The 72,089-nt window shown below is 35.7% G+C and overlaps 2 protein-coding genes across 3 annotated transcripts in view; both read left to right on the top strand.

Moving 5' to 3' along the window:
* Nucleotides 1–5,908: 5,908 nt before the first annotated feature.
* Crk (Crk proto-oncogene, adaptor protein) lies at nucleotides 5,909–52,382 on the top strand. Of its 2 annotated transcripts, none has more exons than XM_089101003.1 (6): nucleotides 5,909–6,004; nucleotides 24,125–24,247; nucleotides 38,004–38,208; nucleotides 40,655–40,783; nucleotides 43,684–43,806; nucleotides 51,969–52,382. In XM_089101003.1, exons 1-6 carry the CDS (start codon nucleotides 5,952–5,954, stop codon nucleotides 52,179–52,181), a joined length of 846 nt encoding a protein of 281 aa, XP_088957129.1. In that variant the 5' UTR covers nucleotides 5,909–5,951; the 3' UTR covers nucleotides 52,182–52,382. The 2 variants fall into 2 exon arrangements, with proteins under 2 accessions (XP_088957129.1, XP_088957130.1); XM_089101004.1 differs by having other exon boundaries at nucleotides 43,705–43,806.
* Nucleotides 52,383–70,166: 17,784 nt separating this feature from the next.
* Nucleotides 70,167–72,089, top strand: part of LOC148943694 (ras and EF-hand domain-containing protein-like) — a 148,903-nt gene continuing 146,980 nt past the window's right edge. Inside the window, exon 1 of the mRNA XM_089101203.1 lies at nucleotides 70,167–70,216. The gene's annotated coding sequence lies outside the window, so the exon portion shown is untranslated. The remainder of the gene's footprint in view (nucleotides 70,217–72,089) is intronic.

The following is a 72,089-nucleotide window of genomic DNA, read 5'->3' on the forward strand; positions in this document are numbered from 1 at the left end:
CCAATCGTGAACTTTTTATTTTGATCTGACGCCATTTTGGGGGGATTTCTGGCTTTTTTTCGAAATCACCATAAATTTCTTTTTGTTATAAACTTTTACTTTTAAGACGCACGAAAATAATAGTTAACATTCCCGAATCAGTGTTAGATGACAATTTTTTCTCATTAGACAGTTTCTTTCAAAATTTCTTCTTTAACTGTTGGTTAATATGGGGTGTGGCTCGAACTCTACTAGATTGCAGCTCCTGCTGCAATCATGATTCGTAGTGGGACAAATGTAGCCTGTGTTCATACCTTTGTACTGTATGCACTAGGGTCTCTGGTTGATGAACTGTGCCTCAATTTAGTACTAATTGAATAAATTAAATACACTAATATAAAATTAGAAATGAAATAAATGTGAGCGAACACCGCGAAAAATATTTTATTGAAAAGTTATAGTTTTTTACTTTAGCTCTAAGAGAATACATAAAACTTACTTCCATAGATGAGCCGGCGTCGGTTTCGAAAGACTACATCGAAGGATACTGGGTATAGGGCTATTTCCACTTTCTCAATTGTTGAAAAGAGCTGCAGCTACAATCTTCTGTTTGCTGTTTAATACAGAGTTTTAACGTGTAAACTAGAAACTTCTGGAAACGTTTAGGAAGTTGGCATAGAATATTTGTATATCTATAATTATAATATTAATATATATACTAATATTTAAGCATGAACATAATATACAACTTTAAAATGTAAAAGTTGACCATAGTTATGCCACACTGAACGAAATTGCAAGTTTTAGTTTTTTTTTTCTTTGAATTTGGAGCTCAAAAACTACCAACAACATTTTTGAGTCTTAAAGAACGTCACTGACAAGGTAAAAATTTTGTGGTAGTTCGTGGAAACAATTGAGTTTTTACTAGCATGACCGAATAGCAATATCGCCAACAGGAAAAAAAAAATCTTCTAAGCTGGAATCATGGTTTCCCTTTTAGGGCCTAAGGGAAACCATGGTAATTACAAAAAAGGGAAACCATGATTCCAGCTTAGAAAAGATTTTTTTTTCCTTTACGATGGTGATCGTAAAGAATGAGCCCATGGTAATTGAACAAGTAAAAATGAGTTTTAAAAAAATGGCTGGTGATGAAAAGTTGCTATTTGAAGCAGATTCTGAAATTGTACCTGTATTTTTGATTAATCTTAATGTCTAAAGTTTGTCACGGAAACAAATTTGTTGGAATTTAGGATAACGGTGTTGGATTGAAATGTTTTTTTTCATCAGAATTTGAATGTGAATATTTCTTGTTTTCCTATTTATATATACTGCTTAATGTTTATCCCCCCCCCCTGGCATTGCCCGCCTTCTGGAGTACTTCGGAAACAACCCAATATTTTTTTTGAAGAATCCGCCTTGAAAACCGTGAAAATGACGACCCTGTAATTAGTTTTTGGTATACGAGTATCACATGTAGAATTCAAAAGCCTTTTACTTTTTCTTAGCTGCAGTCATGGTAGCCCCCTTGGGGGTAACCTAGTAAAGAGGGAACTTTGGCTAATAGTAACTGAAAACTTAAAAAATGTGTTATAAAGAAAACTCCAAAGTGAGAAAGAATCGGCATTTGACGCTGATGCTGAACTATTGTATCGATAATCCTAAATATAATTAAAATACAGATGTGTAGCCTACACAATTTTTTTCAACTGAAAGTAAGAAGCACCATTAAAACTTTAAACGAACAGAAATTCAAACATATACGAGGGGGGATGCCCCTCCTCAATACCTTCGCTCTTTACGCTAAAGTTTGACTTTTTGCTCCATTTATTTAAGAATGGCTCTTGAAACAAAAGGGCCGTTTAATTAGAATAATAAGCTTTTTTGAAAGTTATATAACAAATGTTTATTGTAAAGAGTGAGATATTGAGGAAGAGGCATCCCCCTCGTATACGTAATTGTTTCTGTTCGTTTTAACTTTTAATGTTGCTAACTGTTTTGTTTTTAATTTCTGATCATTCTTAATAATGCAGGAAAATGCAGCTCCTTCCCCCCATGAAGAATCATTCCATGGAAAGATACTACCACGTAAGCCCCCACCAAATGTCTGTATACTTCCCAAAAGCCTATACTATGTGTAAACAATGGGCAAAGTTTATAGCTTGCAGCCCTTCCCCGGGGCTGTTAGGGGTCAAGTCATCCTCAAAGACATAGTTATTATATCTCGCGACTATGCTGAATAATATGACTGTCTCAAAATTTTAATCGAACCACTGATAGAAAAGGGGCGTGGGAAGGGGGCTAGCTGCCCTCCAATATTTTGATCACTTAAAAGGGTACTAGAACTTTTGATTTCTGATTAATGATCTCTCCCCCGAGCTCCTAAAGATCATTGTTTTGATACGATCAACCCTGGGAAAAAAACTCACAAAACAAATGAATCCGTGTTCTTGCTTCTGGTTAAAAAAAAAATGCAAAATTCCACATTTTTGTATATAGGAGCTTGAAACCTCTACAGTAGGGTTCTTTTGTATACCGAATCTGATGGTGGGATTTTCATTAAGATCATTTAATATTTTTGGGCTCTGTCCCCCTTTTCCAAAAATTGGGTAAATTTTTTCATGCTCGTAACTTTTGATGGATAGCATTAAACTTGTTGAATTTTATATATCCCTAATAAGCATCAAAATTTGATTCTTTTGGTGCATCCACTGTTATCAAGGCTCTGTTGCTTAGAGTTTCGGTTACTATTGAGCCGCATCGCTCCTTTCTTACAGTTCGTTACCACGAACTGGTTGAAAGTTCGTTTTGAAAACAATTTTATGGGAATTAGGATAAATAGCTTGAAGCTACAAAAAAGGGTGTATCGAAATAAAAACTAGACTCCTGGAATCGCCATAGCCGAAAACCCATTTAGGACAATCACAGTCCCCACTTTGAGTAACAGCAAAAATGAATTTTTCACATGGAAAACAGTGACGTAACTCCTTTTTATTCCACAAAAGTCGATGGTGGTGGCAAAATTTACCTTTCTATTGCTGTTTTGTAAGTTGGACTTGCAGATTAGGGATATACAATGAGATTTGAGTTGGAACAACAAATGTATAACAAAGAACATTTGTTTGAGATTTTCTCCGATGTTTCTTAGACTTTTTATGAAAATCAATTATCTTTACTAATTATAGCCAGCATAATTTGTCTGGTTTGACGCTCAAAGTTGCCCGACTGCTTTGTAAGCTAAGAATAGGATTTTTCCCATAAGAGGTTGGATTACGGAGGATCGATCCAAATAAATAATTTTTTTGAGATTCAGACTAGAAGAAGACCGCATCAGGAGGTTATAAGTGCATTCTAGAGGCCAAATGTAGTAATATACCAAGAGATTTGAATTGGGGGAGGGACAGAATTATGATTAAAGCTTTTTCTCATCCTTATATACCCAGAAGACTGCTTATTTTCAGTTTTTGAGGGGACGGATTCGAACACCTATCCTCCTGCCTGACTTTTGGCCTGGGAAAACTATCAGTTTTCTTCCCATTGCTCTGTCTATGCGACAGCTAACAATCTGTCCAAATTATTATCTTTTGCGGTTGGTGACGTAGGTGACTTGGTCAACTTTTTAGTAGTCGTCACCCACGTAGTCGTAGCTGTCGGTGGCGTGGGTAGTAGTAATACAAAAAGAAAGATTCATTTTTTTTTGCCTGCTCGGATTGCCTGCTCTATACCCATTTTATTACTACATGACCAAAGCAAATAATTATGCACAAAAGTAACCAGTAGGATGCATAATAGCTTGCATCACTGTATAAAATCGTATTTTAGGGTTAACACGGATTCATCATTAAAAAGAGCCAAGGGAAATAATCACCTTCAAATTGAATTCTTGATTTTTTTTTCTGATTTCTGTTGGCCTGACCACTTCGTTAGAGTGAGACCATCCTGTTCTAGGAAACTATGGCTTCCATGGGCTACAAAAAACTTCTCTGGGAAAGCTCTGTTCTAGCATTTTCGACGCCCGGCGTAAGGTTAGGTCTGATAACGTTTATATTTTTTTTGCCGTGGCTCCAAATACTTGGCTATATAGTTCCGGTGGAATGTTGGTTAATGTTATCTCCAAAGGCATGAACAAAGATAATGTGCAAGAGATATGAAAGAGCCATGACTCAATCCTGAAAAATAAGCAAACAAGAAGAACACTAGCGATCCGGTGGTGGTTTTCAGAACTGTTTGTCCAATATTGTCATATAAATATATTCTGTTAATTTCAGCTACTTCGCTATAAGGAATATACAAATGCGAAGTCTCATTATTAACCTAATAAGTTTTTTGGTAGAAATGGAGAACATAGAAATCGAATTTATTTCCCTTGTATTTTGTGCTTGTGTTTGAGTATTCGCAAACTTGATAATGATGTTTAGCAGTAACGGGATCAAAACATAATTCCAAAAATGATTACAAATGATGAAAACATGATTACAAAATTTAACTACAGGTATTTGCAAAAGCTTATTCTCGGTAGAAAAAAAGATAATAAAACACAGTTATCTATCGGTTTTTTCACTTTAGTTTGTTTTTATTGTCATTCCTAACTTAGTATTATACCGGTTTAGTACTTAAAAGCGGCACTTGAAGGTAGATTATGTTGTCTTGTGTGGGGCTCCCACGGCGTCAATAAAGTTAATAAACTTTTTCGTGAAAGTGCGAACCATAAATTTCGTCCAACTCACACAAGGATTTCACCTTTTTGACTTTACAGCAATTTTTCATAGAAAGTAACTGAAATAGTCGGACATGGAGCTGAGAAAACCATTTTTTTAAGCATTTTTCCCATTTAATAATATTAAAAAAAAAAAAATTTCTTTTATCCAGCAAAATATTTAAAAAGTATACACTATTATACTTGTAGACACTAATTTGCATGTTGTTTATTTGAAATTTTCCACATGTCTTCTGCTATTAGTTGAACTTTGTGGACCTTCTTGAAAAGGTTAAATAAAATTCAACTTTTTTTCCGACAGCAATAAAGTCAACAAAGTCATGCGAGGAAAACGGTTTATTAACTTTGTGGACAGTTATATTGACGTCGTGGACTTTATTGACGCCGTGGGAGCCACGCATTGCTGTGCCTACTATTACATGTCATGGACCTTTGGTCTGATCTTATGGATAAATTGTCGTCTTCAACCCTTTCTGTAGAGAGGCGTGGTACAACACATCTAGACGAATGAATTATCCTCATAAATCTTCGTAGGCCAGTAACTTTTCTTCGAAAATCTGAAGGAAGAGGATAGATACAGTTGTCCGGGGGGGTGTCTGCATATTTTTTTCACAACTTACATTTGACTTTCTTTTGAAAAAAAAGGAAGAAAATGTCATAGAGACAAAACAGTAACGTAAATAGGCATTTTGAACCACCAAATTTTTCACTTTTTGAGCATTTCAATTGAGAATGATCAGAATCCACGTTATTTTTTTTTTTTTTTGTATTTAAGACACATGTTTAAAACACGAGAGTTTCACCGAAGGAAAAGGTCTTAGCCCCTTCCTCCCTCTCTCAGATACGTCCCTGCATCTATTTTTGGTAGCCAAATTTGTGTAACTTCAACGAGGGATGCTGCCAAATCAGCTTCTTCACAGGGTGATCAAATCCGTCTATACGCCACTACAGATACGTTATATCCCAGTTGAATCGGACATAATTTTCCTAAGATATAAGAAAAAATAAGAAGTGTGATTAATATTTTTTATTAAAGTTTAGTAATGTTGCATTATCAATGAGAAAACTAACAATCACATTCCGGGATTTTGTGGTTAAATATCAAATTTGTTAATTTTACTCCTGCCAAGAAACCATATGGCATGTTTGTAGTAGGAATAGACTTGGTGAGAACTTTTTTAGCGAAGCGAATAAAATTGTGATAATTAGCCTACTATTCAAATCTTAATGCTGAGTAGTGAATATATAAGTGACGATAATGAATGGATGTGATAATTGCTTTAAAGCTAGGATACCTTGTAAACATGGGGGGTAAGTCCATCAATCCAACCTTCCAATGAGGTGCTTGCGTATGCGGGGAATAAGGAGGGTTATTGTATCCTCCGAAATATCCATTTTTTATAGCATTTGTATATAATTTGGTTGTTTTTTGTTTTAATGAACTTGACCTTCCACTGAAATAAATTCCCGTGGACATGTCTTGTTAAAATAAAAAAGAAATTATAAGAGAAATTCCAATTTTGAGCGGTTGTCATTTGAGGCTATAGGTTGTGAGGAAAATACTAGTTAGATACGGTTAAATTTTCGTATTTTATTGAGCCGTGCAGAACTGAATTAATTTAATTATATTTTTTATTTTTAAATATTTCTAGCTTTTGTTTTTTTGTACTTTATTTGCTCGTTAACTTTGAATTTTCGTAATGATATTCCATGAAAGTAAGAATCAGTACAAAAATGTTAGCAAAATAATAGGTTTCAACGCTTGGAAGACTTTGTCGCTTTGACTGGGAGTAAGTGATGGTGAAGAGGTGATGGTGGGTAACGAAAAGAATGATCAAGTGAGCAGCTCCGCTTTCCTAGGTAGTATCAGAGGCAACGTACTAGCGCTGCCTATAGTAAACAGTTATTAGGTTTCCGTGTATAATTTTTTTTCCAGTGACACTTCCTGTGAAGGTTTGCTGGTATAGGTTTCAGAGGAGCTTGTTTGATTGGAAATCTAAAGTTCTAGTGTCCTTTTTTAAGAGTCGAAAGTGATCGTAGGACAACCAGCCATCCCCCGCAAGCCCTTTCCACCAAATGCATCCGATAAGAATTTCAAAATAGCCATTCTGTTATAAATAGTCCAAAGGTTAAATACCTAGCCTAAGGCGTCGACCCCCCCCCCCCTAAAGCTTCCTGATCAACGACTGCAAGCTATACAACATGCCCATTGTTGACATATAAGGTTCATATGGAAGGGCTGCTTATATACATTTTGAAGCAGACTCATTTGATTGGAAATCAAAAATTTAGTTCCTTTTTAAGAGTCAAAATGATCGGAGGGCAACCAGCCTCCCCCTCCCCCTATGCTATTTTTTTCTAAATAGTCCAAAGGTCAAATAGCTATCCCTCCGGGGTTGACACCCCCAGTCCACATAACATATTATGTTTTTTACTGGGAAAGAGGGCATGTTTGAACCTGAGTCTCCGAAAACGCTTAGGGCATTAAGGTCAAATTTTAAGAAAAATTTGAGAGGGATGCTGAACACATTCAAAATGTACTATGTGATTGCTGGTCGTGAAAAGGGGATATCAGTAATATATAAGGAACAGCTGAGGGTATTAAGTCGAAACTTTCAAGATATGTTGAGAAGATGTTGAAGAGAGATTAGACGGCAACTCCCCCTTCTTTTCCCTTTTGAGTGCCCCCTTTGCTCAACACTGATAGAAATGTTGAAATTGTATTATTTTTTTTTCAAATTAGTCAAAAGGTCCAATAGCTTTGCCTCCATGGAGGGCATGCCCCCAAAGCCCCGGGGTAAGGATTTTAAATTGTACAATTTAATTAATGGTTGGATTTATCATTGTGGCTCCGAAAAGGTTAAGGATATTAAGCAAGACTTTAGCTGATGTTGAGGGCACTACGTGCATCCAGTTTATTCAAAAGGAGGATTTGCAATATTTAAAAAATGGATGAGGGTATTAAGTTGAAATTCTCAGGATATGTTGAAGGGGAAGTTGAAAAGTGGTTGGGAAGCTATGCCTTCTCCAGCCACCTCGAGCCATCTTTTAATGTCTTCCCTCCAAAAGCATTCGATTAAAGTTCTGAAATAACCATCTTACTCAAAATAGTCCTAAGACCAAATAGTTAAGCCTAGAGTATAACATTGCCACCCACAGCTTTTGAAATTATGCCGAACACAATAAAACACAGTTTTGCATGCTGGTTGTAAATTAGGGCGGATCAGCAAGATAGCCGAAGGAACAGCCAAAGGTATTATATTGAATCTTTCACACAAAACGGTTCCATTATAGCTGAACCCCCGTGTAACTGAACCCCAAGCAACTGACCCCCCGTATAACCGAACCCCCTTGCAACTGAACCCCCGTATAATCGAACCCTCGAGCAACTGAACCCCCTTGCAACTCAACCCTCATGCAACTGAACTACCTTTAACTGAACCCTCGTGCAACTCAACCCCCGTGCAACCCAACCTCTTTTAACTAAACCCCCGTGTAGCTGAACCCCCGTGTAACTGAACCCCCGTGTAACTGAACCCCCGTATAACCGAACCCCCGTGCAACTGAACCCCCGTGCTGCTGAACCCTCATGCAACTGAACCCCCTTTAACTGAACCCTCGTGCAACTCAACCCAATTTAACTAAACCCCCATGTAACTGTAACTGTGTGTAACCATGTAACTGTGTGTTAACAGAACGCAACTGATGAGTGAAAAGTGATGAAAGAGAGGGGTAATACCGAACTCTCAGCTACCATTCTTGGGAGACATCTGACAGTTTATAAGTGACCATGGAATTCCTGTGTTGTTTTAAAGCCACTTTTCTGTGAATAGGCAGCGTGGTGGCAGAGTGCACCTGGCGACGATAAATCACATCAGTCCAGTTTTTGTCAGGAAAAAATTACTCAGTGATAATTTATTGCTCCCGCTAGCATTATGCGCTTCTAGGTCCGGGCCTAGGGACCTAGTGGTAAATCCAGGCCTGAGCGGGCACATATTTCCTTTTGGTGAATTGACTCTCCCTTTGAGCATTCTCTGAAAGTTCCAACGTAATACACAAATCCCTTTTTGAGATATGTCATTTTGAAAATCTGCATGCACATAGTGTCTTTTGATTTAGTTCAAGTTCCACCTCAAATACCTCATTCTGTCAAATTTTCAACTTGATATGCGTAGCCTTAATAGTGCTAGTTTGATAGTAGCAGAGGTCGTAGTAGGAGCAGTAGAAATAATAATAGTGTTGAATTAGTAGTAGTAGTAGTAGCAGTATTAATAGCAGTAGTAGCAGGCAGATGCCCCAGAAGTTTCATCTTGATACGCTAAGCTGTTCCAAAAAAATTGCTGATACACCTGTATCAGCAATCTGTATGTTTGATTGGAAATTGAAATTTCAAGTTCAATTTCGAATAATCAAAGGTAATCACAGGACAATCAGCCTTTCCCTCTTAACCGACATCCCCCCCCCCAAATAAATCCGATCAAAATTAAAATAAACATTTTGTTCAAAATAGTCTGAAGATCAAATAACCATGCCTTTGGGGTTAACTCCACCAGCAGCATCTGGGGCAAGGGCTGTAAGTTAAGCTAGAGTAGTTATCTAAGTACCATTTTGCCCACTTTATGTTCCATCCTGTGTTATTTGCGGCCTTTACATTTCTGGCACCTTTCCATGGCAGATTACTAGACTGATTATTGCTATTGTTGTCAATTGAATATGGAATTATACAAAACCTACCAGACAAGTTTCCGGGCCAACCAGACATGTTTCTGGGCCAAGCAGACAAGTTTCTGGGTCAACTATAAGTTTCTGGGCCTTTACGTTCCATGGTACCTTTCCAGAGCATGTACCTATGGATTTGGGGCCTTTACGTTCCTTCCTGCTATAGCAAGGCTGGTTTGGTGGGTATAATCTGGTTTGGTGGGTATAGTCTGGTTTGGTGGGTATAGTCTGGTTTAGTTTTTCAAAGAGAGTGAGTATTTGACATTTTTGCAAAAAGGGATAAGGAATTCGCAAATTGGACATTATGAACGATATGAATTAATGTTTTTAATAATAGGATTTTTTATGATTTTAATTATTGTTTGTATGAAGGTGGGGGAAAAAAAGTATGAAACTTATTAACATTTAAGTTAACCCCGATGGGTTTTTTAGCTCAGTTGATTTGTTATAAATTCGAAAAAACATCAGTCTATGAAAATGACTAACGACAATAGAATGACATTGTGAGTTGACCTAGCTTTACCTCTCCGATGTGTCAATTTTGGAGAGAAAATCAAAAATACTCAGAATCGAAAATAAATGGGATCTGCCTCAAGGGGAAGGCTCAGAGGCCCTTCATTCCCCCATTTCTGAGGGAAGAGGAGGGGAGGAGGGGCCGGGTCAATTTGTGAGGGAAAATCAAAAATAATCAGAATTGAAAATAAACGGGATTTGCCTCAAGGGCAAGGCTCAGAGGCCCGTCCTTCCCCCATTTCTGAGGGCAGGGGAGAGGGGCGGGTCAATTTTGGAGGAAAAACCAAAAATGCTCAGAATCGAAAATAAATGGGATCTGCCTCAAGGCCAAGGCTCAGAGGCCCATCGTTCCCCAATTTCTGAGGGCAGGGGAGGGGGGGGGTCAATTTTGGAGTACAAACAAAAAATGCACAGAATCGAAAATAAAGGGGATCTGCCTCAAGGGCAAGGCTCAGAGGCCTCTCTTTCCTCCATTTCTGAGGGCAGGGGGAGGGGAGTCAATTTTTGAGGGAAAACCAAAAATCCTCAGAATCTAAAATAAAGAGAGTCTTCCTCAAGGGGAAGGCTCAGACGCCCCGCCTACCTCAATTGCTGAGGGCAGGGGAGAGGGGGAGTCAATTTTAGAGGGAAAACACAAACTACTCAGAATAGAAAAAACCGGGATCTGCCTCAAGGGCAAGGCTCATAGACCCCACTTTCACACATTTCTGAGGACAGGGGAGGGGGGGGTCAATTATGGAAGGGAAAACCAAAAATACTCAGAAAGTTCATTTTGAATTTCCTTCATTGAAATGCAAGAGTTGGAATATTTCAGTAGTGTTTTGTTGTGTTTTACCTTGTCATAGGTACATTCTCTTAATTTTTCAAAGTTCATTTTGAATTTCTTTCGTTGAAATGCAAGAGTTGGAATATTTCAGTAGTGACTTGTTGTGCTTTACCTTGTCACAGCTACATTCTCATGATTTTTTGAAGTTCATTTTGAATTTCTGTCGTGAAATGCAAGAGTTGGAATATTTCAGTAGTGATTCTTAGACATTCAATACAACAATTTGACAGAATCTAAGCATCAGATTGATTAAATTATATATCAAAATGCATTTTTCGGATACATGGGGGTGAATATGTCAAAATCTAAGTTTTAGAGTGAATAAATTTTATTTATCAACTTCTTTTGTCAGATACAACAATTATAAATAACAAAATCTAAATATCAGAGTGAATAAATGCTTTTTCAGCATCCTTTGTTGGATATGTTGAATAAAATATGTAAAGTCGACATATCTTTATTTCATTTTTTAAGGTTAATTTAGGCGAGCTTACGGGTGCAGATTTAAGCTCGCCTAAATTAACCTTAAAAAAATGAAATAAAGCTATTTCGAATTTGCATATTTTATTAAACAAATCCAGCAAAGGGTGCTAAAAAATTATTTATTCACTCTGATATTTAGATTTTGTTAATTATAATTGTTGTAACTGATAATAGATGTTGATAAAAAATAAATTATTCGCTCTGACACTTAGACTATGTCAATTTTATTTAATATATCAGACAAGAGAAGTTGACAAATAAAATCTATTCACTCTAACACTTAGATTTTGGCAACTTCATCCCCATGTATCCGAGAAATTGATGTTGATATAGAATTTAATCAATCTGATGCTTAGATCCTGTAAAATTGTTGTATTGACTGGCTAGGAGTCACTACTGAAATATTCCAACTCTTGCATTTCACGACAGAAATTCAAAATGAACTTCGAAAAATCATGAGAATGTAGCTGTGACAAGGTAAAGCACAACAAGTCACTACTGAAATATTCCAACTCTTGCATTTCAACGAAATAAATTCAAAATGAACTTTGAAAAATTAAGAGAATGTAACTATGACAAGGTAAAGCACAACAAAACACTACTGAAATATTCCAACTCTTGCATTTCAATGAAGGAAATTCAAAATGAACTTTCTGAGTATTTTTGGATTTGCCTTTCAAAATTGACCCTCCACCCTCCCCTGCCCTCAGAAATGGGTGAACGAAGGGCCTCTGAGCCTTCCCCTTGAGGCAGATCCCGTTTATTTTCGATTCTGAGTATTTTTGGTTTTCCCTCCAAAATTGACTCCCCCTCTCCCCTTCCCTCAGAAATGGAGGAAGGAGGGGCCTCTGAGCCTTCCCCTTGAGGCATATCCCGGTTATTTTCGTTTCTGAGGATTTTTGGTTTTCCCTCCAATATTGACCCCCCTCCCCCTGCCCTCAGAAATGGAGGAAGGAGTGGCCTCTGAGCCTTGCCCTTGAGGCAGATCCTCTTTATTTTCGATTCTGTGCATTTTTGGTTTTCCCTCCAAAATTGATCCTCCCCCTCCCTGCCCTCAGAAATTGGGGACCGAAGGGCCTCTGAGCCTTGGCCTTGAGGCACATCCCATTTATTTTCGATTCTGAGGATTTTTGGTTTTCCCTCCAAAATTGACCCTCCCCCTCCCCTGCCCTCAGAAATGGGGAACGAAGGGCCTCTGAGCCTTGCCCTTGAGGCAGATCCCGTTTATTTTTGATTCTGAGTATTTTTGGTTTTCCCTCCAAAATTGACCCTCCCCCTTCCCCCCTCCTCTGCCCTCAGAAATGGGGGAAGGAAGGGCCTCCGAGCCTTCCCCTTGAGGCAGATCCCATTTATTTTCGATTCTGAGTATTTTTGATTTTCCCTCCAAAATTGACACATCGGAGAGGTAAAGCTAGGTCAACTCACAATGTCATTCTATCATCGTTAGTCATTTTAATAGCCTGATGTTGTTTATAAATTTTAACAAATTAACAGAGTTAAAAACCCCATCGGGGTTACCTTAAATGTTAATCAGTTTAATCCTTTTTTCCCCGCCGTCATACAATCACTAATTAGAATCATTCACACTCCTATTCTTCAAAATATTAATTAATATCGTTCATAGTGTCCAATTTGCGAATTCCTTATCCCTTTTTGCAAAAATGTCAAATACTCACTCTCATTGAAAAACTAAACCAGACTATACCCACCAAACCAGACTATACCCAACAAACCAGATTATACCCACCAGACCAGCCTTGCTATAGCAGGAAGGAACGTAAAGGCCCCAAATCCATAGGTACATGCTCTGGAAAGGTGCCATGGAACGTAAAGGCCCAGAAACTTATAGTTGACCCAGAAACTTGTCTGCTTGGCCCAGAAACATGTCTGGTTGGCCCGAAAACTTGTCTGGTAGGTTTTGTATAATTCCATATTCAATTGACAACAATAGCAATAATCAGTCTAGTAATCTGCCATGGAAAGGTGCCAGGGAATGTAAAGGCCGCAAATAACACAGGATGGAACATAAAGTGGGCAAAATTGTACTTAGATAACTACTGACGGTCACTGTATATGTGACCGAAATATCAAATATTTTTTGTGAATTTCTATACACTGTCTATTAAAAAGGATTTTATCCCAATTTTGAACTTCTATTTTATGCAGAGCCAAATTTTCAAAATCCGTTATCCTGCAACATCTCGGGAATAGCTAGGGAGATCGAATTGAAACTTTCAACGAGTGATGGCGGATACAACTGGACCTCGAATTTTAAGTTGGGGGGGGGGGAATGTAGAGATAAATGGAAAGGCACTATGTGTACCCTATCAAAATAGTATATCTGTAATACGTTGGAAACGGGGTAAAATGTTGGAAGATTCTTTGTCTTCAGTTGGCTTGAAAATTGCATTTACAAGCTTCTCAAGAACTAATGACTAATTCAAGAACTAATGACTAATTTGAATAAAGCGACTATTTCATAATTTTGACATAAATAAGAAACGATGAAAAATGAGGTTTTATAAGGCTAAACGAAAATAGTGAAAAAACAGACAGTCGCCTCTTCAAAAAAAAAAGAAAAAAAAATCTAAGGAAAATACTAAAAAGACAAAGAAAAAAAACGCGGTGATTCAATGCGAAAAAACAAACCAATAAAAACCAATAAAAAAAATGATATTAAGAAAATCCAATAAAAGCCAAAATAGCAAGAATTAAAACCAAATACCTAACAACCAAAAAAAGCAAGCTATTCACCAATATCCAACGATTTGCACAAAATTCAAAACCTCTTGAACTGCAATCGAAGGATACTAACAAACAACTCAAGAATATCTGAATTTTGTGCAAATCGTTGGATATTGGTGAAAGATTCGTTTTTTGGTTCTTATGTATTTGGTTTTAATTCTAATAGTTCAGGCTTTTATTAAATTTTATTCATCTTTTAATTTTGGTTTTTATTGATTTGATTTTTCACACTTTTATTGATACGTGTTTGTTTTTGGTTTTTGGAATTTTCCTTATATATTTTTTTATTCGTGCTGAAGAACAGAGGCTGTTGCCCTTTCGTAATATTTGTTTTGTTTTTTTCAGTATTTTCGTTTGGCCTTAAAAAAAAACATTTTTTATCGTTTCTTCTTCATACTGTGGCATGCCAATGTAGTTTAAGAAATAACTTTGACATGTGTTAAGAGGGTCTAAAATAGACGAGGGCTCAGATTGAACAGTGCTCTCCAAGCACTGTTCAACATGCCCTGAAAGTTTGAACTTAATGTCCTCGGCCGTTCCTCAGATGTTGCTGATTTGCTCTTTTGACAATTAGAATGCACATAGTGTGTTTTGATTTTGTTCAGCATCCCCCTCAATGTTCCCAGAAAGTAGTCACAAGTAGATTTAGCAGCAGCTGCAAGCAATCACAATTGCATATTGTCGCAGTGGGAAGCAGTCACAGTCGCAGTTGTAACCAGTTGCATTTGCAGCCGCAACAGTATTAGTAGTCCTGGTCCTGAAACTTTCAAGTTAATACCCTTATCTGTTGCTAAGATATTTCAGATATATCTTTTTGATAACTTGGATGAAGATAGTTTCTTTTGATATAACTCAACATACCCTTCAACATTTCCCGAAATTTCCCGTCAATAAACTTATGCTTTTAAGACTAATCCGTGATCAGACATTCCCTCCTTTCCCACGATAACTCCTGCATGCAAAAATGAACAAATTGCATAATTTACATTCCTTGCCCCAGGGCTGTAGGGTCGTGGCATCCCCAGAGGCATAGCTTTTAGACCTCGTGACTATCCTAAATAAAATGGCTTCTTAATATTTCTATAAGTTTTAAGAGTGGCATCGAAAAGAGCAAGGAGGGTGACTGGTTACCCTCCGTTCGTTTCTCAACATCCCTCTCAACATGACTTTAAAGTTCCAACTTAATATTCTTAGCAATTCCTTAGATATTGCTGTTGTGTCCTTTAGACAGCCTTCCTGCATATAGTGTGTTTTGATTTTGTTTCATATCCTCCTCAACACATTATAAAAGTTTTATCGGTGTGCGTGTAACTGAACCCCCGTGTAACTGAACCCAAGCAACTGAACCCCTGTAACTGAACCCCCGTGTAACTGAACCCCCGTGTAACTGAACCACCGTGTAACTGCACAACCGTGAAACTGAACCCCCGTATAACCGAACCACCGAGCAACTGAACCCCCGTGTAACTCAACCCTCGTGCTACTGAACCCTCATGCAACTGAACCCACGTTAACTGAACCCTCGTGCAACTCAACCCCATTTAACTAAACCCCCGTGTAATTGAACCCCCATGTGACTGAACCCCCGTATAACCGAACCCCCGTGCAACTGAACCCTCGTGCAACTCAACCACCGTACTTACTTTGGGTACAGCACAATAGGGTTATGAACCATAGTTATTTAACTACGGTATAGTTATTTAACCTTTAAACTGTTTTAAATAAAATGGCCGTCCCAAAATTTAGATCGGATGTATTTGGGGGAAAAATAGGGTGGGGTGGAAGCCCACCAATCACTTTTAACTCTGAAAAAGTGTACTGGAAATTTTGATTTCCAATCGAATGAGCCCCCCCCCCCCAAATTTCATACAAAAATTTTTCTACAAAAACCTTATGTGTTAGCAATGAGCAACTAGCAAGTAGTTATCTAAGTACCATTTTGCCCACTTTATGTTCCATCCTGTGTTATTTGTAGCCTTTACAGTCCCTGGCACCTTTCCATGGCAGATTACCAGACTAGTTGTTTGGCAGTGTATAACGTGGTCAAGCATGTTTTGACAGTTTGGTCGTAATAATATAATGTCTTCAAACATATTTTTTTTTCTGTTTTTGTTGTCAATTGCACAATGAATGTATGTCTTGAGTTTATGGTCATATTCTTAAAAAACTCGTATTACTTGTATTATTCAAAAACATGTTTTGAGGGCACGCGTTCGCTAATAATAATAAACAAAACTTTTTATTCACGGTGAAATCCGTTTTTTACTGGTCACTCGTAGATTATAGGTTACTACATAAACAAGTCCATTATTAGGGGTGGGTGTTTGAATAATAGAAGTGTTTTTTCTTATAACTCATATTTGTAAGAAACTTGGATTCAGAGATAACAATTTATTTGCGAGTGTATTAGTAGAGAAAAATTAGTGGTGCATTTACATTATTGGAGATTAATGATGGAGCTGACAACAGCAGCAACGATATACGAGTACCCAATGTGGCTGTGGAAATAACCGCCGGTTGTAGACTATGTTTTGAATAGGACGCTATGTATGCTAGATACATGATATCATTAAGCAAATTTAAACAGGAGGAGTAGCTATGTTCTGCTGGAAAAGTGAATATTCTCCATATAAATAAACTTCGGTCAGCATTAGATGTCGTATCAAAATATATTGATGAGAACAAAATGCATCAGTGAATATTATTATTGTAATTATGTTCAGTAAAATTGTTTCTAAATCAATGGTATTTTTTTCTCTTTATATAGTAGAATAGGGCATATATTTTAGGGTACAAAAAAATCTGGTTAGTTTGTAGTAGATTGTTAGAGTGTTAGAACACTAAGAAACGGATAGATCAAAGAAAAAGTGAATCATGAAGAATCTAGTTATTATGAGAAAACGTTAGATTCTGGATGAAGATTTTCGAGAGCTATCTGTTTAAAGAACGGTATTTGTTTGGGGTTTGCTTGTCAATATAATGAAAACCGAGTTTCGATCATTACAATATTGTATGAAGCTTCTAAATTATGATCCAAATATATTTACACGATTTATTGATAAATAGATCACGACACGGCAAAATGATATTGTGGATATGCTTTTAAACATTAGTTTAGAAATTTAGGACTTTTTTCATAAGAAGGATGGTGTTAAAGAATGATTTACTCCTCTCTCTCTATCCCCTACCATTTTTTTTGCTGCTACCTCTATTTCACTGTGACAGTTAGAGTTTTAACGAACGAAACAATACCTCCAACATATCCGTTATTCAATCAATCACAGGGCAACTGCTCATCATGTGAGAATGGCAATCTAATCGATGAGTATGATGAAAAGTGTAGATTATACAACCCGTGTAAATTGCATAGAGGAAATGCTGTACAAATTAGAGGTTGTATTTCCTGTCTTGATGAGGTGTTTGACTCTCATCCTTTAGGCTACCTATGCTCCAGTTGTCATTATGATAAATATAATCAGTAGGAGAATAAATATCCTTGAATGATTGGAAAGAATACTAGCCGGGATTTTAGTTTATTGCTACGAGATTGGTATCGTCTTGGTTTTAGATTGTTCTGGGAGGAGGAACCGGGTCAACGATTCAACTGCTGGAACAACAAAAGAATATGGTTTCTACGTCATCGTTGTGAAGACAATGGGTGTTATGATTATAAGCTCACTGATTTTTATTTGGCTGTGACGGAATGTGATTTGACACTTGAGGACACTGTGAAATTGCTTCAAATAAGCAAATTGAAACATGTGAATTCTATAGAATGAATGAGAATAGTCTCATTGACTATACAAAGAGATATGAAAAGCTTGAAGTCACGCTCTACTGTAGAAAATGTGACCCTGACATTGCAGTACATCAGGATCAGTACACTGTGAATTCAGATAATCTACCTGCACTAGTTGTTGTCTACAAATACCTAGTAGTGGATGAAATCTAAAGAGTAAAAATGTCGTTTTATAATGTATATATATTTTTTTTTTAATAAAAAATGTAAAATACATTTTTAGAAAATTTTATTATCAGGGCACTAAAATCCATATTAAAGACACTTGTTAGTATTTTCTCCCCTAGAAAGTCGTTCAATCGAAGTAAGTCAACGTAGCTGTTGAGAAACTGCTTCTAGGTGTAGCCACGACATCTGAACATGAAAAAGAGTAGTGCATGAAAGCCATATGTCTTAGTCGTTAAATCCTGCACTCTTCGTTGATTTTGAATAATGGTTTCCCCCCTGCTTTCAATAAAGTTACTGATGTATGGAGCGTAGAATTTATACGATAGGCCAAGAGGATCAAAAAATGCAATGTTCTTCGCTGTTTGAAAGATGCTTAGCCAATGACCGTTCGTCAAACTCGATAGACTGCTATTAACAATGATTAGGATATTGTCAACACTTGGAATTTTTTCAATGAAGTCCGAAGGTATGCAATAGGACTTGTATTGGGACATGTATGGATCCATACTAAATACGTTGATTATTTGGTTAGTGTTCAAGGTGCTAGGTCTAGTAGAACACTGCCGTCGGGTGTATGTTCCCAATAAGTTTTAAATTGACTCAGTGATAGTAGCATGATACTCTCAGTCAAAGTATCGTCAAATATAAATTAAACGAACATTACCTGTTCGTACTATACTCATATCCTGTGTGCCTGACAAGTCCAAAACAATAACCCCATGATTTTTTGATGTTGGTGGTTATGCGAGATTGAGATCTCCAGAGATGATTGCACTCAAAGAGAATACCAACATAAAAATAATCGTTGATGATAGAGGACAACTCCTTGATATTGTTACAGGTGACACATTATCTACTGAAACATCCAATCGTCAGCTTTCGAGCATCAGTATTCAAGGGAAGGTCTGTAAAAGAGAAGCCTACTTTTCAATTAATATCTAAAACCATATCTTGTCTACGTTTCGAAACTGTTACCTGTGTAAAAATAATGTGATAATAGATTGTGAAATTGCCAGAGAAATAAAAAGGGCATTGTCAGAAAATATCACTATGGAATATAAAGATGAATAGAGGGAAAACAAAGCACCAGCAAACGTTACTGCCATTGATCAAACAGTCAATGAACCAAATAACACCAAAGACGAAAAGCATATTGAGCTTTTTGATGAGACACCAGTAAAAATTGTGTATGACTCTAAATGGAATAGTGATTATTCTACTGATTACGAACTAAGAGAAGACAATAGCTACAATATCAAGAGAGAACATGGTGAACTATTTTATGGAACAGATTCAAAATGTCCAAAGTTAATCATTGATATTAATAATGTATCATAATATATTTTTGTATTAATATTCTACATAGCATTATCTCATTAAAAATATATTATGCATTACCTTGTTATGTGTTCATTATTTTTAGAGTAAGCTAGCATATCAAACGTTTAGGATGTCTATTAAAATATCAGAGATACAAAGAAAGGAATTTGCATACATCTACTATCAGACTCATGGGATAGCATTGACAAATTTGGGCTATCAGAATGAATAAATTCTTTATCAACATCCGTTGTTGGATATGCTATTATGTCATTGAGAACAAATATTAATTAAGTAGGTAAGTAAGTAATTAAGTAGGTAAGTAAGTAACAAACTTTTTCTTGAATTCACCTCATGGATGCACAATACAGAAATTTAATTCAGGATATTATGAAAAAAAAATTGAACAAATTCCTTATTAACATTCTTTATCGATTGAAGTCACTTCTTAGACAGTCAATACAACAATTTCACAAAATCTAAGTATCAGATTGATTAAATTCTATATCAACATCAATTTCTCGGATACATGGGGATGAATTTGACAAAATCTAAGTGTTAGAGTGAATAGATTTTATTTATCAACATATTTTGTCTGACACATTGAATGCAATTGACATAATCTAAGTGTAAGAGCGAAAAATTTATTTTTTATCAACATCTTTTATCAGTTACAACAATTATAAATAACAAAATCTAAATATCAGAGTGAATAAATGCTTTTTCAGCATCCTTTGTTGAATATGTTGAATAAAATATGCAAAGTCGACATAGCTTTATTTCATTTTTTATGTTAAATTTAGGCGAGCTTCCAGGTGCGGCCGTCACCACGCCTAAATTAACCTTAAAAAAAGAAATAAAGCTCTGTCGACTTTGCATATTTTATTTCCATAAAATTTTATGTTCCATAAAATAGTTCACCATGTTCTCTCTTGATATTGTAGCTATTGTCTTCTCTTTGTTCGTAATCAGTAGAATAATCACTACTCCATTTAGGGTCATACACAACTTTTACAGGTTTCTCATCATCAAGCTCAATATGCTTTTCGTTCTTGTTATTATTTGGTTCATTGACTGTTTGAGCAATGACAGTAACGTTTGCTGGTGCTTTGTTTTTCGTCGATTCATGTTTATATTCAATAGTGATATTTTCTGACAATGCCCTTTTTATTTTTCTGGTAATTTCACTGTCTATTATCACATTATTTTTACATAGGTAACAGTTTCGGCACGTAGACAAGATGTGGTTTACGATATTACTAGAAGAGTAGGCCTTTCTTTTATTGACCTTCCGTTGAATGTTAATGCCCGAAAGCTGACGATTGGATGTTTCAGTAAGTAATGTGTTACCTGCAACAGTAGCAAGGAGTTGTCCTCTATCATCAACGATTATTTTTATGTTGGTATTCTCTTTGAGTGCAATCATCTCTGGAGATCTCAATCTCGCATAACCACCAACATCAAAAAATCATGGGGTTATTGTTTTGGACTTGTCAGGCACACAGGATATGAGTATAGTACGAACAGGGAATGTTAGTTTAGAGTGTACATTTGCCGATGCTCTGACTGAGAGTATCATGCTATTATCACTGAGTCAATTTGAAACTTGTTAGAAAATCACAGCCGACGGCAGTTTTCTACTAGACCAAGCACCATGAACACAAACCAAATAATCAACGTATTTAGTATGGATCCATACATGTCCCAGTACAAGTCCTATAGCATACCTTCGGACTTCATTGAAAAAATTCCAAGTGTTAACAATACCCTAATCATTGTTAATAGCTGTCCATCGACTTTGAAGACCGGTCATTGGCTATGTGTCTTTCAAACAGCGAAGAATATTGAATTTTTTGATCCTCTTGGCCTATTGTAAGAATTCTACGTTCCACACATCAGCAACTTTATTGATAGCAGTGGGAAAACCATTATTCAAAATCGACGAAGAGTACAGGATTTAACGACTAAGACATGAGGCTTTCATGCACTACTCTTTTTCATGTTCAGATGTCGTGACTACAGCTACAAGAAGTTTCTTAACATATACGTTGACTTACCTCGATTGAGCAACTATCTAGAGGATAATATACATAAAATCTTCTTTAATATTCATTTTATTGCCATACTAATAAATTTTTCTAAAAATGTTTGTTGATTTTTTTATTAAAAAACAAATATATTTACATGATAAAACGACTTTTTTGCTCTTTATTTTTCATCCAGTACTAGATATTTGTCGACAACAATTCGTGCAGGTAGACTATCTGAATTCACAGTGTACTTATACTGATGTACTGCAATGTCAGGGTCACATTTCCTACAATAGATTATGCACTAACGATATTCACATCTTTTTGTGCAGTCACTGACGATATCCGCATTCATTCATTAGGATAGGCATATATCACATTCCTTATTCGAAGCAATTGCATCAACAGTATCATCAACGATTGAATCACATTCCGCAAATGCCAAATAAAATACTTGTGTTGGTAATCATAACACTCATTGTCTTCACAATGATGACGTAAAAACTCTATTCTTTTTTTTTCCTAGCAGTTAAATCGTTGACCCTGGTCCTCCTCCCAGAACATTCTAAAACCACGATGATACCAATCTCGTAGCAATAGAATACAATCACGGTTAGGATTATTTCGAATCATACTGGCATATGTTCTCTCCCACTGCTTATATTTATCATACTGGCAATTGTAGAACAACTGGCCTATAGGATGAGCGTCACACACCTCCTCAAGACAGGAATTACAACCTTTAATTTGTAAAGCGTATCCTCTGCAATTTACACGGGTTGCATAATCTACACTTTTCATAATACTCATTAATCATAGTGCTATTTTCAAATGATGACCAGCTGCCCAGTGTTTACGTAGATAATGGATATGTTAGGAATATTTTGTCGTGTGTTGACACTCTCACTGTCACAATAAAACTGAGCTAGCACCAACAACAATTGTCTGAGATAGCAAGAGAGAGGAATAAATCATCCTTGAGCACCATCTTTCTCACGAGAAAAAGTCCTAAATTTCTAAACTCATGTTTAAAAGCATATCAACAATATCATTTTGCCGTGTCGTGATCAATATATGAATAAATTGTGTAAATGCATTTGGACCACGACGTAGAAGCTTCATAGAATAGTCTAATGATGGAGAATCAGTTTTCATTATATTGACAAGCAAACCCCAAGAAAATATCTTCCTTTGAACAGACAGCTCTCGAAAATCTCCATCTAGAATCAAACGTTTTTCCATAAGAACTAGATTCCTCATCATTCGCTCTTTCTCGAATCTATTTATTTTTTAGAGTTCTAACTCTCTCACAATCTACTTCAGACTAATCAGAATTTTTTCTACTCTAAAAAATATACGCTATTCTAATATAGAAAAAAAAAAAAATACCATTGGTTTAGAAACAATTTTATTGAACATAATTACAATAATAATATTCACTGATGTATTTTGTTCTCATCAATATATTTCGATAGGACATCTAATGCTGACCGAAATTTATTTATACGGAGAATATTCACTTTTCCAGAAAAACATAACTGCTCCTCCTGTTTAAATTTTTCTAATAATATCACGTATCTAGCATACATAGTCTCCCATTTAAAACATAGTCTACAACCAGTAGTTATTTCCACAACCACATTGGGTACTCGTATATCGTTGCTGCTTTTGTCAGCTCCATCATTAATCTCCAATAATGTAAATGCACCCCTAATTTTTCTCTACTAATATCTTCTCAAATAAACTATTCTCTTTGAATTCAATTCTCTTACTAATACGAGTTGTAAATAAAACTATTCCTTTTATTCAAAGCTCAATCATCAATCATGTTATTGTATATAGAGTAATCTCCACTGTCCGATTGTCTCATAAGAAACAGTTGTTACCTTGTATAACCCGTTCGGTTGATTTTTATAATTGCGTGCGTGCTCCCCAAAACATGTTTGAATACTATAAGTCATCAGTTTTTTTTTAAGAATGTACACGTAAACTCATGACGGACATTCATTGTTCAATTGACAACAAAACAGAAAAAAACATGTTTGAAGACATTATATTATTACAACCTAACTGTCTATACATGTTTGACCATATTATACACTGCCAAATAACTAGTCTGGTAATCTGCCATGGAAAGGTGCCAGGGAATGTAAAGCCCGCAAATAACACAGGATGGAACATAAAGTGGGCAAAATGGTACTTAGATAACTACTACCGTCATCAGTAGTAAAACGTTGGTAAAACGTTAGTAAAACGTTGGTAAAACGTTGGCTCCGCATAACGTTTTTGATTTACTGTGGTACGCGTGTAGTTTCAGGATTGTACCCTTAAGGAACTCTGGAAAATATTGGCCTAGTGAGTGATCACTAAGAGAATGAGCCGATTGATAGAGTCACTTAGTTTGAGGGGGATTGATTCAACTGCATGTCTAATTTAACAAAACTGTTATATATTACTTTTTGATATCTAAGCTTATCTTATGCGTCGGCATGGTTCCCAGTGTGTTTTAAAGAGTTTCTTAGTTTGAGGGTGATTCAACTGTATATCTAATTTAACAAAACTATTATATACTACTTTTTGATATCTAAGCTTATCTTGTGCGTCGATATGGTTCCCATTGTGTGTCTGGGGTGGGATGACGTCATAAAGAAAGATTTAAAGGAAATGGGAACTTCCTGGGAGGGTGTAAAGAGGTAGGCTTTGAATAGATTGGGATGGAGGTGGAGAGTGCGTAGCTATGTAGGCCTCAGGCGGCTTGGTGCTGCGGCGAGTTGTTAGTAGTAGTAGTGTTTTTATTTTGTTAATATTAAATATTCTTCGTTTTTTAGCTGGTACTTTGGTCCACTGTCACGCCAAGATGCAACAGACTTACTTATGGCAGAGAGAGAAGGTGGTGTTTTTCTTGTCCGAGACAGCACATCCATGCATGGTGATTATGTATTATGTGTTAGGTAAGGCTAACTTATTTAAAGGCGTTGCTACGATCAGCTTAAAGCCAGGTTCTCAATATTAACAGATTCTCTATTAATTCACTAAGTAAGAATAAAGTCTGTTTAGATAAGGTTTATCCATAGTCCCAATACACATACAATAAGACACAATACTAACCCCACCAGAGGCTCCTTGGCCTATAATTTAGGGGGGAGACATACGAGCCACTTACTTACAAAGAGAAGAAAAAATAAAATATGTTAAATATAAAAATTCAAATAAGTCGATTAGATAAATTAAATAAATAGATTAAAAAGACTTCAATGAATCCTACGAAAAAAAGCTCTAAGAAGGCAAAGGATTTTTTACAATATTTTCAAAGGATCTAAAAGAGTGGCACCTTTGAGCTGATTCAGGTATAATATTCCACACTTTATGACTCCCCAAGATTGAAATATGACCTTAGAGAAGGAGTAAAAGGAATTTGGATATGCATTTTTGTATTACGAAGATCATAATTATTTTAATCAGAGGTAAAAGATGGTGGGACACTTAGGGGCTGGGGGAGGTCGCTATGAAGCTGAGAAAAGGTAAAAAATACACACACAAAAATACATAGTGATTCGAGATTAAATAAAGGGATAATTCATGAACGATTAGTGTCCTGCAAACTAATATTAAAGGTATTGATTATAGACATTATTGATTAATTGTATATACAAAATAGATTTATTGTCTTGGGGTTATTTTTTCTTCGCTTGTCTTCTTCTTCTATAGAGAGGCATTCATCGTAAACAAGCAGATGTGGTAATAAATGGCTCTTTGGATATGCACCACTAAAAATAAATTATTGGTTTTCTTCTAAACGCTTTTATTTAACTTCATCTATTAAGAGGGTCAAATCTTCACAGATAAAATAATTAAAAAACAATTGAGGTCTGCTAGAATAAAGTAAAAAATTGTTAGGTTGTAATATGAAAACATTTTCGTTTCTGTCCTAAAAAGTTCAACTGACAAAAACGAGCTTAGTGGGTAATTCTTTAATCTGTTGATATTTGAAGGGCCCTCTAGGTCAAACTTAGGCCTCTACTCATACAATAATTTCCTTCTGGAAAAATTAGGTTACACTTTTCCAATGGACGCTGAAAAATAATTAGCTAAAAGTCACTTCATAAGGTTTTCTTGCAAATGTGTTGAATTTCCTGTGCAAGTGTGGATAATGGCGCTAGTGTCGACAAAAAAGACTACCAATGTCATCTAGCGTTTGGCGACACTTCGCATTTGTTTAAGCTCTGTAATCATTTTTTGTCAGAAACTGAGATTAGAGACTTATTACTTCCCTAATTTTTTTTTTTACCAATTACACTAATTAAATTAATTGTTCTTATTATTAGACTAAAAAACGGAGTGTCACCAAACGGTAGATGGTGTTGTTAGTTTTTTTTGTCAACTAGCGCCAGTTGCCCCCCTTATTAGTTACCCATATTATTTGGTCCTGTGTTCAATTTAAGTATCAATGCGCAGAAAGTCTGTTCGGAAATCTGGCAAAGAGAAAAATCACAAATACATTAAGTTGGTCACTGACCTGGGGCCCATGTGTGTCTGAAGGCTAACTAAGCATACGTGTTTAACTATGTAGTATAGGTGTTAAACTTCTTCGTTTCAAGCTGCCATATGACAGTTGAATCTAGTAGTGGGCTAAAAAAAAAAAAAGACAGAAGAGTTTAATGTAATAAAATGGAAATATCAGTCAAAAATACGCGTAAAGTAGATGTATTTTTGTTTTTAAATGTTAAAAAAATGTTTATTTTGAATTTCATTAAAATAGACAAATGCTCTGCTAGAAAAATTTAATTCGAATTTTTGGTTCAAATCTATGTCTGAATATCTTGCGTTATGTAATTAGTAAGTGTCCGTAACTCCAAGCCGGTCATTCATTAAACAATCCTGTTTTTTTTTATGATTATTCAGTATTAGTGCTCCACAGTAGTCGTATCACATCATTTCTTATAAAATCTTGATAACTTTTTGAAATAGCCATAAATCAGAGGCAACGCTGTAGCGCTGCCTATAATAAAGCCCATACGGCTCCAATGTTTTATTATTTATTTATTTTTCCCTGAGGCACTTCATATGGAAGGGGTCGTTGTATAAACTTCAAAAGGGACTCATTCGATTGGAAATTAGAAGTTCTACTCCCCTTTTTAAGAGTCAAAAGTGATCGAAAGACAACTAGCCCCCCCGCCCTTTGTTCCCCAAATAGGCCTACATCCGATAAAAATTTTGAGGTAGCCAGAAATAGTTCAAAGATCATAAAACAAAACTCGGGGGTCGACACAACCCTCAGGGCCTGGGGGTCGGCGTTGTAAGTGATGTCCTGGGGGCATATATGGTTCTTATAGAAGGGATGCTCATGGAAATTGAAAGTTATTGTTCACTTTCAAAGAGTCAAAAGAGATCGAAGGGCAATTAGCCCCCCCCCTCCGCTCTTTTTCCCCAAACCCATCCGATAAAAATTTTGAGATAACCATTTTGTTAAGAATAGTTCAAACACCAGATATTAAAACTCTGGGATCGACACATACCCCCAGAGCCCGGGGGTAAGTGTTTTAAGCAATGACCTGGGGGCATATAGGGTTTTTATGTTAAGAGAGGTCGTATAAACTTCAAAGGTAGCTCATTTGATTGGAAATTGGAAGTTTTTATTACCTTTTTATGAGTCAAAAGGCATCGGATGCATCTCCTCCCCCTCCCCCCACAAACACACCCCTTCTTTTCCCCAAATGCATCTGATCAAAATTTTGAGATGACCAGTTTTTTGAAATAATCCAACAATCTGATAACAAAACTTCGGGGTCAACATAATCCTTCACAGAACCCGAGGGAAGGGCTGTAACTTATGTTCAAGGGACATATAAGGTTTTTACGGAAAAGGTGGTCGTATAAACTTCGGAGAGGACTCAAATGACTTAAAATTGGAAGTTCTAGTTCCCTTTTTAAGAATCAAGTGATCCGATGGCAACTATCCTCTCTCCACGAAACTCAAGGCCATAAGGCTCCAATTTTTTTCCACAGAGGCACTTCACATGGAAAGGCTGGTCATATAAACTTCGGAGGGCCTCTTTCGATTGGAAATTGGAAGTTATTGTGCCATTTTTAGGAACCAAAAGTGATTGGAGGGCAAATAGCCCCCACGCCCTTTTTTCCCCAAATGGATTCGATTAACATTTTAGTTCAAGGATTAGATAACAAACACTTCGGGGTGGGCAAAACCCTGTCGGGGCCCAGGGGTAGGCGTTGTAAGTTATGCCCTGAGGACATATATTGTTTTTAAAGAAGGGCTGCTCGTATAAACTTCAGAAGGGGTTCATGTGATTGGAAGTTGAAAGTTCTAGTTCACCTTTTAAGAGTCAAAAGAGATCAGAGGTCAGCTAGCCCCCCCGCCCTTTTTTCGCCAAACCTATCTTTTTTCGCCAAAAAAAAAATTTTGAGATAGGCATGTTATTGAAGATAGTTCAAACATCAGATAACAAAAACGGTTTTTATGTAAGGGGTGGTCGTATAAAGTTCAGAGGTAGCTCATTTGATTGGCGATTGAGTTACCTTTTTAAGACTCAAAAGTGTTCGGAGGGTATTAACCCCCTCCCCCCCTACACCTTCTTTTCCTTAAATGCATCCGATGGATTTGAGATAGTCATTTTCTTTAAAATAATTCAACAATCAAATAATTCGGGGTCAACATCCCCCCCAGAGTGCGGGGGAACTAAGGGTTGTAACTTGTTTCCCGGGGGTATATAAGGTTTTATGGAAGATGTGGTCGCATAAACTTCCAAGGGGACTCAAATGATTAGAAATTCAAAGTTCTAGTTCCTTTTTAAGAGTCAGAAGTTATCGGATATTAGGTAGCCTCACTCCCTCCCCACCAACCCTCTTTTCCCCAAATGCGTCCGATCGAATTATTTATATAGCCATTTTGTCCAAAATTGACCAAAAATCCTATAACACAAACTCCAGGGATAACACAGCCCTCCCCCACAACCCGGGGGCAAGTTTTGTAAGTTATGCCCCCTGGGGCATATAAGGTTTTTATGGAAGTGATATTAGTATAACCTTCAGAGGGTGTTTATGTAATTGTAAATCCTAATTTCTAGTATCCTTTTTCAGAGTCAAAAGTGATCGGAGGGCTACGAGCTCCTCGCCCCTCCCAATGCCCTTTTTTCCCCAAATGCACCAGATCAAAATTTTGAGATAATCACTTTGTTCAAAATTGTTTAAAGATAAAATAACAAAAAATCCAGGTTTCACACAACCCCCCAGAGCCAGTGGGCAAGTGTTGTAAGTTATGCACCGGGGGCATTTAAGGTTTTTATGTAAGGAGTGGTTGTATAAACTTCAAAGGTGGCTCATTTGGTTGAAAATTGAAAGTTCTCGGTATCTTTTTAAGAGTCAAAAGTGAACTGAGGGCATCTACACTACACCCCCCCCCCTTCACGCACACCCTCTTTTCCCCGAACGTATTCAATCAATATTTTGAGATAGCCATTTATTTTAATTAGTCCAACAATCAGATAACAAAAGCTCCGGGTCAACATAATCCCCCTCCCCCCAGAGCCCGGAGGAAGGATTGTAAATTATGCTTGGAGGCATGTAAGGTTCTTATGGAAGAGGACTTCGGAGGGGACTAAAATGACTAGAAATTTAAAGTTCTAGTTCCCTTTTAGAGAGTCAAAAGTAATCTGATGGCAATTAGATTACTGATTTTTGAGATAGCCATTTTGTTAAAATAAGTCAAAAGATTGATTAACAGAGAAGCCAGGGTCAACACAAACCCCCAGAGCCCTGGGGTAAGTGTTGTGTGTTATGTCCAGGGGCATATAAGGTGCTTATGTGAAGGTTTTGAAAATATTTCAAAGATCAGGTAAGCCAAACCCAATTAAGGTAAGCCCCAATTCAAAAAAATCAGGTAAGCCCCAATTCAAAAAACTTATGAACGATATTTTATTCCGAAACTTAAGCGAGCTGACCCCTGACCTTCTCCGCATGGCCAGACCCTTCCCCCTAAAAAAAAACGCAATAAAACAACTTATTAACAATGTTTTATTCCAAGATTTATAGGAGCTAACTTCTGGTCTTCCACGGCCCGATACTCCTCCCTCCCCCCAAAAATAATCCTAACAGCTCACAACCACCTAACAGCTCACAATGGCATCCATTGGGCAAGTTCTGGTTCGCGGTATTAGGAAAAATATGTGACAGTACGATTATTTCACCAGTTGGACAGCACGATTATTTCACCAGTTGGACAGTATAATTATTTCACCAGTTGTCATAAATACAGTAAGATCGATAGAATTATCATAGCAAAAGTTATGGGTGGGGATGTTAGAAAGACTAGCTGATAGCACAACAAGTTGTCATGACTTCAGCAAGACTGATAGAATTGCTTCAGCGATAATCACCTGCAAGACCAAACACAACTGCTAGACATATTTGCTTGGTCTCTCGCAAAGGTTCGGACCAATCCGAGGAGGGATTCTTCCTTGTGTAATGGTTTGAGGATGACACGAAATCCGACTAGCACTTCTACTATCAACTCATTGCAGCTCCAAGCCGTCTGAGGCCAATGCAGCTACGCCTGCTCCTCCTCGATTTACTCAAACCTTCGCTATTTACCCTGTCCTATGAAGTTCTGATTTCTTTTGAATCCCTTCTTATGAACTATCCACACCCTATCTGAGGATGTCCTGCTTCTTGTTTGACCCCGTATGGATGGCCAAAGTCAACCCATCATACTTAGTCTGTAAAATATTACCTGATTTTCCTGATAAATTACCTGAATTTTCCCTGTCATTTTCCCTTGATTTGAAAAAATTCACTCGAAATTTTCTCCCCCTCCCCCGAGAATTTTGACGAAATTACGCCATTGGTCTCAAAGGTATGGGGAGAGTTACTCTGAGATGACTTTCATTTCGGGATTATTCAGTAATATGCTTTTAGCACAAAAACTAAAAAATTATGACTAGGACATAGTCGTAAACAATGCAATATTTTCTTTGAAGTCACTCAGGTAAAATTTTACATGAATTTGAATTAGGGCATTGGAATTTCTTTTTAATTATTAACCCTGTATGAAGGCTAATCCTGATATAAAAACAATGGAATTAAAAAAAATTGTGGTAGAATTGGATTTGCCTTTAAAAACTTTCTAAATATAATCTTATCGTAAAAATTGGAAGCCCTCCCCTCTGCCCCTCTTAATGAGACAAAATTAAGTTATAGATTATATTCTAATTCAGGGAATAGTTCATTAAAACGGAAGCGACCCCAGAACATGATTCATAAAAAATTGTATATTTTAGCCGAAAGTAAAAATTCGGTTATTATTTCTAGATTGTTTTCTTATAAATTTCGATGTTAATTTCGGAATTTTTTTTTTTTTTTTTTACAAACGGTTTATGTTTATTTCTTTGTTGATGTTTCAGGTTGATGTTCTACCTGATGTTATAGATTTTCTTTTATTGTAGCCTTCGAAAGTGGAACTAAACCATTTTTTTCTTACAGCCGAATTTTTGTTTATTATTTTTAGTATTCGGTTAAGAAAATTTATCAAAAATGTTAAATAATTGTTTAAAATGGGAATCACCTTGTTTCTTCTTGATCTTTAATGCATAATTTGCATATTCAGACTGCTTAAGAGAGATTAAGTGTTAGAAAACTATTTTACAAATATGTGTTTTCTAGATATATAAGATAATTATTTGAAAAAAAACTACGTTTTCTAAAGAGTTAAAGAGGCTGAGTTACAAGGTCGAACCTTAAAACGTACTGGGATTAGGAGGCACAGCTGGGGGGCTGCCGTCCCCCAAACCCCCCGCTTTCGCAGCCTTTAAATAAAAAAAGTTTTTAAACTTAAAGTAAGGAGCGACATTAAATCTTAAAACGAACAGAAATTATTCCTTATATGAAAGGGGCTGTGCCCTCCTCAACGCCTCGCTCTTTACGCTAAGGTTTGACGTTCTCACAACTCTTTTTTTTAAAAAATAAAAAATTTAGCGTAAATAGCGAGGCGTTGAGGAGGGGACAACCCCTTTCATATACGGACTAATTTCTGTTCGTTTTAAGATTTAATGTCGCTCCTTACTTTCAGTTTAAAAAACTTTTTTTTTATTTAAAGGCTGCGAAAGCGGGGGTTTGGGGGCGGCAGCCCTCCAACTGTGCCTCCTAATCCCTGTACGTTTTAAGGTTCGACCTTGTAACTCAGCCTCTTTAACTCTTTAGAAAACGTAGTTTTTCAAAAAATTTCTGCACGTTTTTGTACAGTTTATAACTTGTGACTCAGCCTCTTTAACAGCCCCCCAACTGTGCCTCCTAATCCCTGTACGTTTTAAGGGTCGACCTTGTAACTCAGCCTCTTTAACTCTTTAGAAAACGTAATTTTTTTTCAAATAATTTTAAAAAGAAACTGAGTTTCTTTTTTAAACTTTAAATTCAGTATATAAAAAATTGCCTCTGACGGTGAATCGAACCCGGGTCTTCCGCCTGACAGTCAGGAGTATCGACCGCTGTACTAAAGAGACACAATTGTAATTTTTTTTTTAGTAAGTGGAATCTATTTTTGACGCAAGCAAATCCCCACAAAACTTGATATTTGGTTTTTTGAAAACAGGGAAGGAGTGATCGGATGGAATTGAAATTTAGAGGATAAGCTCCCAAGCCCCAGAAGAGCCTATCCTCTAAATTTCAGCCCGATCAAACGACGTTAAAGGGGGGCTGTGCTGGGAAAATTTAACATGGGCTCTTATAGGACAACGAGGTTTTTCGTAAATTTAAATTTGGGGAATAATTTTTTCGGTCTGAAAATATCAAAAGGCCCTAACAGGTCGAATACTGCTTCGAATGAGTCCTCAGTCACCCGGATCAGTTGCCAACTATGGCCTGTAGGCGTGGATAACAAAAAAAAAGAGAAATGAACTTTCAGTGGCTATATTTGGTTTTTGGAAAACAGGGAAGAAGTGATCGGATTGAGCTGAAATTTCAAGGATAAACTCCCGTACCCTAGGAAAGCTTAACCTCTAAATTTCAACCCAATCGGACAACGTTAAAGGGGGCTGTGGTCGGAGGGTCGAAACTTCCGGCCCCCTTTTACCCATGAAGATAAAGTCGGAGGGGGGTGAAATTTTGCACGTTTCTTAGTTTGAGCTTGGGCTACAAAATGCGACTTTCACTGTCTCTCTGCGACCGCTAGGACTGGAAATCGCTTAACATTGTGGTGGGTCGCCTCTTTATAGAGGCACAATTGTGCCTCCTTGATAAGGCTAATTTCTTCTATGTCATCTAAGGAGTTAAAACTAAACTCATTTCTTTTAACAAAATTTTATTAATTGCCCTTAATGTGTTTCCTAAGGTAAATATATATTATGCTAAACTGGTTGAAATCGCAAAAAATTTGAACATGTTTAAGTGGGATCTGTGCTTGATTCGGCCATAACCTTGATAGTAAGACTTAGTTACTGAAATTTATAAAATTCATAAGTTACTGAAATCGCAAAAAAGTTGAACATGTTTAAGTGGGATCTGTGCTTGATTCGGCCATAACCTTGATAGTAAGACTTAGTTGCTGAAATTTATAAATATTTCTTTCAGTTCCTCCGTCATTTCACCCAAATCGCTTTTCTTCAAATCGAACCTTTTAAACCGACTTCTGGGAATAAAAAGAAAAATTAAAAAAACATGATCATTGGTGGATTTAAAATTCACAAATCCTTCACTAGAAAAAAATAAAGTTGAACTATTTTTGACTCTGGTCTGTGTCTAAATATCTTGCAGTATGTATTAAGTAAATGTCTGTCTGTCTGTCCCAGGCAGTCACTTATTTAAAAAAAATCGTGTGATTTTGTGTGTTGGGCATATGAATCGTGTGTTTTTCATAATGCAGACAAACTCTTGCTAGAACGTATACGGGATTTTTAACAAGAGAATTTATCTCAATATAGAGATTGTATATCATTAATAAGTGATGAATTTTATGATTATTTTTGGTAATTATACCTTGTTATGTCTCACGCCTGGGGGATCAAATCAGACTTCCATAAAACCTTTTTTTTTGGGGGGGGGGGAGCAAGTATATTTCTAGATCTAATCGATCGAGCTTTTTTTAGATGACGCCAGTAGTAGTATTGGTACAATCTAAGGTACAAGACAGGTAGGAAATTACTGTATCGATCTAAGGTACAAGACAAGTAGGAAATTACTGTATCAATTAAAGGTACAAGACAGATAGGAAATTACTGTATCAATCTAAGGTACGGGGGTAATAATAAATTACTGTGTCAATCTAAGAGACGGGGGTAATAGGAAACTACTGTGTCAATCTAAGGTACGGGGCAGGTAGGAAATTACTGTGTACAATTAAAAAGAGAAGACAGGTAGGAAATTACTACAGTACAATGACCGGATTCAGCCTACCATGAAAATTCGTGCTGGTCACGAAATCATAGTTTTGGAGTTAAATAACTTTTTCTGTTAAAAGTCGTGCGAGTTTTCATGGTATTGTGATTCGTTTCCTGGTATGATGTTATGAAATTATGTCTGTAAATTAATTTGTTAGGTGTGGATGTTTTATGTTTAACCTTGAACACGGGTATAAAAACTCTGACAATGAGTTATTTTCTCAGTTCAAAATTGGCATTTGAAATATAATGATGCATTCTAACAAAAGGAATATTAATGAAAGCTATAAGAAGTAAGCAAGAAGTATAGCAAGAAGTAAGTTATTCTTTTATATTCTTAGGGGGTAAAGAAATTAATTCTAATAAAATTTATTCAGACCCCATTATAGTTAACAGATTGTTAAATATTTTTTGAACATCGATCTCCAGAGTTCGGTAAAGAGCAATACTAAAACAAGAAAAGAGTATGTAAACACTGCATTTAAATGGCTTGCGAGCTTAGTACATGAGGTAAATCATACCTATTTTTTATTGCGGCCCAAAGTCCCCCCCCACCACTATGCCACAGTTGTCCACCCCCCCCCACTCCACCAACCCCCCCCCCCCCTCCCTCCAACCTGAAATTTTTCTGAAATCGCACTTTCAGATTCAGCATGTCAGGGAACACACTTTCAGGTTCAACATATTGCAGAACCCTAAATGCTCACCCCTAAAAACACACACACACACACAAAAATACACACACACAGACACAGACAAACACACACAAACACACACACACAAACACACACACACACACACACAAAGAGACACACAAACCAACAAACACCACCACACACACATACACACATACATATAAACACACACACACACACACACACACACACACACAAACACACACACACTTAAACAAGCACACACACACACACACACACACACACACACACACAAACACACACACACAAACACACACACACAAAACACAAACACACACACAAAAACAAATCAAAACACATAAAAACACACAAGTTCCCTGACATGCTGAATCTGAAAGCGTGATTTTCATGGCGATGAACTATTCTAAAGAATAAAGATGGTTGAGGCTTAAGATGTTTATTGCTTAAACATATTAAAAAAAAATTTGAAAAAATACATATTGACATATTTAAAAAAAAAAGCTTAATCCATTTGATATGAGGAGGAGCATGAGTTTAGGTCTATGGATATCCGATGCATTTTTGCATGTCAGTTATCTTTTCCGCCACCCATTGAGCAAAATATCTTACTTCATCTTCCGGATCATGTACTGAATGCAGGTATTTCTCACATTTGAAGTCTTCTAAATTGAATAATGCTATGTCTTTATCACATTTTTCTAGTAAGAGTTTATCACTTGGCACGTTTCCCTTAACATATACAGCTTGTACACCGAAAAAACTGCATATTTCCTGAATTTCCTCTTGTATCTTGTACATGGTTTATTTCATAGCCATTTTCATTACGTGGTCTTATGGTTTTAACGTAAAGGCCGTTTCGATTTATAAAATTTAGTGTTGGACTCCATCTGTTTTTCTCGTACTTATACATATTGTATCTGACGTTCCATTTATAGCTATTAATTTCACGTCGTTGATCGTCTAGAAGTAAGAAAGCTGATTTGAAAATAAGGCCAGTTTAGGAATATTTCAGACCAATATATTCTGTGTCAATCCCACCAAATATTATTATATCTGAAAAAAGGGCTTAAATTAAATAAATATGTAATGTTTCTGAAACTCTAACAAAAACAGATCACTTTCTTAGAATAAATCATTTTCACTTAAGGAGGTTGGGTAACATTAAATCTACACTTAAAAACTACAAAAAAGTTGAAAAAAAAGTAAAAAAAAAACTCAGAAAAAAAAGTTAAAAAAAAACTGTCAGAAAAAAAAGTGGTCACTACAAATATTATTTTTCTAATAGTAAAAGTTGCGACACACATATCTATATCATTCCCATTTTGAAGTTGGGAAATATTAAATATAAATTTTATGTGTTTTAAGTGTGTTTCATAGCATTCTAAGAGATGTAAAAAAAAGTTAAAAAAAAAGTTGGAGAGAGGGGGGGTGGTGGAGTGGGGGGTGGACGACTGTGGCATAGTGGTGGGGGGGGGTGGGGGGACTTTGGGCCGGAATAAAAAAAAGGTATGATTTACCTCATGTACTAAGCTCACAAGCCATTTAAATGCAGTGTTTACATACTTTTTTCTTGTTTTGATATTGTTCTTTACCGACCTCTGGAGATCCAGGTTCAAAAAATATTTAACAATCTGTTCTCATAATGGGGTCTTTATAAGTTTTATTAGAATTAATTTCTTTACCCACTAAGAATATAAAAGAATAATTTACTTCTTGCGTGTAGCTTTTATTAATATTCCGTTTGTTAGAATGCATCATTATATTTCAAATGCCAATTTTGAACTGAGAAAATCACTCATTGTCAAAGTTTTTATACCCGTGTGCAAGGTTCAACATAAAACAACCACACCTAACAAATTAATTTACAGACAGAATTTCATAACATCATACCAGGAAACGAATCACAATACCATGAAAACACGCACGACTTTTAACAGAAAAAGTTATTTAACTCCAAAACTATGGTTTCGTGATCAGCACGAATTTTCATGGCAGGCTAAATCCGGTTATTGTACTGTATTAATTTCCTACCTGTCTTCTCTCTTTAATTGTACACAGTAATTTCCTACCTGCCCCGTACCTTAGATTGACACAGTAGTTTCCTATTACCCCCGTCTCTTAGATTGACACAGTAATTTCCTATTACCCCCGTACCTTAGATTGATACAGTAATTTCCTATCTGTCTTGTACCTTTAATTGATACAGTAATTTCCTACTTGTCTTGTACCTTAGATTGATACAATAATTTCCTACCTGTCTTGTACCTTTAATTGATACAGTAATTTCCTACTTGTCTTGTACCTTAGATTGATACAGTAATTTCCTACCTGTCTTGTACCCTAGATTGTACCAATACTACTGGTGCCATTCAAGGAAAAAACAATATTTTTCTCATTTTTTATAATAATATTCAATTGAGAGGGATATTGTTGTCAGATATGTACGCGGGAATTTCGTTTTGTTCGGAGCAACACTTTGAGAGTATCCACTAGGAATTGGACGAAAAAAGATGGCGACCAATTATTGGGAAACAATCAATGGCGACGAACTAAAGCTATCATCAAGATAGCTTTTGTTTCCCTTCTTCTGCAATTGGTCTGTATTTCAATATCTAAAGGGATATCAATATCAATTGGTCTATATTTCAATATCTAAACTAGTAGTATATATTTAGGCTGAAATTAGCCGAGTTGAAATTGTCAGAGTAAAGTTTGCTTTTTTTTTGGGGGGGGGGGTTAGATCTACTCTATGCAGCTCTGTAAAAATAAAATCTGTACTGTGTAGTAGGCAAAAAAAAATATTTTCGTCATTTTTTATATTAATGTTGTATAGTATTCTATATTATAATATTATTCTATATTTTTATATTATTTTTATATTTTTTATATTAATCTTCAATTTAGTGGCATGTTTTTGTCAGACATGTGCGAAGTTAGTTAGTGTAAGGAGAAACACTTTTGGGGTCTCCAACTGTAAAATTTTAAAAAGAAATATGGTGCCAAATCACTTGCCATAGCATCGCCTTTGTTTCGCCTCATTTACAATTGGTTTATATTTCAATTTTCAAGGAAACCGTTAGTTGGCATTTTTGGCCGAACTTGACTGAGTTGAAATTTTAAGAATAACGTGTTTTTTTTGGCAGGGGGTGGGTGGGTGGCTCTACTCTATAAAGCTGTGTTAAAATAAAATCTGCACTGTTTATTTGCAAAAAGAAGTTTTTTGTTTCCATTTTTTATATTAATTTCCAATTTAAAAAATATATTACTGTTAGTCACACACGTGGGAATTCGATCTCGTAAGGAGCAACATTCAGGGGGACTGAAATCGCAAATGTACAAAAAAAAGAATGGTTAAGGCTTATTCTTGGTAAAAATTGCTTTTGTTTCCCTTCTTCAATAATCGCTCGATGTTTCAACTTCAAGGCTAAATCCAGGCTTTGTTGTTTTTTTTTGGGGGGGGGGATGCAAAATAATCTTGACAAAACGCATCAAAATTTGTTTATATGCATTTTTCTTAAGTTTTTACAGGTCGGACAAAATTGGTGGGGGTGGGGGTCAAGCCCAGTAACCTTCTTGGATATAGTCTTGTTCAACATCTACACTAAATCCGTAGTTGATATATTTGGCTAAATGTTTTTCTCTTATTACAGGGAAGATAACAAAGTCAGTCATTATATAATTAATAAAGTTCAACAAGGAGAACAGATTCGATATAAAATTGGCGATCAAATGTTTTCAGATCTTCCGTCTTTATTATCCTTTTATAAGATTCACTATTTAGACACAACGCCACTGATCCGACCCGCATTTCGAAGGATTGAAAAAGTTGTTACAAAATATGATTTTGAAGGCAGAGTAAGCATTCCTTTTTTTCTTAGTGTTGTAATCTATACTTCTCGTCGCCTGTATTTCTTCCGATTGCCATTAAACTTTAGGGAATTGTTGAATTCACTCTTGTATAGGTTATAGGTATTGAGTCCCCCCCCCACCGGCCCTATTAGTACTTTTTGTGCGGACTGTAATTAGAAACCCCTCAACGCAAGTACTTGACCGTCGTTTGATTTTACGTTATTCATATTTTTTGGATATTCATTTTAAGGGTTAGTTATTTATGAAATCTGTCATCTAACAAACTTCCGAAATTATAAAATCTCTTTTTCAATAAGTTCTCTGAATTTGGTTTTCAACAGTTTGGTTAATTAGGTATTCAACCTAATTTTTCAAATCTTTTGAATTTGAAAATGCTGCTGTATTTTACACGTGGGGAAGATTGTTCAGGGAGGGGATTGTCTGGGGAAGGGGATTTTTTGTCGGGAAATTTTCCCTATTAAAATAAATTTGATATGCGTATGCGATCGAAATGAGCTAATTGGGTAATTTATATAAATTTAGGGTAAAGGACAACTTTATTCAGTTGGCGGTTAACTCTATCGTGGAATGCAAGTTTGAAAAAAATCGATATTTGGGTTTATTAATTCAGTGCTATATTGTATTTTTCAATTTATGGACTCGATTCCCCAATGAACGGGAATTGTCAAGTGGTGGATTCCCCTTTAATTTCCTTTCTTTTTAGATTGTAGCAACGGGTAAGCTAGCGAAAATATAAAATTTGATTAAAATAAATAGTTAAAAAAAGAAAAGTAAATAAAGACAAATATACATAGAGCATAAAATATGCCTTCTGAAATACCTTTTTTTGTAGCTTCTATAGGACCTATTTCTTAGTACTTTGTTTCTTTTTTAACGCTTAGTTTTCGTCTCTTGGTCGCATTAGCTATTGTATTATATTTATTGTGTATTTATTTTGTTTATGTTATACCTCAAAATCAAAACAGACTTTTTTTCTTTTAATGGAAAAAATAAATGAACTAAAATCTAAAATTAATTAAAATCTAACCCCCCCCCCCCCCAAAAAAAAACTACACAATTGATGCTGCTGTGAGCACCACGGAAGCTAAATAGTTACTTCCATAAAAAAGGAAGCGACCGACGCCGTGTTGTATAAAGGCGAAATATTCGCTTCGTTTTAGTTCGTCTTTTCCTTCTACTGGCCGTATTCCCGTTTGTTTTCTTTATCTTGAGATTTATTTTCTGTCTTTGTTTTTGGAAAAGATAAAAAAAAACTAGACTATACAGCTAATGCATACTAGAAAATAACGTGAAGGGATAAAAAAAATTTGTACCAAAAGGAAAAACAAAGAAAGTAAAAACTGAAATACTGTTTCTTTTTGTTGTATAGCGTTTTCATCTCTAACGTTTCTAGTATGTTTTAGCTGTATAGTCTATTTTTTCTTTCGCCTAATCGCTTTCAAAAGAAGTACGAGGTAAGGCCTATTGTTTAATTTTTGGCAATACGATACCTTGCGAGCCTCCGTGTCAGCTGAACGGGGTCCCATGTTCTCCTTATCGGCCCTTTTTCCTCTTATCTGTTTCCTCTAGGGTTACCTTTGATCTATTATTTTGTATACATTTACCTTCAATGTGCTTTATATATTTACCTGTTATGTTTTTACCTTCAGTATATTTAACTTCTTATATTTTACCTTTATTTACCTTTCTTTTTACCTCTATTTACCTGTTTTTACCTTTACTTACTTCTCTTTATACATATTCCTTGTAATTATTTAATGCACGTTTCAACCGATTAAGCTAGGGTTGGTTGGATCGGCAGCACTTCTGGCGCTGAAACCCATTCACTGTCTCCTTTAGTAATTCTTTTTTTATTCCTTTAATAATTTACCGTTAAAATAAGGTGAACTTTTAACAATAGACACTTTTTTTGCTTTCTGGGTGCTGTTTCTTTTTCTTTCTTTTTTTTTTGCATGTTTTTTTTTCATCATGTTTTCCTCTACATTGCATGATCCAGACCATTTATCATTAAAAAAAAGGTGGACACTTAACAATGGTTTCTGTTGTTTTTTTTTCTGTTTTTTTTGTTTTTTACGGGCTCTGTTTCTGTTTTTGTTTTTTCCTGTCTGCATATATATATATATATATATATATATATATATATATATATATATATATATATATATATATATATGTTTTTATCTTCATTATTTTTTTCTCTACATTGTTGGACCCAGAAGATTCACCGTTCAAAAAAGATGGACGCTTTACAATATTTTCTGTTTTCGCTTGTTCTTTTTTAAGGGTTCTGTTTTTTTTTTTTTTTTTTTTTTTTTACTGTTTTTCAGTTTTTTTATTACCATAATTTTGCAGAACCTGTCTTACGATCTCTGTTTCTGGTCCTTTGTTTTACATACTTTTATTTTCATTGCTTTTTTTCTCTACTTTGCAGGACCCAGATGATTTACCGTTCAAAAAAGGCGAGCACTTGACAATAGTATCCAAAGATGAAGAACAATGGTGGACGGCCATGAACAGTTTAGGGAAAACTGGGTCCATACCAGTGCCGTATGTTCAACTTGTACGTTTTCTTCTTTTTTTACAATGGCTAGATCCAGCTTCGCTCAGGCACAATTTTTAATCGATGTAATCGCGTAGTGTGGGATTTAACCTCTCTCAGCAGAAGCCACCCATTGCCAACCCACTTAAACACCCCCAATTCGAAGAACCTACCCCTTTCCTTCAACCCCTTTCCTCACCGTTTTCGGTAAGGAAAGTAGACCTGGTTTTCATACAGCAGAAAACTAGGTCTCGCTTGGATTCAAAGGTGCTGCTCTTAAAGCGGTGAAATTATATTTTGTTTTCACATAATCAATCCATTGTTGTTGGTGCACAAATTTCGCAATTTGTTTACTGTAAGAAGGATACATATCCGGATAGTCAAGGGGCATGGGCTACATAATATTTTTTTTCTCCACATTATTGGGGGGAAACTCCCCCTCCCCCAAAGGAAACCCCTGATAAGAGGTTTAGCAAAAGCTTTATTTATTTAGCAAAAGCTTTAAAAACATGATATTTATAACACACAGGTGCCAAAGACATAATTGAGCGAAAAAAGTGTCTATGCCTCTAGTCTGGAGACTGCGTAAAATCGTTTCATGTAAACCGAAAAAAAACCCATAATATTCAGAAAAAAATATATCAGTTACATCTTTGAGCTGAAGCTGTCATTGGTGGATCCAGGGGATATTATAATATATATATATATATATATATATATATATATATATATATATATATATATATATATATATATATATATATATATATATATATATATATATATATATATATATATATATATATATATATATATATATATGTATATTATATATATACATATATATGTATATTATATATATATATATATATATATATATATATATATATATATATATATATATATATATATATATATATATATATATATATATATATATATTATATGTATATTATATATATATATATGTATATTATATATATATATATATATATATATATATATATATATATATATATATATATATATATATATATATATATATATATATTATGATATAATATATATGACAGTAGGTGGCTTTGAGGTTTGGGGCCCGTAAAAAGGACTTTGTCTTTAACAACATCATTTTTTTTTTAATTTTCGTTTGTTTAAGATCTATAATAGGCAAAGTTGCGGTAAAATTTGCTGTAACGAGCTAGTTGGTGGACTGTTGTAGCTAAGTAGTTAGAACTACCTGTCTATTAAATAGAATTGTAAGTTCGACTGCCACTGATAACAAGTTTTAATAGAAAGTTTCCGTTATTTACCTAGAGCTGACTGTAATTTGTAGAATTAAGTATTAGATTGGAATCAATGATTGGTATTCAAACAGTTACATTCGAACACCAATGGGAGAGTGAATTTTGAAATGTAAAATATCCAAGGATATACACAGCAGCTTTTGTATGCCTCTTTCAGTAAAAATTAATATTATATAATTTTTATATTACATAATAAAATTTACTAAAAGTTAAAAGCATTCAGAAGATATTTATTGTATCTTTATGGCAAAATGAAGGGTTGTTTTTTGGCTCAGTAGCTAGATAGATTTTATTTCATACAAATATAAACAAAGACAAATAATTAAATAGAGCCAACAGGGAGCTAAGCTCGAAAAGAAGGCTAAGAATTATTACAATGAGTTCAAGTACATCAAAAATAAAGACAAAGAAGATAAACCAAAAAACGTCATAACATATAGAAGGAGAAGGGCAAAGGATGCTACCCCAGCACGGCAAAATCTAAAAATAATACTAAGAAATAAATTATCAAGAAGAATCACCCCGTCATCAAAGGTTAATGATATATTCTACTAATTTAGTCTTTAAAAGTGATCGGCTATTAAGATTTTTATATTTAGTATTTAATTTTAGCCTATATGCTATAGAAGGGATTTGATATCTTATTGAAAATTTATCTCACTGAAAATTTATTTCAGTAGAAAGCAGAAAAAATAAATAATGAGTGCCAATGTTGGGTCATAGTGCACAATCGATGTGATGCATATGCACCACATTGTGGTGCTATGTAAATTTCCAAGAAAGGAAGCACAATAGCACAATTGCCCATATTTTGGTAAAAATTACTTTTATACCTTTGGTTCCGCTGTAAAGCGAGGATTAATGAGTTAAAATTCAAAATATCTATTATTTATATACATGCTATGAAATATGCACTAAACTGGTTATAGTGCTCTTTGAGAAGAATTTTGTTTTATATCTCCTGTTTAATGTATAGCAAAAGTAAAAATATGTGAAAAAATAAATCCAAAATTGACAAAAAATCTGGAGTACAGGCAGAATATTTTTTTTCATGATGATTGTTTTCAAAGTAGGGTAGATGCTTTGTTGTCGGTGCAAAATGAGATAAACAAGGTTTGAAAATGTATTCTTTTTAAAAATTGCATTTTGTTTTTGCGAAAAAACCAACTAGAATGTTGCCTAACAAAATTACTAGAACAGAAACATACATTGCGATAGTTAATGCAGTATATTATATTATAGTGGAGAATGCCTTTCGTAAAGAGGTAATTTAAACTCTTACGCGAAAAATTTTGGGAAACCAACTGATTTGAAAGTATAAAGAAATTTGCTGTCTTTTCAGGATAGATTGAATTTATTTGAGCATATTCCGTACATATTTCAATTTGAAACCAAAAATTGGTTTTTTGCCCAAATTGCCATAAATTAGTAAAATATATTTGACAATACTGGCAAAATAGTTATAAAAATTGCCACTGGATCGCTAGTGTTTTTCTTTTTCTTTTGTCACCACCCTATGTGATTGGCTTTGTTCTGTCTGTCTGCTAGTGAACGTCCTGAATGTTTAGCGATTACTTCATTGCCGAACTTCAGATCGTTCTTTTTTTCTTCCTTTAGATAAGATTTTCAAATATGCAGGTAGACGATGGACATAGCACGCCGTTCGCCGATGCAATCAAACCGGTTGAAAATGGAGCAGCAAAGACGAGGTCTCTAACGCCTGGAAAGATGAGCATCCAGGTAAATAGATTAAAATTTAAGTGCTTTTAAAATATATGATTTAAAAAACCTAAGTACGTTGGTTGTATCTCTCAGGCTGCTATCGAGAATTTACCGGGATTCGATACTTCAAAGGATCACCTTATCTCGTTCACTATAAACTTTATAGTTTGTGTGACCGAACTGTTTAGAATTAATTGACCGGTCTTGTCAAGCCTTGTATGACCTTTGATAAGAGATCTGAATAAAGGACAGAAAACTAAAAGCCAAAACCTACTTTCCCAGACATTTTGAAAAAACCGTTTTAGCGTCTCCCCTTTCTTGCTGGAGATAAACATATTCAGATTTAATGGAACTTAAGTCATTAGAAAGTTTTTTTTTTCAGAAATGCAAATGTTCTTTTAACGTTCAGGAAAGGGCAGTACCTTGAAATGTTCTAGCACACCCGATAGGAAAATACTAAAAATCAGCTAAAAGAAAACATCATTTGAGCAATTTGGTAACTTTGGGAATTCCCCGTGGGAAACCCCCGTTTGATTGAAAACGTTGCCGACATAAGGGACGTAAAATTTCATTGTCTTTTCAGTTTTATTTCACAATCAAACCACAGATTCTTGATAGCTCTCTAAGGTGGCTAGTCCAGTGGGAAAATTTGCTTATGGGCCCTTTGTCTTTGAGACGATCAGCAGACGCTGGGGCTGACCGTCAACCGAATCCCCTCAGCATATCCTAAGATTCACTTGTGAGAAGATTTCAATTTTGAAGAATATTCCAAGATATTAAGTAATAATACTAACAACACTGCTGCGCATGCTCCTCCCCCACCCCGGTTTATGCGAAGACTTGACTTAAGTCCCGTCCGGCCTTTGTGGCTGTGTTGGCGCTTCTTCTCTTCTGAGCAAATGATGAATGTGGCGACGGTAGTTCGATCAGTCTGGCGCTAGACGAAGAAGCTGGGGGAGGTTATGGGCCGGGAAATTGTCGGTCCATCTCTTACGAGGTTGGCCTCTAGGGCACGTGCCATGAACCCGTCCTTCGAATGTGACTTTTGGAAGCTGGTTGGCCAACATTCGTTGGATATGGCCAAGCCAGCGGAGTTGTTGGCTTCTGACCCGGTCCATGATGGTGCGGGGACAACGGAGTAGTTTTCGGAGGTCTTTATTTAAGACTCGGTTAATGTAGGTAATCCCCGCAATGCGTCTAAGGCATTTAGTTTCAAAAGCGGAGATTCTTCGCTCATCACCAGCTTTTATTGACCAATTTTCACTTGAGTATAAAGCGATTGGAATTATGAGAAAGTTTGAAGAGTCGCACCTTCAGAGAAGTTGACAGAGTCTTGTTTTTCCAGATTGGCAAGAGGTTCTTTAAGCTGACACTTGCCAGGCCGAGTCTTCGTTTGATCGATTTAGAGTAGTCGTTATCAGGAGTTAGGAGGCTCCCTAGGTAGACGAAGGAGTCAATATTTTCTACTGGTTCTCCTTTTATTGTTAGCTGCACATTTCTTGAAGCAGGGTCTCCAGACACCCGCATAACTTTGGTTTTGGCTGTATTAACGAATCATCCCAAAGGCCTCGGTTTCAGACACTCGTTCGTCGGTGTCAGCTTGGAGTAGATGCTCTTGACTATTGAGTTTCTCGATGTCATCTGCGTATGCCAGTTTATGGCAAAGCTTCCCTCCAATCTCTGCACCGTCAACAGTTTCAGCAAATGATAGCGCTGTGTTGAGGAATAGGCTAAAGATGTGGGTTGGCAAGAGGCAACCTTGAAGAACGCCCGCTGATGTCAGAAACTCCTCTGTCAATCCCTCGGGCGTCAGGACTTGGCTGACGAAATGTGAATATATGTCTCTTATCAGGGTTACTTTGTTTTCAGCGGCTCCATAGTATAGCAGGATGTGCCATAATCCATCTCGCCATATCAAGTCAAAAGCCTGCTTGAAATCGATGAAGAGTAGTAGTAGCTCTTTCGCAAACTCGATATACTTCTCCATCGTTTGCCGAGTGGAGAAAATCTGGTCTATGGTAGAGCGGTCTTTTCGAAAGCCTGCTTGGTATTCCTCTAAGATGTGGTTTGTCAGAGATCTCAGACGGTCAAGGAGTATTTTTGTAAGAATTTTCGCTGGTTGGCTAGTTAAACTTATTGGTCTGTAGCTGTTACAGTCGCCCTTTTCCCCCTTTTTAAAAAAAGGGGACGATAGTGGCTTTCACCGAAGATCTAGGGAACTGGCCCGTTTCCCAGAAAATTGTTATGAATTTGCTATAGATATCAACCAGTTCTTCTGGGCCTATTTTTATTAGTTCTGACTGAATACCATCCGGGCCTGGGGCTTTATTAATTTTTAGACATTTTAGTGCTGATAGTACTTCAACTGGTATTGGAAGAAGGCTTGGGTCAGCTGGGTGCTGTAGTAGTAGTAACGATAGTAAGATGTTCGGGTCGGGTATTATCGTAGGGTTTAGTTTTTCGCTGAATTGATCCTTCCATCGTTTTCGTCTTTCCTGAGTGTCCGTGATTGGGAGCCCATGTTTATCTAACAGTATAGGAGCGGCCGAGGACTTCTTTTTTGACAGTTCACGGACTTTCTTGTACATGAAGTGGCTATTACCTTTTTAAAAGGCTTCTCCACACTCACGACATTTTTCATTGACGTAGTGTCTTAGAGCTTGCCGGATTTTATTTTCTACTAGGCACTTCGGTCTCTTGTACACGTCCTTGCTTTGTCGATCTACCTTTGTAGCATGAGCGTGCTTCTGCACACATAGATTAATAATTTTGGGGGTGATTCACCGTTTATCCGAATGGGTCTGAACTCCCAGGATGTCATTAGCAGTTTCTCTGATGATGGATATGCACGTCGACCAATTGGTCAATTTCTTCTGCTGTTGGAGCTTCCATGGGTTGGATTCTCGACAACTTGTTTGAGAGTGCTGTTCTATACCTGTTTCTTGTTTCTATGTTTTTCAGCAGGTCGACACGATATCTTGGTAAGCTTTCTTAGGCTGTTGGGGCAACTGAATGCGCAAACGGAGCTCATACATGACTAGAACGTGGTTCGAGTCGAAGTCGCCACCGGCTATGGAGACTGTGCTCCGTACTGATGATATCCATCGCTTGCAGACAAGTATGTAATCAATCATGTTTGCAGTGCGGCCGTCAGGGGATATCCAAGTAACTTTCCTTTGTTCTCTATGACAGGACATGGTGTTCGTTATGAAAAGTTCGTTATCCCGACAAAATTCGATGAGCACTTCACCCCTGTGGTTCTGCCGCCCATGCCTGAACTTGCCCATGACGTCTTCAAGTCCATCATTTGAGTGTCCTACAATGGCTTTGAAGTCCCCAATCACGAACAGAACATCTTTCTTGGGAGCAGTGTTAACGGTGTGTTAGAGTTGGCTATAGAATTTTTCGGCTTCTTGGTTATTCCGGAACGAGTCTGGGGGGTAAACTTGGATTATGGTCATGTTGGCAATGGATCCTTTCAGACGAATGGTGATAATACGTTCAGAGACAAGATGGACGGCAAGAAGAGACTGTTTGACTCGCTTGGAGAGTAGGAAACCGACACCTTGGCGGTGAACACCGTCTCTTCATCCAGACATGATGAGCGTTATGTCGTTTATTATTTCTATTCCTTTGGAGGGAAGGTGAGTCTCAGATAGTCCAACGATGTCCCAGCGGTAACGGTTTATCTTGTTTAGGACTAGTTTTCTTTTTCCTGGTTTGGCTAATATGCGTACGTTTAGCGTTCCTAGTGAGAGATATGTTTTTGGGGCTAGGATAAACGAAGTCTTCTCCGACTGGAGAGTCTTCAAATCGGATTAATGATCGTCGGCTGCCCCGTACGTGGTAACAAAATCATTTTCATTATTATCATTATCAACAATGTCATTCTCGCAATTTGCAATTCTTGGTCTCATACCGTCGGTTACCCCGGACGCGGTAGCACGGGTTCTTACTTTCTTATTCGCCATTTTCATTATTTATATTTAAGAGAAGGAGTTTCATGGCTAATTTGTCGGGGTAGCCACTCCTCTCTACCCTTAGCAGAGGTCATTGTTCATGCAGATGGATCGTCTGCCCTTCACAGTTGTCCCTCTAGGAAGCGATCCTCCCGTTCGGTGGTCTGCGACGCCGAGCAATTTTTCCCATTGCTAGGGGAAGGTGTGTAACCACCGGGACATGTCCACACGCCAGTGGGTCCTGCATGGTGTACATCAGAGGGGCCTTCCTCCTCCGCCTGTATTTCAGACCCCCGGGCGAGGGTGTCCCAGTTTCAATTATGGACCCCCAGGAACTAGGTCCCCCCTAGGTACGCGCCTTCTATGAAGGTATCCTACTTATATGTAGGATGTTCCCCTATCCGCCAACTTGGGACGCGCTGAGTGGCCTGGGGGAGGCCCCCCCACTAAGAATATGACTCAGTAGGACTCAGAATGTTATCTCTTGCGCGAAGTTATCGAAGAATGTTATCTCATAGGCGAAGGTTATCTCTTTGATTCTTCCACCGAAGTTTTGATTTTCTTTAAATCCTTTGCTATGACCTCTTCTCACACTATTTGGGAAACGATTTGCTTTTGTAATGTCAGTAAAACGACTACCCACAATTATCCTTAGATAGTTCATCTGGAGGATAGTTAACGTAACTTCCTCAACGTTTTGAATCGCCCACGTTTAAGTGCCGTAGTTACTCGTGTCATTATCGTGGCTTCCTCTATTCTGCTACCAGTTTGAAGACTTGTCATGCTATTTTTCCAAACTTCTAGAAGCTATTAAAAAAAACCTGACCTTTAAGGAACAGCAACTGCTTTTATGTAATTGTTTTTAATGACTGACATTCAGGAATCAAGACTGTTATTTGTGCTGTTGCCAGGACTGTCTCCGGGTTTGCGGACCATTGGCTTAAAATGTCTGCTGAAATATTTGTGTATAGAATAGTAATTTGATATTTTTTTTTCGCTAATATACCTTATTTATTCTAGCTCTTATTTTCCCCTGCCCTTGGCAAAAGGACATAAACTACTACTAAAAAACAAGAACCTGCTCCCTGATTATTCTGCTTCTCATATTTTCATTGCATCCTCCGTCTTTACAAATATCACTCATCAGGAAGGTGAAGCTATCCACATGATCGTTTCTTTCATTACCTAACATCACACCTTCACCCTCATTTCTTCCTAGTCTGAGGGACTTTATGTTCTTACATCATCAACTCTCATTGCCTCAAAGACTTCATTCATTGTGCTGACAATTTTATCCAGGACAATTAATCCATAATCTAAGTTTAGGCAGACTTTGCTTTTCCCTTTGATATCATTTTCCACCATAGCCTTTGTTGTTTTCCTTTTGGACAAAGTCCATCAAAATAATCCATTTAAACAGGAATAGGACACAGCCCTGCTTAACTCTTGATTCCACATAATAATTTTTCTTTTGTACTCATCTGGTATACCAAAGAAAGGTTACTAAAACTTTGTTATCAGATGGATCTAATACGTGTTCATAACATATAAACTGAGGACTAAAGAGTCTGATGGTTCAGACATTTCAGACATCTTATTAAGAAAATATTCATTCATTCCTAAATTCAAATTTTTCTATTTAGACATTATCTACACCATATCTTAGTCTAATTACCATCATCATGTGAGGTAATCTGCTTCCCGCAGAAAGCAAGCTAATGCCTCTGTAATTTCTACACTTGTTCTTATCACCTTTCTTATAAAAGGGTGTAAGTAATTTTGCTTTCTAAAATCTTTCCAAAGTTCTTCAGTATTCCAAGAATCTTTTTCTAACTTTCTCAAACACCATATTTCAACAACTCTATAATCACTATTAACACTGAAGCCGTTCTGTTTTTAATCATTAAGAACTGTCTCTAACTCCTTCTCTTTTAACCTTCCTTTTCTTCTAAATTGTCAAAAGTTTTTATAATTATTGTATATATCATTTCTTACAACTTTTTCTTAGTTTAATGCCTTCTCAAGATGTTCTATTCATCTCTCTTTAACACTTTACTTGTGATTAATTGTGACTCCGTTCCTATCTTTAACTGGGAGAGGTACACATTGAGTAGATCCCCTTTCCTTTATCTATTGATACAACAATAGAATATTTCACTATTATGCAGTCTGGCTGCATCTTCCAGATCTTCAACAATTTTGTCCATTCTTCCATTTCATACCTCCTTAGTTCACATTTTAATGTTTTCTCCACTTCCGTTACATTTCTCTTATTTTCTTAAGATCTATCACTCAAAAACACAAACCTTTGCTCATTTCTACCAAGCTGAAAACGTTTGCACTAATGTTCCTAGTTACTTTTCTGACTTTCCTGCTTAAGGCACCTGCTACTTTGGAAACTATTTTCCTAAAGTTATTCCATCCATCTTCTACATTGCCAAGTTTAAAACTCTCAAGTTTAGTATTCAACTGTTCCTGGAAAGTTTATCCAGTTTCTTACTACCTTACAGTTTGGCTACATCTTCTAGTTCCTTGGCAATTTATTCCATGGCTTCCATTTCATATCGTATTAATTCAAACTTCATTGCCTTCTTTGCTTTCCTGTTATTCCCGTAATATATTCTTCTTCTTCTACAAACCCCTTCTCTTCTACCTAGCTAAAAACCGTTAGTGTTCTTGTCTGTATTACTTTTTATTGTTGTCGCGTATTTTTTTTTTCTCTACTCCATCTTTCATTGTTTTATTTTTTATTTTCAAATAATTATTAGTATTTTCTGCTTTTGTACGTAAACTCATCCGAAATCCGAACTTGACATTTTAGAAGGTCTACCATCTAATATTGACAAGACTGACAGCTAACTTTTAGGTTTGATATTTGAATAAATATTAATTATATTTTTTTTCGTAGCCTATGATTCGATTTTTAAGCATGTGTGTTAAAAACCGAATTTGCTAGTCGAAGGTTCTTTTGGACTACAGACATCATGGTTGCAGCGTGTGCGAAAGAATGAGCCCTAGCCCATAGTAACCAAAAATTTAAAAACGTGCTGACAAAAACAGTGTCAAGTGAGGAAGAATTGTAATTTCAACCTGATTCAGGATTGGCAGCTAAAATTTTGATTGATCTTAATAATAAAAGTTCGCTGTGAAAATAAATCTAGGACTTTCAGAAGATAGCGTGAAACCCCAAAGTGTCTGATTGAAACAAAAACCCCAAACAGGAGACTTGCAGGCCCTTCCTCTGAAAAAATAAAATAATAATAATCAGTTTTAGCATGGTTAGCACTGATGTGTCCTCTTTTATCTTCATCGCTCACCGGCTGAAACATCATAGAGAGCTGTTTAAGGGCTCATTTAAATAGAAAATGTTGTTTCTAGTTCCCTTGATAAGCGCTAAAAACACTATTAAACTGTAGCGTTTGTTGTTTTATGAGAACCATACAAAAATCCGTTCGCCTCCTGTTTCTGAAATTCCAGTTCCCCTTCACTCCCCCTCTCCCCAAAAATGAAGAAAATTTCCTGAAAGTTCCATCTCGATCCCCGAGGCGTGAGACAAAACATTGTATTCATATCAAATTATGTGTATAAAACAACACCTTTCAATGAAACCTAGCATGCAATATATACAATGAAATATAGTCAGTTTTTTTAAGGATACAAAAAACAAAACAAAAAAAAACATAGTACCCTGAGAGTATCCAAAAACCAACTGACTGACCTGATCTCCGGGTAGCATCACGTCGTAGCTTTCAGATTGCCAACTGTTGGCTGAATCCCACCAACTTTCCAACTTCTTAAGGATACAGCAAGCAAATAAATACACATACTATCTTGAGAGCATTCAAGAACCAGCTGACTGATCCGATCTGTGGGTGGTATCTATAGCATCGCATCATAGTTTTAGATAAGCGATTGGTTGGCTGAATTGGGAACGATATGTTATAATCAAATTGCGTGTCCAGACAAAAAAATAAGAGCGAAAACTAGTAACATAAAATAAAATAAACCCTGAATAACTACCTGTCTCTCGAAAAAAACAAAACAATAACGAATCAAAGTATAACTTCTCGTTTGATTAGATAGAGGTTCTGATGCATAATCTTCTTGCGATTCCAGGACCTGTGGTATCTGGGGTCAAACCCTGGGCCCCGTTTTGCCAGAGAAAACCACCTACAATACCAGCACAGGGTTTATTAGTAACTTGGCCTCTTTTCTTTTTAGCGGAAACTGCCGGCGTACGCCAGAGTGAAGCAGGCCCGAATACCCAACGCCTATGACAAAACTGCCTTAAAATTAGAAGTGGGTAACCTTGTTAAAGTGACGAAAATGCACCCCAATGGACAATGGGAGGGTGAAGTCAACGGAAAAGTGGGGTATTTCCCATTTACGCATGTTGAGTTCATTGAAGATGGTAGTGAAGATTTGGATAGTTAATATCTAATTTGTAGACAATATTGTAAATTCTAGTGGGTTGTCTTCCTTGTTACGCTTCTTATGCGGGGTCTCCACCTGAACTGTATCTCTGTGCTGATGACGCTTTTAATGCTAATTTTAGATACTTTTGATGATGATTTTATGTTTAAGGTAATTTGACAGTAATATGAACAAATAATTGATCCTGAATGTTCTTATCAACAGCTAAGACATATTTGTCTTTGGTTTTTTTTTTTTTTTATTTTTTATTTTTTGTGTTTTTTTTTTTTAATTTTCAGATACTAGTTAATAAGCGTGACACGCACAGATCACCTTATCATAATAAAGTGCTATTTACTATAATGAGGTGATGGTAGGAGGCTGTATCCTGGTAATTCGTTTTGTGTAAAGCATTTAATTTTAGGGAAATAAGTTTTATAAGTATTTAGAAATAAAAACGTGGGATAAATATACGAGGAGAAATTTTGGTCCAGCAAAATCATGCAGAGAGTCGTGTCGAGATTTCCGATAAGTGCAAAAGATTCTTTTTGGGCAATTATTATAAAAAAAAATTCATCGCATCAGTGCAAAAGATTCTTTTCGGGCAATTATTATATTTTGTTGGTTTTTTTTTTTGCTTTTTATTCTGTTATATATTTTTCTTAGTTTTGCGCTGAGCACGACGGAGCAAGCTTTCGGACAGAATTTTTGCATTATTTTCTGGTTTTCATTTGCTGAAATTTTGCCTGTTTTTCATCTACGTTTTATGTCTGTTACTTTTAGTAGATTTATTTTGAGAGGATCAACTCTGTTTGGAAAGCTGTAGTTTTTTTTTAAAGGCAATCCTTTTTCAATGGCTTTGTTTGCCCCCTATATTTTGAAAAATACCTTTTTTTGATATTCTCTATGAAAAATGCTCCCATTCCCAAGAAAAACAAATATTAACCCCCCCCCCCCCCCCACACCTCTTTATTTTCGTGAATTGACTACCCTAAATTCCCTAAATTCCACTGCATGCTATTTTTGAAATCAACAAGGGCTCAAAGCTGGTGTCCTCAACTCCCTCATTGCGGGTCGTGATTCTAGACAAGGCGTCATTGTTTGATTCTAGATTATTGATTCAGGATAATGTACCTAAACTGGTTTCGTGCTTGAATTTAGTTAATACAAAAACTTTCTGTGCAATTTTGAGAATTTCTAAAAGATTTTTTTCTTTGAAAGAGTAAGAGGAATAAGAAAAAACATAAAATTTGAAGATATACGATATTTTTAAATACACAAAATACAAGAAGATGAGGACGCAAAAGTTTTACTGACAATGCTGTCCCTGGTGTACGTCAGAAATAAATCGTAAACGAAAATATGTTAAATGAGTGAAAAGGGACTTTTTGAAGGGGATGATTTTAATTTTTTTTAGATAAGTCCAGATATTTACCAAAATAGCTATTGAAACTTTCAGAAAATCGCAGAACTACCAAGAAAGTTCGGAAAGCAGTTTCTGTCAGAAACTACTGAAAATGCTAAGAAAACTTTGGAAATTGTCAACTTACCTTGGATATAGGATAAACCGTCGAAGAGACGGAATTTCGTTTAGGACATAAGTAAAAGAAAACTATATTGACATGTTTTACCTAAAAAATTGTTTGGCCAAAAAAGCCAACAAGTTACACTTTCTGTTGGCTTTTGATTCATTTGTAATAATTTTGTCATTATTATTTGAATCAGTTTCAATATTGTTAATATTGTACTTCAATCTACGCATTTGAAATTTTAGAATAAAGCACAAAAATTTGATAAATTTTGAAAAAATTAAAAAATTTGATCATTTTGTCATTACAACGACAAACGATATTTTCTCATCATAATTTGATGCATTTTTAATTATTGTTAATACAATACTTCGATTGGCGTATCTGAAATTTTAGAATAAAGCATAAAATTTTGACACAAATTTAATTTTTATAAAGACTCATTTTTTTCCGTTCAGCGAGATAAAATAAAGAGCAAAAACAACAGTATTTGGCAAATTTTCTATGGGAGCTTTCATTAACTCTGGCGCGGGAATTCACAAAGTCTTTAGTCATGAAATCTTGAACGATGAAGATTTCAATAAAAAATAATCAAAGAATTAAACGGCTTATAAAGATAAAAAAAAAGATTTAAAGCAGAAAATCACTAAAATCATTTACCAGACGAACAAATTCATAAATATTCTGCTCTTTTAAACTAGAGGGTGTTTACTGTACTGTATAGCTATGTGAGTCAATTATGCGTATACGGAGAATAGAGGTCTCTCTCCCCAGTCTTGAAATTTTTACAATTTTTTATAATTGCGTTGTTTTTTAATTTTTTAAATATTAATATCTTCAAGTCCATTAAGGAAATTGACCTTATTAAGGAAATTGAGGACATTAAGGACATTAAGGAAATTAAGGAAATATTGAAATATTAAGGGAGGACATTAAGGAAATTAGGGAAAAAAGGAAGGACATTAAGGAAATATTAAGGACATTAAGGAAATTGACATTAAGGAAATTGACCAGCAGCGTAACGTCGTTACGCTGCTGGCCTGTATTAAAAAATGTTTACAACCGATTTTGGTTGATGGTCAGGAAGATGTTTAGTAGTAAGAATTTTAAAAGATTTTTTTTTTAGTTTTAGAACAATGTCGAATCTTTTCTGAGTAACGTCTAGAAACGCCCTCTTTTATTGCAGAAAAGCTCGTACATTCTATGTAGTCTATGTAATTCTAAGTAATAGTATATGTTAGAAGCTCATAGGGTGGTCGCTTATGAATTAAAACAATATTTTTATTGTTATTTTGTACTGGAAGTGCTTTGACGGTTTTCTTGAAAGGAATGCCAAGTAGAAGGAATTGCTATTTGTGATTTTTAACTTATTCTACTATTTTATATACTTATCATTATTATTGTTACAACTATCACTATTTTAAGCTATTTCAACTATTTTTACTGATTCAGCTATTTGCTTTGATTTTGCTTGCTAATTTATGAATAATCTGTTTTGCCACGTTTGAAAATTAATTTGTTCATTATAAGTAAAAATTTTATATCATGGGTGAATAAGCTAATTTCGGCATAGTGTTGTATTTACAATCGTTTTTTTCTACTTAGGGGCTTATTTTATTTTTATTAAATGAATTTATTTCAGTTTTATTTTTAATATTTAGTTTTAACTTTCATAAAAATAACATTTATTTTTATTTTTTATTTTATTTTTGTCATTTATCTATTGTTAACATGCTGCAACGTGATAACTGGAAAAAAACGTTCAGGCTTAATAACACATTTTAATGTATAAATCACACGGAACTCAGTAATAGTAAACTTTGAGTTTGGAAATTATAGAAAACGTGTTTAAATCTTCTGCAATATGGTAATTAGACAAATTCTTTTTTCTTCTTTTTTAAGGGTGAATATCGCAATTATTATTGTTCTTGAAACCTATAAATTGTGCAAAAATTGATAATGAAGATTTATTCTAAATTAGAAAATGACTAATTGACCAGTTTCACTTGAATATAAACTCAATGTTAGTTGAAAAATAAAGGGTAATTTAAACTTTTCCCTGAGGTCTAAAAAAAATCCTTTAATTTTTTTCTAAAAAGGGCCATGTTTTCACGAATATTGAAAAATTGTGTGGATATACGTTTTTTGTGAGTGCGCGGGGGGGGGGGGTAAAGTACCCATTATCCTCCTTGTCTCCCTTGGTGGACTAGAAAATATAGACTTTAGTAGCATTAAGAAAATCATATGGTACTTACTTGACAAAGAAAGGTAAACGTAGCCAATATTCAGCCCCCTCCCCAATCATGGTAAACGTAGCAGGTTTGTTACTAAGTGACAGGGGAGGCGAGTTCAGCGACAGTCGTCGAGTATGCACAACGTACAAGATATTGAGCACTATTGACTTTAGTAGGAAGAAAGAATTGATTTATTATTTTCTATTTTTGCAATGAAATGGATTTAGTTTAGGCCGATATTTTAAATTTTTTTTTAATATTTCAGCTTTACACAAATGTAGAACATGGCAAATTATATGTTATACTACCTGGCTACGTGGCAAATTATAAAATGAATATATCCCGATATGCGTAAATTGTGCATCGGGGATGAACTCAATACCCAGGGTATTGACCGAGAGTCGATTTTCTCCCAGACAAACCTATAACCTCACTAGACATTGCACATTTAAAAAAAAAATTTATAATATTGAACAGCATGAAACTTACGATCAATCTATGCATTCGAAAAAAAAACTAAGACTGCTTGATGTAGAAACAGTTATATTTTTAATTTTTTAATCAATTTTCCTAATGAAAACGAAAAATGTAAAGTAGTAAATAAATTGTAAAATAAAGTAGCTAAATATGGAATAAGAGAAAAAATGGAGAACAAATCAGCGAGGAAAATGTTCAACCATTTAAAATCAGAAATAGCTGAATATTCAGCCAAAAAAATTTGGACGGAATTTCCAATCAGCCGTCTACAGTGAAATAAAAGGAAACATAAAGTGAAATAAAATAAACAAAATAAAATTTCCTTGTCTATTTGTTCTGCTTTTTTTTCTTCTCTTGCATTTAACGCGGTGTAACTCGGTCAGTCTTGATTGAGAATTTCCAATATTTTTTAAATGTTGACATATTCCATTCACTCCAATCAATCAATCCTTATTCAACGTAGTAACTATATAATATTAACAATAATAATTGATAATTAATTATAAGTTTAAATAATTAAATATTTAGTAATTATTTTTTATTATTATAGTTATATCACTAATTTGTTATATATAATCATATTAATTATACATTTATTATATGATCCTTATAATAACTTTAATAATCTAACTAAAACTGTAACCCACATACAGGGTTAAAAATAAAAGATACTGTTTAGGGCAAACCCCTAAAATTTAATGAATGACTGCATAAATATATTTTTTTTAATGTATGATCTATAATTATAGATAATCTTTGTATATAAATAATCCTAGTATAAGGTATAGGCAGAAGAAGTAGTGTAAATTCAGGATCTTAATATACGCGTGTAATTAATTAACTTCTATAGATGATGATAAATAAATTATATATCTCATAAGTAGATGTTATTTATAAATGTATATTCATTTTATATAAAGTATAAAAAAAGGTATGTACAAAAGCGTTAATCTAAAAAAAAAGTACAAACAATTTATTGTTAATAAATATGCTGTTGTGAACAAAATTCTCTGGAATTCTCTGACGAATTTTAAAGAATTTATTGAGGGAATAAACATGGGACTAGTCTATGAAGCTTTTTTATGCTTATTTTGGTTTAGTTAACAGTGGCGATAGTTGAAATTTTGGCTGAAGACTTTAAACTATCGAAACCCTTCCGCCGCAGCCAGGGTTGCCTCTCCTAGTAATTGATCACTATTAACAGTGATTTTTATATTGCCTAAAGAAATCACTAAATCAGCAATTTTTATATAGGCAATTTTTATATTGCCTAAAAATCACTAAATCAGCACATAAATTACTAGATTACTGAAGAAAATCACTAAATCAACCAACAAAATCACTAAAATCTAGTTTTTTTCATCGGTAGCAACACTGGCCGCAGCCTATTTTCTAAATTTAACCCCTAAGCCAAGATGAATTCGAGTAATGAAAAGAAAAGGTCTATCTAAGGACCTCAGAATAATATAGAAGCAAACGAACGTTTGTATCATAGGGTATCCATGCGTCTTTTCTGTGTCGGCAGAATACACCTTTTGTAAGAAAATTCTCGTCAATAGTTCGAACTTGAGCTGAAGTAGCCAAGGAGGTTGTCTTTCTGTTCTTTTGGTTCTTCCTCCTGCCCTGACGGATCATTTTTAGCCCTAATTTGAAATAAATTAGTTTTGGGGCATTGTGCGAATATCCGATTTCCGCTTGCCTTTGGTTCTTGAAATCAATACAATCTAAATTCCAGAGAAGATGAGCTTTGGAGAAGAATTTTCTGTCACCTCCCCCCCCTTCTTTCCTTTAAAGTAATAAGATACAAGACTCATAAAATCAGACAATTTTCCTCTGAAATCCATCCCAGTTTGGGGGTTCAGACTCCTCCTCTCCGAAATATGTTCAGATTCCTTTAAGCATTTTGACTATATCTTTTATTATAGACAGATATATGTATATATTATGTAACTGAGTGCCGAAATAAGAATTGTTGTATATTATTGAAGTCAAATCATCAAAGACAACATTTGTTTTTTATTTGTTTATAATTTTATGAATATGTTAAATATCACATCGATAATAAAAAGTCAATTCTAAATGGATATTTGGAAAATTCAAAGTAGGCTATGTAAAAGTGTGCTTAGCCTAGAAAAGGGGATTTCTAGAATTTGCTTTATTTGTTTAGTATTCGAATAATTTCTGTCACATATCAATACAATGTATATCTTGTTTTATTTATTTTATTTCTTGTAAACTTTGTTTTAGTTTTAGCGAGTGAGAATTCTGTAAATTGTGTGTTTACTTACCTTGAAAAAAGTTTTACCATAAAAAAATGTGTTCTAGTCTTTTCTTGTGTAGGAAGGGAGATATGATATCCTTTGCTGGATTGGCCATCCAAGCCATTTTAACTTTGAAGTTGATCTGCGTTTTTTTCTGGCTCGACTTGCGTATAACGAAACCAACCAAAAACTGTTTATATCAAACCGGTGGTTGTAACCGTCAGAAAGTAAATAGAAAAAATGCCAAAACCTAAAGTGGAAATAAAATATGAATAAAAGTGTAAAAGAACATACAGATTTAAACATATCGCCAAGAGCATAGCTACAGACATGCGTTGGAGAGGGGGTTTTCCTCCGAGATTGGTCCAAAAGCCTCCTTGGAAAAACTGAAAAAGAGTGGTATGTTAAAATAAAAAAAAAACTGTAGATCCAGTTTGTCAAAAGCGTGTATCTTCAATACCTCAGCAATAACTAATGATATAAAGTTGAAACTTGTAAGGAATGCTTAAGGATATTTTGAACTAAATTAAAAGACACTATGTAAATCCAAGTGATCAAAGGGACGTATCTGCGATATCTCATAGACGGCTAAGAGTTGAATAATTATATAATTGCAACTACAACAGATAAACGCGTGGCTTTGCCATGGGCATTGTAATAGACTTTGTTGGATTATCCGCTAGCCTTAGAAGTTTATAACCCGAGTTGTGTCATATTGCGCCCTTGGTGTGGAGACCGATTTTATTTGTCATCAAATAACATTTTCATATATTAGGAGGAGGGTAATCGCGTTAATTTTATTTTCAAATTAAATTGGACATCCAGCCTATTTCGATAATAGATTTTTAATTATATATAAGCTGGAGCGTATAACGTCTCACGTGTTACACATGCTGCACGTATCACGCTTTCGCGTATAAGTGACGACATTCGTAAATGACGGTATTTAAAACGAGGCAAATCACAAATTGCTTTCGTTCGATAAAATTGACCTGACGTTTGAAAAACAAGAAGAAATCTTAATAAGAGGGCTGTGGATGGGGAAAATTTCAATGGAAGGATTAAAAAATATTTTTCAAAAAAATTGAATTTTAAATATAATTTGTAATTTAGCTCGTTTTATCGTTTTTATCACTGTATACGGGAGATCATTTGCATATATCATAAGTATCGTGCGAATTTTGGTTACGCTTGGATAATCCTTTTGAAAGGGCAACCAAAAGAATTATTAGAGATTTCAATAGTTTTTTCTTAGTTAGGGATTATGTTTGTTTCAAATAGTTTTCATATCTATTTACAAGAAATTTCAATTCAATCATTGTCTTCTTGTTCACTATGATGAGTTTTTTCATCAATTTTCAGGTCCAAAAGAAATTTTTATTCTGCATTATTTTAAGGAAAATCGAGAAATTAGCCTTCAATCTCTTTAACTCCAAATGGTGCTCTTGGCTTAAATTGATTGTGTTTCTATATTTAAATCTCCCCCATCATAGTTTACCCGAGTTTTTCATATATTTCATTTCGATTAATTTTTTAAATTTCCGTAAATTTCGTGCCAAAAACGGAAGCTGGCTATCATATTCGCCCGAATTATGTTCAGTGTCATTTTGTTTATCTTTTTGTCTTTTTCTGATGCTATCTCTAGTCATAGGGACTCACCGTGAGTGCTTGCGGTAGTGCCAGTTCACTAATATATCAATACTTATCGAAATGCATCTTTACGCTGGGTACGGCAGCATTGACAGATCAAATGAATTCCAGTTTGGTAGTTCATGGACAGTAGAAACTAAGTTTATTGGTGTCAGGTTGCGAATAAAATTGATTAATTTTAAAGATAGGTTGTCTTGATCTTTATGACAAAAGCATAAATGTGACTCTATGGGCATACTGTTGCAATGTCCCAGAGATCTTCAGCCCTACATCTCGATTATCTAGAAAATCAAAATTTTTGCTTGGGTAGAACCACAGACGAAAAGTATATGGCATGGAAATCTATTTGTCCCATCTTAAAATGCTACAACAAAGGGTCGGGCATTCAGGTGCCTGTAGTCTATGTGTGGTGATGATAATGCGTGCTAGAAGCCTGAGAACCTGAAGATAGACCAGCACAAGCACCGAATTGATTGGTAGTACCATAAAGTTATTTCAGTTGGACGTCTGTATTGCATACATTTTGTATGTGGTTTAACGCAAACATTAAAGAATGTGTTAGGTTTGTAAACTACCTGAAATATCGTCCGTAGACAGAAGAGAGCGCTTTAGGGGCCTCGGACATGAGTTAATTTGATTTTTATGCTGTAAAAGGAGAACTTTTGCTCTCCTGGCCATCCCAAAATAAGGCCGAGAATTGTTATTTTTTTTTCTGATTGGCTTGAAACTTTGAACAAATGTTGCCTGAGCTAAGAAGACCAAATGTTTCGTTAGAAGAGAGACGACTGTTGGAGAGTCCGGAAATGGACCAAACAGTTTGTTATCCCCGATTATTTTGAAACTTAAAGCTGCAAATCCCTGCGATAAGGGAAGTTTGATATAAAAAAGAAATTAGCTTAGGGGCACCAAAAACTTTTTTCTGATTGGCTGGAAACTTGTTTCCTTTAAGGCTCTGGTTGAGAGGAGCCCAACATACAAGTCAAGAGAGGAAAAACATCAGCTATTCTCGAAAAAATTATTTACCAAACTATGCAAGGAAATGGGGAGTGTTAACCTTTTCGAGGATCAAATTGAGGAGTAATTGTAAATGCGGAGTGAATGCTTTTCATGATTTAATTCATGGTGCCTTTCTAAAGGAAACTGTGTAAAACGTCTGTTTGTGCTAAAAGATGGAGCTTTTTTGTTTTTAAATTAAAACACACCATTAAAAAAAAATGTTGAAGGATAGATTTTACTCAGTGGATTAATCAAAGTATCTTTTTGAGCAACATATTTGCTAAATTCAACTAATAATAATAATAAAAAAATGCAACGATTTGGTCAAAATATTTTCAAAGCATCGAAAAAAGTCGCTGAGATAATTAAAAGAAACAATTCTGTGGAAATTACAGAATTTTAAACCATTGAAACATCACACAAACTTGTTGAAACTTATGCCGACTAAGATAGAGCAGATTTACATAAGATAGATAGCAGCCCGAATATCATGGCACGCCAATGGCCCACCATGGAAGAAGTAGGGGGGGGGGGGGTATTTACAAATAAAGTGCAAAGGAAAATGATATTAATTATTTAAGAACCTGAGTACTTTTGTTGAAGCAATCGACGGTTCCAGGGCTCAAAAGAGTTAAGCAGGCTACTACTACAGTTTGTTTCTTCTTCACGCTCTCCCCAGTTTTATTGACTTTCGACGCTTCAAAATAGTTATCAAATCATTTGGACAGGTCATAATGGAGTCAATTTGGGGAAGAAAGGGGGTGGGTGGTTGGTGCCTATGCCCCCTAGATTTGTTTGTCCCCCAGGTTTTGAAAAATACCCTTTTTAGAGTATTTGCGCCTTTTGACATTTTTTATTGAAAAAACGATAAATCCCACCCCCCTACACGCGCACACACTCTAAAGTTCTATAAACTGGTGCCATTAAGATACCAGCTGGTAATAAGAATCAATTTTGAGCCGTATACAGGTTTTTGGAAACTCTGGGACTCCAGAGCAACTCGGAGGTAACTAGCCTCCCCTCCACCAACCCTAAGGCCATTAGGCTCCAATTTTTTTTTCCAAGATGCACTTTATATGGAAGGGGTGGTTGTATAAACTTCGGAGGGGGCTCACTCGATCGGAAATAGAAAGTTCTAGTGTCCTCTCTAAGAGTCAGAAGTGATTGGAGGGCAAATACCCCCCACGCTCTTTTTTTACCAAAATGTATCCGATAAAATTTTTTAAAAATAGTTCAGAGATCAAATGACAAAAACTCCGAGGTTCACATCCCCCCCCCCCAGGGCCCAGGGGCAGGCGTTGTAAGTTATGCCCTGGGGGCATATAAGGAGTGCTCGTATAATCTTCATAGGGGACCCATTTCATTGGAAATTGAAAGGTCTAATTCAGTTTTTAAGGGTCAAAAGAGATTGGAGGGCAACTAGCCCCCCCCCCCCCCATATCCTTTTTCCCCCAAATCCATACAATAAATTTTTTTAGATAGCCATTATGTTAAAAATAGTTCTAACATCAAATAAAAAAAACTCCAGGGTCGACACAACCCCTCAGAGCAACCTTATGTACGCCCCGGGGGTACTTAAGGTTTTTATGTAAGGGGTGATTGTATAAACTTTAGCGGTAGCTCATTTAATTAGACATTGAAAGCTCCAGTTACTTCTTCAAGAGTTAAGAGTGATTGGAGGGCATCTACCCCCTTCCACACACGCACACACACACCTTCAATTCCCCAAATGTATCCGATCAAAATTTGAGATGGCCTTTTTTCTTTGAAATAGTCCAACGATTAGATAACAAAACTTCGGGGTCAAAATACCCCCCCCTCAGAGCCCGGGGGAAGGGTTGTAACTTATGCCTTGGGGTAATATAAGGTTTTTAAGGATGAGGTAATCGTATTAACTTGGGAGGGACTCAAATGCTTAGAAGTTGAAAGTTCTGGTTATATTTTTTAAGAGTCAAAAGTGATCCGATGGCAAATAGCTGCCTCTCCCCCCCACCAATCATATTTTCTTCAAATGCGTCCGATAGAATTTTTGATGTAGCTATTTTGTTTAAAATAGACCAAAGATCATATAGCAAAAACTCCAAAGATAATACAGCCCCCTAGAACCCGGGGGAAAGTATTGTAAATTATACCCCGGGGCATATAAGGTTTTATGGAAGGGGCTGTCGTATAAACTTCAAAGGTGGATCGTTTGATTGGAAATTGAAACTCCTAGTTACCTTCTTAAGAGTCAAAGTGATCGAAGGACATCTACCCTCCCTCCCATACCCTCTTTTCCCCAAATGCATCCAATCAAAATCTTGAGATAGCCATTTTCTTTGAAATAGTCCAACGATCAGATAACAAAGTTTTCAAGTCAACATAACCCCTCAGGGCGCGGGGTGAGAAGTGTAACTTGTGTCCTGGGGGACTATAAGGTTTTTATGGAAGGGGTAAACTTTGGAGGGGACCCAAATGACTAGAATTTGAAGGTTTTAGTTCCCTTTTTAAGAGTCAAAAGTGATCCATAGGCCCCCCCCCTCCACCAACCCTGTTTTCCTCAAATGCTTTCGATCGATTTTTTTTGTATTTTATTTTGTTCAAAATAGACTAAAGATCATATAATAAAACTCCAGGGTTTACAAACCCCCCCCCCAGAACCTGGGGGCAAGTGTTGTAAATTATGCCCCGGGTGCGTATAAGGTTTTTGTGGAAGGGATGGTCGTATCAACTTCAGAGGGGGCTCATTCTGTTGAAAATTGAAAGTTCTAGTTCCCTTTTCAAGAGTCAAAAGGGACCGGAGGGGTCAACTAGCCCCCTGGTCTCTTAACCCCAAATCTATCCGATTGATTTTTTAGATAGCCGTTTTGTTAAAATAAGTCCAAAGATCAGATAACAAAAACTCCAGGGTCAACACAGCGCCTCAGAGCCCAGGGGAAAGTATTGTATGTTATGCCCTTGGGGCATATAAGGTTTTTATGTGCGGGTTTTTAAAATAGTTCAGAGATCAGACAAGCCCGACCCCCCAAACTCACTCAAAGAAACTTTTTAACAATATGTTATTCCAAAACTTAAGTGAGCTGACCCTTGGCCTTCCTTGCATGGCCCGGTCCCCCCACCCCCCCCCTTCCCCCCCAAAAAAAAACCACAACTTATTAGCGATATTTTATTTCAAAAATTATGGGAACTCACCCATGGCCATTCATGGCCCCACCCCCACAAAAAAAAACTTAAAAACGATATTTTATTCCAAAACTTACGGAAATTGAGCCATGGCCCGGTTCCCCCGAAAAAAAGCAATAATAGATCATGGAAACTGACCCCTGTCCCTCCATCCATGGCCCAACCACCGCCCCCCTCCACAAAAACAACTTATTAACGATGTTTTATTCTAAAACTCATTGGAACTGACCCCTGGCCCAACAATCTCCCCTCCCCTGAAAATAAACTTATTAACGATATTTTATTCTATAAATCAAGGGAGTTGACCTCTCACCCTCTCTCCATGGCCTGACCCCCCCCTCCCCCCCCAAAAAAAATAAAAATAAATAACATCTTATTAACGATATTTCATTTCAAAAATCATGCAAGCTGACCTCCGACCCTCCCTCCATGGTATGACCCCCCAAAAACAACTTATTAGCGATATTTTATTTCAAAAATCATGGGAGGGGACCCCTAACCCTCCCTCCATGCCCCCCCCACACACACAAAACTTATTAACGATATCTTATTACAAAAATCACGAGAGATGACCCCCTGGTCCTCCTCCATGGCCCAACCCCTCATCCACCCAAAAAAAATTATTAACGATATTTTATTTTAAAAATCGTGGGATTTCAGTATAATTTTATTAGCTCTTTCCAAAACTGTTCAAGACACCTGTATTCTTCACACTACAAACAAGAGTTTTAGCATAAGGCCTATTGCGTATTTGGCGCATTACCAGGGACGTCGTTTGGGGTGGCAAGGGGGGGGGGGCAGTTGCCCCCCAATAATGTGGAGAAAAAAATATTATACATCCAATGCCCTTTGACTATCCAGATATGGACCCCTCTTGGCCCCCCAATAAAATGCTGGAGATTCGCCCCTGGGCATTACCAAAAAGAATTATATTAATCAGTTCAATCATTTAATTTATTCAACAAATAAATTCACAACAAAATACTTCACCACAGACTCTCCTGTAAGGCTATATGGCCAGAAAAAAAAACAGGGGAGAAACAAAAATGAAACAAATACATTAAACAAAAAAAAGCATTTTCAACATAATACATTTCCTTTCAGAGATACTCAACACAAGAGAAAAAAGAGTCAAAAAAAGAAAAAACAAAATACAATTTTTAAGAGATACAAACTTTAAGAGACTTTAAGACACCCCGCCCGCTTCTCCCCAAAGAACGCTAATATTTTCTTTTGTAATTATTAAAAGATTGAAACTAACTCTAGAACAACTCTAGTTGAGGGTTATAGACAAAAAAAAAAAAAAATTGCTTGGTTATCTTAGAATTTGCTTTATCAGGAATATTTACCCACTTAAGGCAAAAATTGAAATTTTGTAGAGCGAGAAGGTTGATAACGCCACTTTTCTGTGGCCTGATCTCTTTTTTTAAACCTGGCTAAGATATACCAATAGGCCTACTAGGCCCTACAGCTTTCACTATCCCTGAAGTTTGGGGAATTTCTCCAAAAATCTTGCAAAAATGGAGCGGCAAAAACACTTGGGCCTAGAAATGTCAAAGCTTTAAACCTGGCCCTGAGTGAAACAAATTCTTGAGCTGATGAGCTTCCAGCAATTAAAATCATTATATAACAAATATTCAGTTTAATTTTATTAGTTCTTGCTAAGACTATTAATTTATTTTGGAATAAAAAATTATCATCAAATAGGGAATTTTGAAAAAGTTGAAAATTTGGCAATCAATAAACGAACAGACGTTAATTTAATAAAAAAAAATGCAAAAAAGAATCTCTTTTAAAGAAAAGTAAAGGCCATGTTAAAGATAAGATGTGAAGAAATAGAAACCTGCAATAAGTAAAACTCAAAACGAACAGAAATCAAACAGTTCGTATGGTAACGAACTGTAAGTAAGGAGCAACTCTGCTCAATAGTAACCGAAAAACTAAAAACTGATATTTATAGATTTTGATATTTATAGAGACATCAAGAGAATCAGCTTATAATACTGCTTCCAAAAATATAAAAATTATCAAGTTTATTGTTACCCATCAAAAGTTACGACCTGAGAAAATTTGCCTGATTTTTGAAATGGGAGGAAAACGGTCCCCTAAAAATTCAAGGGGTCGTAATGAAAATCACACCACCAGATTCAGCATACCAGAGAACCCTGTTGTATAAGTCTCAAGCTCCTATTTACAAAACTGTGGAATTTTGCTATTTTTGCTAGAAGAAATATCACGGATGCGTGTTTGTTTATTTGTTTCTTTTTTCCAGGGGTGACTGTATCAAAACAATTTTCCTAGAAGATATGGAGAGCATGCATTCGAACGGAAATTAAAAGTTCCAGTTCCCTTTTTGAGTGACCAAAAAGATTGGAGGGCAACTGGCCCCCCTCCCACGCTCCTTTTCCCTATAGTTATCTGATCAAAATTTTGAGATAGCCATTTTGTTCAGTATAATTGAAAGATCAAATAATTATTTATTTAGGGTTAAAATGACCCCCCACAGTCCGTAGGGAGAGGCCTACAAGTTATTAAACTTCCCCATTGTTTATGTATAGTATTTGTCATTGGGAAGTATACAGACATCTTTCGCCGGGGGGATTTTGTGCACTGGAATAATCTTTTTTGGAGAGGGAACTTTTTGGGGGAGTGAATTTTCCTGGGGAAATTTTTCACTTGGGGGATTTGACCGAATTCCTATACGAAATTCTTTTTAATTTTCTTACATTTTCTTTGCCGACTCAATTTTGTATGTGGAGATGCTCCGGGGGAATTATCCCAGGGTTATTTTCTGAGTGTTTTGAATTCCGGGAAAAAAACTCCACGGAAGGAGGCATTTTCAGAGTGATCGTGAAACCGATTAGAAATTAAAGTCTTTTTCAAATGAAAGCATGCTAAGGAAAATTTTTCAGGCTGAATCCTCCGCAAAAAATTTTACGGGGGTGGGGGGATTTTCAGCGATAGTGGAACTGTCTGGAGGGAATTTTACGGGGGGGGGGGCACTTTACGTTGGATGAAATTTCCGTGGAGTAGTATACCGCGAGGGGGGTATATTTCGTGGAGGGAGAGCCAGATTTACTAGCATTATTTGAAAAACGATCAGAAATCAAATACAAACACATTTTTTTTTATTGAAATTAATGAGCAACATTAAAACTCAAACGAACAGTAATTATTCCGTATATGAAGGGTTGCCCACTCCTTAATACCTTGCTCTTTACGCTAAATTTTGACTGTTTGTCCCATTTTTCAAGAATGGCTACTGAAACAAAGGGGCCGTTTAATTAAGATAGGAAGCTTTTTTAAAAGTGATAACAGCTTTAGCGTAAAGAGCAAGGTTTTGAGGAGGGGACAACCCTTCATATATGGAATAATTTCTGTTCTTTTGAGTTTTAATGATGTTCCTTACTTTCAATTAAAAAAAATTGCAAAAGGTACTAATATAAATGAATAAATAAGTCTTAAAAGCTGTACAGCTTAAATTAAATATGTAAATAAAGCTTAAAACGAACAAAAATATTTTTCTCTTAAAACGGTTTTAAGATTTAAAATATTTTAAATCTTAAAACGGGTGAAACTTAAATTGAATATGTAAATCAAGCTTGAAACGAATAAAAATTGCTGCATACAAGAGTTCGAGTACTGCGTCCTTCTCTCACTGTAGAAGTCTAAAACCTGCATTATTGGCGCTTTACTGAAAACGAATTATATTACAAATATTTTCTTTTGTACTTATTACAACATTGAAAATGAACCTAAAAATTACAGCGAAATAAAATCTTGAACTGATGATCTTTCAACAATCAATATTTTATATATTATATGCTCATTTTGATTTTATTTGTACTTTCCAAGACTGTTCAGGACATATATAGTTTTCAGTAAAGCTCTAATGACGCAATAGGTTTTAGATTTTTACAATGACAGAAGGAGGCAAAACCCACATTCTTGTTTGTAGTAATTTTTGCTCGTTTCAAGCTTGATTTGCGTATTCAATTTAAGTTCCACTCGTTTTAAGATTTATTTATTAATTTATATTAGGACCTATTGTATGTTTGTTTGCCTGCATAAACAAAATGATTGTTTATTTAATTTCTGCTCGTTTCGTGTTTCATTTATACTTCAATAGCAAAATACCTGTTATATTAACATGCAAAATAACAGGCAAAATAAGTGCCTGTTGTATTTTTTTTCTATGATTTTTAATTTAATTTCTGTTCGGCTTGGGTTTCTTTATTTATTCTTTAATAGTAATTTTTGGTCGTTTTGAGTTAGAGTTATTGTAGGTTTCTTATTCTTCTGATCTTAAGTTTAATTAAATAAAAAAAACAAGTTCTTTCAACTGAAAGTAAGGATCAACATTAAAACTTAAAATGAACATAAATTATTACGCATATGAAGGGGTTCGCTCCCTAATCAATACCTCGCTCTTTACGCTAAAGTTCGAATTTTATTTGAATCACAAACCCCTGAATCACAAAAGCCGTTTAATTAGAATAGATAGCTCTTTTGAAAGCACTAGAAAAGCTTTAGCGTTTCTAGTACCATCTTTCTAGTATTATTCTAGTATTATTTTTTTCACTTCTTTAATATTTTTTCTACCATTTTATGATATCAAAATAACTAGAAGGCCAGACAGACTCCCATCTGTATTACTGACACGAAAAATCACAAAGTTAAATAAGAAAATAGGCATATTACTAAGGGTTGCCAACCCAAATAATTTTGCTGGTTGTTTTGGAATGCGTCGGAACTCCGCAAGCCGTGTATGACTGAATGAGATTTGTTTATTGTTTATTATTAGTTAAGAAATGGCGCAACAGTTTATAAAAGAAAAATAGGAAAAAGAAAAGAGAGAATATGAAATTTAACGCAATATAATATACACAAAAAAAAGGCCTCCCGGCAAATCAACACAAAACAGATTGATTGTATTTTAAGAAAATACTGCTACTACTACTAACAACTTACTGCAGCACTAAGCCACTAGAGACCAGAAAAACTACGCACGTTCCTCCTCCATCCCCATAACAGCGGTAAGAAGATCTTAAGCTCCACACTTTGCTGTTACTCCGGAATTTCTGGCTCAAGGAGGGAGATTAAGAGGATATTCAGAAATATATACCCAAATATTGTATTTAGATCCACTACAGAGATTATTAGGAATAAGAATTTTGAGACAAATTTAATTACCATCATTGAGTTTACTTCTAAACATATAAATAACAGTTCAATAGAGAAAATCCTTTTTTTAGACAGTGAACCGCAATGAAATAATCTCTGGGTATTTCGGTCACATATACAGTGGCCGTCATCAGCAGATAAATTTGTGTTTACTGTTATTCTTGCTTGGAAGCATAGATTTATAATTATTCTAAACGCATTTTGTAAAGAAATATATAGCACTAAAAATAAAAATAGATTTATAAACTTAATTAAGCATGAAAACAAAATCATTTAAAAATATTGCTAGCTTCTGCATGGGTATTCGCACACCCTGTTTTATAACTTAAGTTTGTAGAAATCCATTTTTTCCTCTAATTAATAAATTTGTTCTGAGTAGATTAATTATATCAAGTCCTTACGAACATTTATTCATGAGATGTAAAATTATTTCATCATTTATGTACCTAATTACGACTCCCGCATGTGTTACCAAAGACATCTGTTTTGCCATTTCCTTTAGAGATCAAAAAATGAAACTAGTGTTAAATCTTATGGTGAAAAATTAACGGACTAAACATTTGGTAAATATTCCTTCAATTAAAATTATAGTGTGTAGTCATATATGGCTACCCAAATTAAATTTCGGTAGACAAAAATATAATGGGTAGTCATGCAAGGGGCGGTGATTTTTAAATGCAGGTTGGACGTTTGGGCTTCAGTTTGTAACTTAAGAAGAATTTGTTTATTTGATGTTGGCAACCTCCCCAATATATTATTAGTTTATTCATGTCAAGGATTGAAGAATATAGGATAGAGACGTAAAAAGAGAGAACAGAAGTTTTTAACTTACTACTTCGATTGATTTTATATCGAAATTTTTCAAAACTTTTCAAAAACTTTTTTTTTTCAGTGTTAAAAAGTGTAACAACAGGTCGATTGTCTTCTGTATTTTTGAAACTGTATTTATAAAATCTAGAAGGGAGATCCTATTTTCAATAATAATACCAAAAGGAGTTTTCCAATATGAAAAGACCCACAAAAAAGTTTTTAAATATTTTGTAGGTTTTTAAGATACAGGTTTAATTGGCTGTGGTAAAAAGCTCCAAAATCATGGGTTAGGGGAATAATAGTTTCCTGAAATGAACATCAAATAAGTGTTTTCTCTTTTACAATGTTCAGTAAAGAAAATTAAAGAGCTACATTAAACTGAAGGTGAGCGGAAATAAAGGCAAATAAATTTTGGAGCGCCAAACTACCATAAATCAACATGAATAAATAAATAAAACACAAAACGAACATAAACTACAATAAATAACCCATTCAAACTCAAAACGAGCAGAAAATAAGAGGAGATGGGCTGTCGCCCACCGTGTCTTCAAAAAAACAACAGAACATAATTTGGATTTAACTGAAAATTACATACTAGTTTTCTCTTTCTTTCAGGAATGAATATAAGCATATATATTAAAATGTCAAACCAGGGGTGGCTCGAAGCACCCAGACAAGGCAGAGGGGGGGGGGTGAAGTCTCCTTATTTAATTGACTCCTAGATCACATTAAAAGACTCGTGAAAATTTATTGTACATTAATCCTTTATTATTTATACTTATCTATCGAGACAAGCAAGAAGCTAAAACGGAATACCTCATGTTGAAATCCGTGACTAAAAACAGCTATATTTGTATTCGTGTCTTCTTTCAAAGTAGACCACCGCTGGACAATGGCTCAAAATTGACAAGCCAAGCTATGAGATTATCTCGCATCAGTGTAGTCAACCTTTCAAGCAGGATTATAAAACGTTGTCTATAGAACTGACACTTTGGGATCTCGGCTTGACTCTGAGTTCGGCTGTGAAAACAAGATGGTCCAAGCCACCGACGATGATATCTGACGAAATCTTCCTCTGGATCGACTTTTCTCATTCTGGCAAACACTTTTGCACTGTCAATGAAATCGTTCACTTCATCCTCCGATATCTTTCCAAAAGTTTCTTCATAGCTTCAAGCATCTCGATTGCGTCGATAATGTTGATATCCCCTTTTTCAAGTTTTCCTGCTGCTATCCTAATCTTGTACATAAATTTTTTGCATATAGATGAGGTAAGCGATAAATCTGAAGTTTATAAAGCTTTTCAGAAGGCTACTAGCTTCAGCCTTCGTCTTCATATCGTTGTTCTTTATCTGTTTTGTTTCGTAAATTGCTGAAACTACTGCATCAAACGAAGTAACTAATGCTTGTATGGTTTTATCCCTTGCAGTTTGCCGAGTCTGTGATAAGTTTCGGAGATTAAAGCTGTTTTCAATCGAAGAGAATTTTTCTTTAAGGGTAGCAAAAGGCTTTGTAGATGAAAAGAAAAACACCTATATGTCGTTAAGGATGTTGAAAAGCTCGGCTAACAAAAGAGATGAATTCCAACTATGTTCTGTAACAATGTTTATTCTTTGGGCCTGGCAG

The sequence above is a fragment of the Artemia sp. Qi Xiang Cuo genome, chromosome 15, assembly GCF_049724085.1.
Source record: "Artemia sp. Qi Xiang Cuo chromosome 15, ASM4972408v1, whole genome shotgun sequence".
In the NCBI taxonomy this organism is placed as follows: domain Eukaryota; kingdom Metazoa; phylum Arthropoda; class Branchiopoda; order Anostraca; family Artemiidae; genus Artemia; species Artemia sp. Qi Xiang Cuo.

Excerpts from the sequence above, each read along its gene's own strand:
- Crk (XM_089101003.1), top strand. The coding sequence starts at position 5,952 with ATGAATGGATGTGATAATTGCTTTAAAGCTAGGATACCTTGTAAACAT. Across the intron at positions 6,005-24,124 it reads ATACCTTGTAAACATGGGGG|CTGGTACTTTGGTCCACTGT; the intron begins GTAAGTCCATCA and ends TTCGTTTTTTAG. Across the intron at positions 40,784-43,683 it reads CAGTGCCGTATGTTCAACTT|ATAAGATTTTCAAATATGCA; the intron begins GTACGTTTTCTT and ends TTCTTCCTTTAG.